The 72089-nt window shown below is 40.8% G+C and overlaps 3 protein-coding genes across 5 annotated transcripts in view; 2 read left to right on the plus strand and 1 right to left on the minus strand.

Moving 5' to 3' along the window:
* Positions 1–2655: 2655 nt before the first annotated feature.
* LOC143118248 (uncharacterized) lies at positions 2656–36109 on the plus strand. 2 transcript variants are annotated; one of them, XM_076279339.1, is made up of 5 exons: positions 2656–2708; positions 3206–3249; positions 34328–34663; positions 35034–35330; positions 35553–36109. In XM_076279339.1, the coding sequence occupies exons 1-5, from the start codon at positions 2689–2691 to the stop codon at positions 35669–35671; spliced, it is 816 nt and encodes a 271-aa protein (XP_076135454.1). In that variant the 5' UTR covers positions 2656–2688; the 3' UTR covers positions 35672–36109. The 2 variants fall into 2 exon arrangements, with proteins under 2 accessions (XP_076135454.1, XP_076135455.1); XM_076279340.1 differs by lacking the exons at positions 2656–2708; positions 3206–3249 and adding an exon at positions 33724–34177.
* A 2747-nt stretch (positions 36110–38856) lies between these two features.
* Positions 38857–42668, plus strand: LOC143118249 (uncharacterized). Its single transcript, XM_076279341.1, has 9 exons — positions 38857–39026; positions 39182–39499; positions 39617–39821; positions 40312–40466; positions 40760–40861; positions 41102–41133; positions 41657–41786; positions 41990–42027; positions 42203–42668. Exons 1-9 carry the CDS (start codon positions 38867–38869, stop codon positions 42338–42340), a joined length of 1278 nt encoding a protein of 425 aa, XP_076135456.1. The 5' UTR covers positions 38857–38866; the 3' UTR covers positions 42341–42668.
* Positions 42669–71589: 28921 nt separating this feature from the next.
* LOC143118250 (glutathione S-transferase kappa 1-like) overlaps positions 71590–72089 on the minus strand; it is an 11912-nt gene continuing 11412 nt past the window's right edge. For both annotated transcript variants that reach the window (XM_076279342.1, XM_076279343.1), the window contains one exon: positions 71590–71743. In XM_076279342.1, the coding sequence (XP_076135457.1) occupies positions 71655–71743 (89 nt within the window). In that variant the 3' untranslated portion in view covers positions 71590–71654. The remainder of the gene's footprint in view (positions 71744–72089) is intronic.

A 72089-nucleotide genomic window follows, 5' to 3' on the forward strand; every position in this document is an offset into this window, starting at 1 on the left:
AATACGATGTTATATTAATAATCCAAATGAACGTCAAACTTTGAAATATAGTCTGAAATGAGATCTTATTATCATTGAGACAACAGGGGTATACAAAAAAATCCGATTGTAGCTTACAGCAGCCGACTATTTAGGTTCAGTTTATAACGTTGTGGACGACCACCAAGCGTCTTCTGCCTCAACACTGGGGCAGCATAGAGGCCACTCCATAATGACACCCTTTGGAACACTGGCCACTCCATAATGACACCCTTTGGAACACTGGCCACTCCATAATGACACCCTTTGGAACACTGGGGCAGCATTGGGGGCACTCCATAATGACACCCTTTTCCAATGGAAGGGCACACAGGAAATGCCATGTATAGACCATTTTAAAGGGCACCTTATAGAGTCTTGCTTTGTGTTTACGACACTAGAAGGGTACTCATTAAGACACATCCTTCAAACTTAGTGGCACTCTAGAGGCATTGAAACATTTTTCTCATGTAAAGGCCAGCCCACCGGCATTTTGCCAAATTGTCCAGGAAACTGAAACCTTGCCGGTCACGCAGACCGGAACCAATTTATTTCTAGTGGAAATGCTGACACACACTTTCCCGTCTTGGCAATGCAGTATGAATTCACTTGACGTAGGCTATGCTGACAGATACTTCAGGAAGCGGAAAAGTACAGGGGAAATGTAGAAGGCCGACTGGGTAGGGCCAAAGGGTCAAAGTGTGAGGACACTTTTTATCCCTAATGACAAATCATTTGTCAGATTGAGACAATAGGTGTGGTTATTCTTGTAACAGGCTAGATTCCCCCACGGAAAATAACTTTTAATACTATAAGATTTTAGAATTTAAGAATATAAGGGCCTACTTATATCATGTTCTGTAATAGACTACCTCTATAATATTACCCTCTACTAGTTCTAAGTGTTCTTATAGTCCATGGTCTTATATCATTTTGCCACATATCAGAAGTATTGAAAGATTCCTATAGTTCTTTTTTGTAAGGGATGGTAGTCAAGAGAGTAAAAAATACTTGGGAAGGCTGTATGACTTTGGGATATTACTTCACTGGAATAACTTTTTCTTGTTCTGTCATTCTCTACTTTGAAAGCCCCACCTGTCCCCTATCACCACAACAAAATGGTAATGACTTAAAACCAATCTATTCATTCTATATGGTTCCACGTTACATTATATTCATTCTATGGTTCCACATTACATTATATTCATTCTATGGTTCCGCGTTACATTAAATTCATTCTATGGTTCCATGTTACATTTTCCTCCCGGTCCTGCATCTGATACGAAAAGTATTCACAAAGAAAGGCACAAAAAAGACAAATGTGCTCTTATTAATCGCCCCACCTGCCATGCCTCGCCCCACCTGTCATGCCTTATTCCCCACTTGAAGGGCCTGCTCCACACCAAGAACCAAGGGGCTACTAAACCCAAGGGGCTACTAAACCCCAAGGGGCTACTAAACCCAAGGGGTTACTAAACCCCAAGGGGATACTAAGGTTGCTGAGTGCGATTACTCTCCCTTAGCCCTGACCTAGCTGCTCTCTGTTCACATTACATTTTAGTTTGCTGACCTGGATCCGTTTGTCATAAACACTAGCTTCTATTTACCAATATCGCTTGGCAACGTCGCAGAAATGGCAGTTTATTTCCTGGTTTTGAAACAGATAGCATTCAAACTGCTCCAGAGTTCTAACAAACCGTTCACACCAAAGATTCTAGAACAGAGCATACATAAATACTGTTAACATGTTAGGATCAGCGCCATAGGATTCCCACGGTAGCCAGCGTCTGTGACGACACCTGAGCTTACCAAAATGGCGCCCATAGAGTCATAGAACGTACTTCAACATATCCAACGTATTCTCCTGCCAGTAATCTATCTTGCTCTGTTCTAGAATCTTTGGTTCACACTATCAAAAATCACCGAACCATTAGTCCAAACGAACGCGGGTCTGGATCAAAAGGTCTAGTGTGACTGCACCCTAAGAGACCAGGGGGATTGTTTAGTCAGGAGAATGAAGCCATACAGCTCTTCTACTAGGAGGTTTACCACTTACTCTGAGTTAACTTACCCAGGTTTGTCACTAAACCACGTACTTGGAACACCCCCCAGTTCAGTGGTATGGTAACATAGGCCATAAATTCTGAATAGAAGTGTGTTCAAATCTGTCAGGCAGAGGTGTTCCTATAGTTATTGTCCAAGTTATCAGTCCATTTGGACTAAATTTAAACAGTGACGAAAAGTGAAATCCATAACTGGGAAACTGTTGCCCAAATCTTCCCCAAGTTTGTTGTTCCCACATGAGATGGCATTCACGTTGACTCTCTCACTGGGAAACATATCCCTTGAACACCCCAATAGTAGGCCTACCTCTCTCTCACTGGGAAACATATCCCTTGAACACACCAATAGTAGGCCTACCTCTCTGTTCTTTAGAAATGTCAATGTTCAGGAGTGCCTATACATTCCTACACTGTTTTTGTCTGCATGGCCTAGGCTACAAGGTTTTGTTTTGACATGCTTTTGCTTTCTGTTGGAGATTTATTTTGGTACCTTGTTGTCATGGGAATATGGGCATGCCCATTGCTGTCAATACTTGCTCGGAACGTTCCATCTCTTCTTAGGAAGTCCTGGTCAGCAAAACCAGTTACTGACGCAGTTATGTAAGGGATGTACGCCACAGCCTTCAGGTAGGAAATGTTACAGTAATGCAGTTTGGTGAAATCACTGTTGTCCTTAGTCCTTATGTTGTGTAGCACCACTACAAGCTCTCTCTTATACAGCAGCTTCAAATCGTACAATTTTTGTTTGTTTAAATGCTGTATTAACATGTGAAAGGTATATACTTATGAATGATTATGATATTCTGTTTTATGATGCAATGAGAAGTGTTGCATCCCACTGCTTAGGTAGATGTGAGTAAGTGTGTGTGGGTGTGTGTAAGTGTGTGTGTGTGTGTGTTTGTGTGTGTAAAAGTCAGAAAACAGAGTCAAAAGTTCACTCACTCACTCGAGGAGTGCCCTCGTCCATTAATTCCGTATAACAGGACACCTCGGCGGCCGTTATCCCTTAGGCTACATACATGACGGATCATAATTAACTTCTTGGTGATAAAACTTACATCTAGTTCTATACATATATTTGATGGTAGAGCCATAGCAAATTGATATTGTATATTGTGTTTCAGTGTCGCAACTTCAACAGCCAGAGGTTCAACTCCACCTGATCCTGGTGAGTTATTATAACTCAGTATGAATAAGTCATTATAACTGAATACAGGTGCTTGTTATTTTGAGCATTCAAATGTCAGTTTAGTGATTTACTCATGCTGAGTGTGATCTATGGACCTGTCTGAGCAAGCCTAATTCATGACTAATGCCTAATGACTGTGCGTGCGGTACTACTGCCAAACATCCAAACCAGCTCTGGAATGAAGCTGTGGCAGGCCACTTACTCTTCACTGCAATGTCGTCGCTCTGTTTCTGTGTTTCTGTGTTGATTGGGCTCTATGGCACGCATGCTGTGTTGATTGGGCTCTATGGCACGCATGTTGTGTTGATTGGGCTCTATGGCACGCATGCTGCACATGGGGCGTGTTTGCAACTGCCACAACTGAATCTTACTTCCTGTGTAAACTGAAATAGGCTTGGCTGTTGATCAGCCACTGTGGAAAATAGCACAAGGAATTGAAGATATTTCCTATGTATGTATGAAATCACTTTGGTTGACTGATATTTAGCAGACGCTTTTATCTAAAACAACACGGACTCGCAACAGCAGGAATCGAACCCGGGTCGACCCATCGTCAGTCGGTGACGTCATTGTCCAGTCAGCACTACATACTGTTATTGTTCAAATCAAATGTAACTACCATTTCTGACATGGTGAATCTATTCCAAATCATCACAGTTACACTTTTAACTTTTTAATTTTAACTTTCTTTTTATTTCAACAGCACAATTTCATACCTGATCATGCAGTTTTATTTAAGGTATCTTGCCCAGGTTTCAGTTATTAAAGGCCCAGTTTGTGGAAAAGACTCTGATCTGCAACATCTGTTTCTGTGATTTTATTCTAAAATATAGCTGCAAGCAGCAATGTGGGGGCCAAGCAGTGAGCTATAGCAGGAATGGAGTTGCCATGGCATGAGCAAGCACTCACAGCAAGTTTGATTGCGATTGGATAATGGATGGCTGAGAAATAAGCTCATTTACTTTGTTATAGTGCCTCTAGAGGCGCAAATTACACCAATGTCCTTGTGCGTTCTCAGTATCAGCTACCATGTCCCTAGACTTCATACACCAAAGAGTTGCTGAGATGTGAGCTCAATTTGTCTATTACATCACCCCTAGAGGCCAAATGAGACCACTTTCCTTGCATGTCCTCACAATTAGCTACTTTGTCAGATACCAAGTCCCTGTACCAAGTTTAGACTTCATATATCAAAGCGTTGCTGAGATACGAGTTCACTTCCTGTATTGCAGCGCCCCCTATAGAGGCCAAATGATGCCAATTTCCTAGGGCGTCATCATAATCAGGTAACATGTCCTTATACCAAGTTTGAACTTTGTACATCAAAGTGTTACTGAGATACAAGCTCACTTCCTTTATTGCAGCGCCCCCTATAGAGGCCAAATGATGCCAATTTCCTAGTGCGTCCTCATAATCAGATACCAAGTCCCTGTACCAAGTTTGGACTTCATACATTAAAGCGTAGCCGAGATGTTAGCCCACTTCCTGTTAGGCGGCATCGTCACCATGTGTGATTGGCTGTCACAGGCAAATAAACTTGAAACTAAAAAATCTGACAAGTATCGTTTGTGCGGCTCGGTCTGAAGATCATCTCCGCCAAGTTCTGTGAAAATCGGATGAAATTTGTAACCGCTGAAACTTTTCGTAGAGTTTGGACAAAATCCAATATGGCGGAAAGTGACGGGATAGGGGTTGATGAACTCGGGATGGTCTATAGATTCAGACGCTACCTGAATTGTGAAAATCAGACAAAAGAGTCAAGGATCAATCGCATGAACGCATGTCCAGCATTGAACTGGTGGTGGCGCTAGAGTGTTCAATGTATATTCATAAAAATTGCTGTGAGTGATTAGGACAGTATCGTGACTAATGGTATCGAGTTTTGTTATGTTAACTCAAAGTACCACAGAGATATTAGTCCACTTCCTGTTTGGCGGCTTCATCACCATATTTGATTGGCTGTCACGGGCAAACAAAAATGAAATAGAAAAATCTGACAAGTATCGTTTGTGCGGCTCAGGCAGAAGATCATCTCCACCAAGTTCCATGAAAATCGGATGAAATTTCTGACCACTGAAACTTTTTGTAGAGTTTGGACTAAATCCAATATGGCGGAGGTCCAATATGGCGGAAAGTGACGTAATAGGGGTCATTGAACTTAGGTCGGTCTAAGGATTCCAACGGTGCCTGATATGTGAAAATCGGACGCACCGTTCAATGATCACATGCGTGAATGCAATCCAGGTTCGACCCATTGGTGGCGCTAGAGTGTTGGGCATAGAGTTCTGGAAATTGGTGAGAGTGATCATGGGACGGTGCTGAATCAGTGTGCCAAATTTCATAACTTTAGACCCAGCGGTTCAATTTTCGGCCAGATTTTGACCTGTTGGTGGCGCTAGATGGCTGATTTTAGAGGTCCGTAAATGAGTGTGAGGGGTCAGTGGAGTGTCCCGAAACTTTCTGCCAAAAAATCTGCACTTTTTAGCCAGGCGTTCTATGGGCTGCCATAGACTCCAATGACTGAAGTACAGGGTTCCTACACATTTTCCATTTCAAAATTCCATACTTTTTCCATACTCAAATTTCCAAACTTCTCTGTAGATTTTTCTGACCATATTCTCGACATTGCGGCCACATCTGCTTTGGGATAACTCGGTGAAAACAAAGGTTATGTACAACTGAAGTGAATTAAAATATTACACTTAATATTTGTCCATTTAGCTGGGCCATTTTTAGTTGTATCTTAGTTGTAGCATAGATGTATCTTGACGATGGGGACTGACAGTTAAGCTACACAACAGTAGGAATGGTTCATTATGACCTGAGTGAAGTAATTAGTACTGCAAATGCAATAGTCTGGAAACACAAACATTTCTCCATACCCTTGTTTCTTTTTTCCATACTTATCCAGACCTGGAAATTACTAAAATCAAATTCCATACTTTTCCAGGTTTTCCATACTGCATAGGAACCCTGGAAGTATAATAATAATAATAGGAAAAGCTAGTAACTCAATGGCTTCGCTGCTTGGCCCCCAATAATGTGATTAATGTTTTTTAGGGCAAAGTGTAAGGGTGAAATGCATTGATTATTTCAGGTCATTCATAGTGGCATACTTGAATTGCTCTCATGTCAGAGCAAAAATATGTGTTTTCACATACTGGGAATAACCTTAATTCAGGAAAGAAAACGGATTTATTTGCTTGCCTGTCGCAATCATCATGGTGCATAATTTGGTTATATGTTACTTTCACTCTGGTTCTCCCTATATGTACAATAAACATAGAATAGCATTAATATTTACTTTATGCATTTTTTCCAAAACTTAATTTGGTATTTAAATGTTAAATTGATGACAATTAGCATGGAAGATAGGGTTGCAATTGCATTGGCTGGTTTTGCTCAAATATTAGCAACCTTTTGCCAGAATGGAGGAGTGTCTCTTTTAGAAGCTTTGTTGCAACAAATCCTGTGTACGAGATGATTCGCTTGTAGTCTACAACAGCTGTTGTAACCTTTGATTACAATTACTCACATCACCGGACATGCAGTAGACTACATATCATCTATTGATTGATGGTTTCAGAGGAACCTCTGATAAACTGTGTCTGTGGGTGGGGTGGCGTTGTGCTGTGGCGCAACAGTACCCATACCATATACAGGCCCAAGTGCCCACGGCGGGAAAGCAGGTTCCAGGCTGACCCGGTCATTTCCCGATCCCACCCTGTCTCCCTCTTCCAGTCATTTCCTGTCAATCTCTCATTGTCCTACCGACATGTGCAGAGGGGGGGCGCTAAAGGTACCGAAGCACTTTTCAATTAGTTGCAAAATTGTAGGCCTACAATTAGCCGTGAGCATTTTATAATTATCTATGAAATAATAATTTAGGCCTATTTTCAAATAAAAAAATACCTCACTGCTGTCAGTCAGTTTAGGCTAAGCCTACATCACATCGATTACATGATAAGTTTTAGATGTGCCTGTGGGTGATAACATGCAAAATGCAGAGTTTTAGATGTGCCTGTGGGTGATAACATGCAAAATGCAGAGTTTTAGATGTGCCTGTGGGTGATGACATGCAAAATGCAGAGTTTTAGATGTGCCTGTGTGTCAGTTTAGGCTAAGCCTACATCACATCGATTACATGATAAGTTTTAGATGTGCCTGTGGGTGTAGTTGTAGATGTGCCTGTGGGTGTTTTAGATGTGCCTGTGGGTGTCTGCAGTGTCAGAGAGAGAAAGAGAGAGATAAGGGGTGTAGACTACAAATAATCACATCAAAGAGCCTTCACATTATCAAAGATAGCCTTCACATTATCACACACTTGAGAAGGCCTCAAACTAGGCCTCAAACTAGGCCTTCTTTTCCTGACATCTCTCATTTGAGAAGGCCTCAAACTAGGCCTTCTTTTCCTGACATCTCTCACTTGAGAAGGCCTCAAACTAGGCCTTCTTTTACTGACATCTCTCACTTGAGAAGGCCTCAAACTAGGCCTTCTTTTCCTGACATCTCTCACTTGATAAGGCCTCAAACTAGGCATTCTTTTCCTGACATCTCTCACTTGAGAAGGCCTCAAACTAGGCCTTCTTTTCCTGACATCTCTCACTTGAGAAGGCCTCAAACTAGGCCTCAAACTAGGCCTTCTTTTCCTGTCATCTCTCACTTGAGAAGGCCTCAAACTAGGCCTTCTTTTCCTGACATCTCTCACTTGGTGGCTCTTCTCCCTCCATTCCTCACATAATATAAATTGCTTGTTTCTTTGTCTCTATAGTTTTGATAAAAGTATGAAAAACTCCATTGGTGTTAGTTTACTTGTTAATAGGCTATTTTATATCAAAATAGTAATCCTTCCGTCATTGCATTAAGTTTGATAGTTGATATGGCATTAGGCTTCTTTGCAGTTGTTTCAGTCTATCACTGATTTCCTACAGATTGTATGAATAAGGCATCAATAGCCTACCAGTTGGGCAGAAAGCAATGTGCTGTGTGAGTTTAGTCGTTTGGTTATTCTCACTTCTTGCCGTACGATAATTTGATAACACTTCTTGCCATACCAGAATTCAAACTTGTGCGCTTGTTTTGATGCAGAACAGACATTCATCTTGAGGTTAGGTGCTGTAAACAAGTCTGCAATGCTGTAAACAAGTCTGCAGTGCTGTAAACAAGTCTGCAGTGCTGTAAACAAGTCCGCAATGCTGTAAACAAGTCTGCAGTGCTGTAAACAAGTCTGCAGTGCTGTAAACAAGTCTGCAATGTAGCCTTCAGATTTAATGGATCCCGTCACCAGATAAACACTTATTTAAGAATTGCTTATAATTTAATAAATGATGATGTACAAAAACAAATGATAAGCTACATCAGAGGAAGCAAAGACGAGTTGCATGACACTTGAAAGCCCTGTTTCGAACGGCTTTTAACGACAATTAAACTACAACCCCAAAACAGAAAAAGTTGGGACATTGTGTAAAACGTGAATAAAAACAGAATGTAATAATCTGCAAATCTCTTAAACTCATATTTAGTTGCAAAAAGGACACAGACAACATATCAAATGTGATGGGAATTATTTTTATGACATTTTCTTGCCCCAGACTAGATGGAGGCTTGGCTCCATTTACATTGAGTGGCCGTGCACACGACGCCGGTTTTTGTGAAACCGGTGAGGTTGTTAACGGTTACGCCTTGCATGTACACGACGCCGGCAGTTTAGGAGACTGAAACCGATAGCTTTTGAAACCGGCTTCCGAAGTGGGAACTTCTGAAACCGCCGGCTAGACCGTGCCTTGTAGACGTGTGAAGCCGGCAATCCTATGACGACATAGCCAGCCCCACCCCTAACCCAGCCACGGCACTCGACCTGACATGTTGCTTGTCAAAACAAACCGAACCATTTATTTATCATATTAAAATGTTTTTCTTTCCCCTGTCATGATTTATATGCACAATGTAGCCTATCAGCCTTTAATGGCTAAGTTAGAAGCACACGTTAGCTTAACCTAGTTAAACATTAGCTTACTGCATGTTAGTGTTTTCTCCAGTGGTGCTCAGACCTAATGCAATGCGTAGGCTAAGCATTTGAAATTTCACATAGCAGTCACATACCTTGAAAATGAACTTTATTAGTTTAACAGTTGAATTGAAAACCGAATTGTCTGTAGTCTCCTTATTTCATGCGACTGCTTAACCAGAGCACTTATTTGACATTCTCTGGCTTAACAAACTGTTTCAACCATGGAGGTATTATATATAACTGGAGAGAGTGACTAAGTCCCGCCCTCCATACAAATGAATGGTGGAGGCTAGGCTAGTAAATCCGGCCAATTCATAGTCAACGCCATCTTGAACACTGGGGTGCAGATCCAGCGCCAGTCGACTCTGACCATGCGCCAGTTACAAAGCTGGAAATGACGCATGGACCAACGTCGATTTTTATTGGATATTCTGTAAAAAGAGTGTCGTCCTCCAGTAAGAGGGTGGCGATAATGCACATAAAGTCCTTGCCTCATAACAAGAAGAAGAAAAAGTTGCTCGGGAACGCGCATGGAGTCAGAGTGGAGTCGCCCTGAAACGCAACTTAATTTCATTGGATAACACAGCAGCTCTAACTAAGAGCGGTCTGCCTGCTGTCCTGCTGCAAATATGCATTTGAACATGACGTGAAATATTCGTAGTCGAACTATAAATAAACTATTTGGTTTTTAGTGCCAAGTGTAGCGCATTTTTACAGTCTATGATTAGTTTGTTTTTTATTTTATTGTTTGCCATCTCATAGCGGGTGCTCTAAACGTATTCTAGCGTTGGCCCATGACCAAATCAAGCCAATAATAGCTAGTAGCCACAATAATGACTGGAGCCAGAGCCCTCAATAGCCACCCTGTTTTGAAAATAATATTGAAGATATTCAATATTATTGAAGATAGTATTGAAGACAACGCACAGAACGGTCAGCCTGAGCGGACAATTACGTTCCCAACTCATCTAAAATGTGGTGTCTTTACGGACTCAGCAAAAAACAGTTTACTTACGCATCCACGACGTCCAATCTTCGCGCTCACCTGTGGAGTTACCATCCAAATGAGGCAGCGGTGTCAGAGGCACAGTAGACGGCCAGAGCATCGCCAGGCATCCAACATCGTATGATTGCATTTCCGTAAATCCTAAATTATGTCCAAGGTCTGCTATTTACTTAGGCTGCAAAGCACAGGTATTTATTTGAGGTATGCTTATTCGAGGCAGACCTTTATTTCTTACATTGTACGTTATTGTGAGACATGCGTTTTGTTTGGAGCGGCATACCAGGCTATCAAACGCAGACGATTTTCGGTTTTGGTATGGGATTTAATTTACTTTTTGACTTTTATTATATAGTTAAATGTTGGCAAAGGTTTTCATTCATTTAACGTGCGCTGTGCTCTAATGGAATCCTTATTGCATAGAGAAGTAGCCTAAATTGAGTTTTTTTTTTAATTATGCATGATTTACTTTTTATTAAATTCGTAGGCTGGAATGCCTCGCGGCAATAATTGTGTTTAAATGTAGTAGCCTAGTGCTTCAGCCTCTGGCAAGCTCCAAAGGGGGCGGCTATAGGTTGAGAGCAACGTGTTGGAGACCCATGGTGTAACGAGACAAGGTCTTTATGCCGCTGTTGTGTAATTTATTGTCTTTAATCATGTTTAGGCTACGTTTGTTCGGGACAAACAACAATGAAACAAGATGTATACAATTTTCTTTATTTGTTTATTTGTCATATGATGGATAAACAACCATAATATGCACGTCTTCTCATAGGATCCTCAAGAAATACGCACTGAATAACGTTTGGCTGTAGCCGCCGGATAGGTACCCGCCCACCAACATGTACGCGCATGAGAGCTCGTGCCCAACACGGATTTTCGTGCATGGAGCTGGTTCCACATGCTCCATGCGGCGCCATACTTGAAAATGGCGTATGCTAACATGCCGAAGCTAATCTGCACGCTCTTGACCCCCTGGTTTCAACAATGTTTTCTTCTACGCGATTCACACGAAAATATCATGAAGCTTCTGCACAGCGGTGCCATCGACTGGTCTGGCATATGCACTACAGCACATTTATCCGGTTACACCTCTGTGTGTACACGCGAGGTTTTTTCTTGCCGGAGTCGTTAAAGGTGTGAAAGCGGTAAGAGAAAACCCACCCGGCGGTTTCGTGTAAACGGCCTCTGAAAGTGTATTCTCTCTTTCTTGCTTTGATCTATTCAATGCAGATGTAGGTGTGAAATGCTCCCCACTGGGCACCTTTTGCTTCTACCATCTGTTCCACAAACTCCTTTGTTCTATCTTTGGGTAGACAAAGACCCTGGGTTAAACTTTAGCTGAATTATATGTTTGTGTTATTAACTGTAAATGTATTCATGTTTGGTATCATTTTTATAGTCTCAGTACAAGGAGGACAATGAATTAAGTGTAAGAATGTTTAGAACATCCTGTATAACATTTCTACCTGAGGAGCCTGCCTAATATGTTAATGGCAAGTAGGTGTGTGTAGGTGTGTCTGGGTGTGGCTGACTGAACGGCGGGAAGAGAAAGCCAATCACAGGACGTTGTATCTATGACGTCCTCTTGAACCACACCCTTGCAAATTGAGCATAAAAGGCCAGTCTCCTCCGGTAGTAGTTAGAATTAAAGTTGAAGCTTCCGAGCTGAAAGCTGTATTCTCCCTTGACGCGCGTTATTGTAAAGTAAAGCCTGAATCTTGGATATCTGGAATTCTGCCGAAGTCTGCTGTGTTTTTTGTCAAGTAATTATATCCACCCACAATTACTTTCAAATGTTGAAAATGACAAATTTGACTATTTTGTGGGAAATATATGCTAATTTTAAATTTGATACCAGCAACATGTTTCAAAAAAAGTTGGGACGGGGTAATAAAATGCTGGAAAAGTTGTGTAATGATAAAGAAAAGAAAAGGAGGAATGTTTCACAACTAATTAGGGTAAGTGGCAACACGATTGGGTATGAAAAAGAGCATCCCAGAGAGGAATGGACTCTTAGAAGTAAAGATGTAGGGGTATTTATCACTCTGTGTAAACTTATGTGCACAAATGATGAAACAATGTCATTTTAATGCTTCTTAACATGAAATTGTGAAGTATTTGGGGAGTTAATTATCTACAGGACATAATATTATTAAAACATTCAGAGAATCCAGAGAAATCTTTGCAAACAAGGGAAAGAGCTGAAAAACACATTGGATGGCCGTGGTCTTTTGGACCTCAGATGGCACTGCATCAATACCAGACCTGTTAACAGACCTGTCATTGTATGGGCTCAGGAAAACCTCTGATAACCATTGTCTATGTGCACAGTTTAATATCAATTCAAAAACTGCAGCCAACATTGTAACAGCTAAAATTGTATTGAGACATGATAAAGAAAATACCACCCTCTTATCTGGGCCTGAGCTTGTTTAAAATGGACTGAGGTAACGTGGAAAAAGGTCCTGTGGTTAGACCAATCAAAGTTTGCCATTCTTTTTGGAAATCATGGACTCATCTGGGCTAAATAGGAGAGGGCCTATCCAAGTATCCAACCTATCCAACTTGTTTTAGTGCTCAGTTCGAAACCCAACATCTATGACGGTGTGGAGGTGCATTAGTGCCTACAGCATGGGCATCTTGCACATTTGGCAAAGCACAATCAATTCTGAATAATGTATACAGGTTTTGAGCAACATATACTGCCATCCAGGCAATGTCTTTTCCAGGGACAACCTGGAATGAATTCTGCACATATTTAAATAGTATTTCTCCAAGTCCAGGTGCTAAGATAGCCTGTCTGCATTAATTAATGGGACAAAATTTCATTCTCAAAACTGTAGCAAATTGTCTCCTCAGATCATAAATATTTACAGAATTGTGTTAAATGAAGAGGTGAAGCAGCACAGTGGTAAACATGCTCCCGCCCCAACTTTTTTTGAAACATGTTGCTGGCATTGGATAGATAGATAGATAGATAGATAGATACTTTATTGATCCTCAAGGGGAAATTCAAGGGTTTCAGTTTATAAATGGTCAGTAGTGGGAACCGGATAACTCGAAGTCTCCTCTATCCTTATCTTTGTTGCCTTCATGATTTCCTTTAAAATGTTTCTTCAAAAAGGAGATATCGATTATCAACAAATAGCTGCCAAACAGCTGGAACCTGCCACTTTCTCTTTGTCCCCCTCTGTCCTCTCGTGCGCGCTCAAGATGCGCTCCCAATTCAATGGATTATGGCAGGCTAGCATGACGTTCAAATGATATCCGCTGCATAGTGGAGATTGAGAGGACCCATATCATCATTGCATGCAACATGGTGTTGCTGCATGTTGACATTGTAAATGTTCGAAAGAATGAAAAGCAGTTTGAAGTAAAGCTATGCTATGGTAGGCTATATTTATTGGCTAAATGTTGGTGCCCTTATGTGCGTGGTGGTACCGGTGTTATACGGTAACTGGCTTTCATGTTAACTGGCTGGACTGTTCACTTTGCCTCTGGAGTTAACGTTACCGCCCCCTTCTTTTGCAGATGTGTTCAGCTGATGATTTAGCCTCCGATACCTGGGGGATAATCCATCAACCTCGCTAATGAAGGCGGCGCTTAACAGAAATAGCCTGGCTTGAACTAGCGTAGACTTCCACTTGGGGCTGAAGCCGTTCCATTAACTCAAGTTAGCGGCATCTTGGTCTCGTTTATTCAAGCGAGGTTAAAGTCAGCTTCATCTCTGCTCGTGCACGAGGTAGAACAGTAGACCAAAACAGTAGATTGACGAAAAGAGGATATATGTCGTAAAATTAAGACAATACTAGACGATTTCTGTTCGATTTGGCAAGCGCCATCTACAGGATTTTCATCGAAAGTCATCAAATTTAACATCGAGAGAAAAAAATAGATTGCCTACAGAAATGGGAGAATAATGAAAGCATACATTTAAAACAACAATGTGTTGTGTTCACTTACCAGTAGATTCCACATTATACCACTAGGTGGTGCTGTGATTAGTTCGACTGTAGTGATTAGACAGGAAGTACTGTAGTTGATGTGTCTTACTACCTGCGTGTGGATGGAGAATGTGACATGCTGCTTGAATTAAACATCCATTACCATCTGACTTGATATTTCATTCATGGACATCCAAACCTTACAAATTGGCGACGAGACAACCCAGTGAGCAATTTTAAGTGAGGATGGCTTTGAATACTCCATTTCCAGATTTATTTCTGCCATGCCCGGGAGAACCGGCAATTCCTTTCAAGGTATGGGTGAGGATGTTTGAGAATTATCTTCTAGTGATCAATGCAACCGGAAACACTTGGCCGGAGGCAAGAAAAAGAGCATTATTACTGCATTGCTTGGGCTCAGAAGGGCAGAGAATTTTCCATACTTTACCAGATTCTGGAAACGATTTAGCAACTGCCATTACTGCACTACAGAACCATTTTACTCCTGCTATTAATGTGGTTGCTGAGCGCCACGCTTTCAGAAAAAGAGTTCAAGGAGCCCAGGAAACAATAGTGCAATACATTGCTGCATTAAGACAACTCGCTGCAACATGCGAATTCCCAAATGGAGATGATATGATTCGAGATCAGCTTGTTGCGCATGTGGCTAACCCTCGTATTAGAGAGAGACTGTTATTGAAAGAGAAACTTACATTAACTGAAGCCATTACTATAGCCACTCAAGTTGAATCAGCAACTCAGCAAGCTAAAGCTATTGCGGGTGACCAGCACTTACCTGTACAAGTGGTCCAGACTAAAAGTGTAGAGCGCAGACGAAGACCTCAACGTCAGGGCACCACTACAAAGTTGCGCCAAGATTCTACTGCAAGACCAGCTTTAAAACCTACCTCAGCTTCCTCTGCACGTACCTGCTTCCGCTGTGGTTCAGACAAACATCTTGCCAATTCACGTGAATGCCAAGCAGCAAAAGCAACCTGCAGGAATTGCAATAAAAAGGGACATTTTGCACGTGTTTGCCCGTCTATGCAGACTCATTCAGTGAAAGAGGTTGAAGTGCCTGAATATACACTTTTGCTTGTGGAAGGAACAGACACTCCTGATAAGATACAATGTACAGTGGACATTCAAGCTGCACAGACTGTGAAGATGGTGAAATGAACTGTGGACACTGGTGCTTCAGTTTCAGTCTTACCCAGATGTATCTATGAGGAACATTTCAAGGAAGCTCCTCTCCAACAATCTTCTGTTCGTCTGGTGACATATTCGCGAACACCTATCAACGTGCTGGGCTGTATGCAAGCAACTGTTCATATGGATGGCATTAACCCTTAGAACCCGATTGACGCAAAGTGCGTCAAAAAACACACCCTTTCTTCTCTGTTACATTGCTCCGGAACGGTTCATCGCAGCGAGATGAAACCTTTATTGCACGACAGAGCAGAAGTGGGGCTTTCCAACGAGACTACACACTTGTCTGTACGATCAAGTATGAAAATTAAAAAAAATCATGAAATTAAATCAAATTGCATCATATTTACAGTCTATACTTCTCTGAGTTCACCTGCACACACATTACTCTAGTTTGAATTACTCGCGAACCCGTGATCGCATCGATATGGCAAGTATATCAGATGAAAGAGGGGGCACAGGGCTATCCATTGGTACCATGTTTATCGATCCTTCTGGCTTATAAAACCAGACGAAGTGACTGCAAAATAATAACGTCATGTACACAAACCAACGCTGCACACTCATTACTCTCGTTTGAATTACTCGCGGACCCGTGATCGCATAGATATGCCACGCATGTCAGATGAAAGAGGAGACTCAGAGCTATCATTAGATACCAAGTACATCCTTCTGGGTTATAAAACAGACGAAGTGACAGCAAAATAATAACTTCATATAGCTGGACTTACCCCACGTTTTTGTCTGTTCTCGTGGCAAAGCATGTTTATAATCCAATGCTATCATGTGTTTCTCTATGGCAAAGCATGTTCATATTCCGGTTTTGAGATCCTAGCAAATACCTGCATGGCATCCAATTCAAGGCTCACATTGCATCCCAATTTGTTCAACAAATAAACACCTTTTTGCCTTTACTTTGTTCATGGCAATGCAGTAAAGAGTTGAGAATTATTATGACTGCATACACACAGGCACGCAGGCTAACACGCAACCTCGGGTCAAGTCAGGTCAGATCAGTTCGTGTCACAAATATGGAGCGCAGAATGGTCATTTTTCATCACTAAATAAAAAATGTCATTTATTTCCGTAAATCACACAGCAAATATTTCTGTAAATTGCTCAGCCCCAGAGTATCCCTCCAACATGGCAATTATATTGCCCGATTCAGGACAGTCTGCCCTACACACACATGAAATGCATGTAGAGCTGTGAGCTTGCTGTGGTGAGATACATGTCGAAATATAAGAATTTTTATAATACACTTTTTATATTTTAATTCTTTAAAAATCTAAATAAAATCAATGCTAGTATTAATACATGAAACGATGGCAGCCTAGACTCTCCTGAAAAAAACAATATATAATATATGTGTGTGGCACTTACAATGACCAGAATAAATCCTTATGAATAAAGGTAGTGAAAATGCCCTAAAAACAGCTTAGGGTTCTAAGGGTTAAAGGTCCAGCCAACTTCTATGTTGTGGACTCAGGGACTGCACTGATGGGCATGGACCTAATATCTGCTCTCCACCTGCGCATCGAGGGCAATACCGTGTACCCACCATCTACATCAATCTCTCCTCCACCATTCACAGCGTCAGTGGGGCATCTGTCCAGCCTCACCAACAACAATAGGATGTGCTATAGGCTTTATGCATCAGGTGAAGATTTCACCAACTGCTGTTCCTGTGCGTCAAAAGCTGAGACGCCTTCCTTTCTCAGTGAGATCTGCTGTGTCAGAAGAGCTGAACCGTCTCCTCTCAGCTGGTGTGATAGAGCGCATTGACTCTTCTCCTTGGGTCTCGCCGATAGTGGTCACACAAAAGAAGACTGGAGGAATCCGAATGTGTGTAGACCTTCACGAGCCCAACAAAGCAATCATCATAGACAGTCACCCTCTTCCTCACATGGAGGAACTGCTCGCCACACTGACAGGAGCTACTTTATTTTCAACCATAGACCTGGAAAGTGCATATCATCAAGTACCACTTCATCCGGAGAGTGGGGATTTACCAGCTTTCATCACACATGAAGGGCTGTTCCGGTTTTGCAGAGTTCCCTACGGCCTTGCATCAGCTCCTGCTGCGTTCCAAAAGCTGATGGCCACAGTGCTGAGAGGCGTGTCAAATGTACAGAACTATCTGGATGACATTATTTGCTACGGGCGCACAGCACAAGAGCATGACACTGCTCTGGAAACGGTATTGCAAAGACTCAAAAAGGCAGGCTTACAGCTTAATGACAAGAAATGTCACTTTCGTCAATCTAGTCTGAAGTTCTTGGGACACCCGGTGACCGCTAATGGAATCAAACCTGACACAGAGCATTTGCAAGCAATCACACAGGCTCCTCCTCCCAAAAGATGCTGCCAGCCTTCGCTCTTTCCTAGGTATGCTGTCGTGGTATGGGAAATTCATACCAAACTATGCCACAGTTGTAGAGCCGCTCCGCCTCTGTCTGCGTCAAGACGCCATATTTGAATGGACTGATAAGGCTCAGAAATGCTTCCTTGCCGTGAAACAGCTGCTAATTGACAGCCCTGCTCTTGCTTTATTCAACCCAGACTTTCCAACGATAATTTCAACAGATGCATCAGATTATGGCCTGGGTGCCGTGTTCACACAGTTGCATCCAGACCGCACGGAACGCACAGTGGCGTTCGCATCAAGGACACTGACGCCGGCCGAGAGAAAATACTCAACAGTTGAGAAAGAAGCTCTCGCCTGCGTCTGGGCTGTGGAGAAACGGAGGACGTATCTGTGGGGCCGTAAGTTCCGCACGACCATCAGGCCCTTACAACGCTCCTCTCTCCGCACGACCATCAGGCCCTTACAACGCTCCTCTCTCCGCACGACCATCAGGCCCTTACAACGCTCCTCTCTCCGCACGACCATCAGGCCCTTACAACGCTCCTCTCTCCGCACGACCATCAGGCCCTTACAACGCTCCTCTCTCCGCACGACCATCAGGCCCTTACAACGCTCCTCTCTCCGCACGACCATCAGGCCCTTACAACGCTCCTCTCTACAAAAGGGGCTGATCGAGCAGGGATGCGTATTGAGTTCACACAGGCCCTTACAACGCTCCTCTCTACAAAAGGGGCTGATCGAGCAGGGATGCGTATTGCACGCTGGTCGGCTCGTCTCCTCTGCTTCACATATGACGTCGTCTACCGTGCCGGAACATTGAACCATACAGCCGATTGCCTCTCACGCTTACCTCTGCCTGCTGCCTCCCCTCTTATCGCAGACATGGAACCTGAGCTGGTGGCCTTGTTGTCAATGGCCCCTATCTCAGTGACTGCTGGTGAGTTTGAAGCTGCTTCCTCTTCCTGCTCCAAACTTGCTTCTCTGCGTCAACAAATTACCCAGAAGTGGCCTCCTTCTGTAAAGACTGTGAATCCAGTGCTTCAACCGTACTTCAAGGTTAGGCAGGAACTAAGTGTGAAGGACGACTTGGTGTTTCGAGGGTCACGCCTAGTTGTGCCTGTCTCCTTGCGCAGCACGCTCATTGCCCTGGCACATGAAGGCCATCAAGGCATTGTGCGGACAAAACAGAGACTGCGCGAGCTTTACTGGTTCCCAGGTATGGACACACTGGTTCACTCTGAGATCTCTGCCTGTTCACTGTGTCAAAGGTCAGACAAGTCAGCAAGAGTCTCCAAGGCACCATTGCAGCCTATACCCTTACCTGAGGGCCCCTGGAGTAAGCTGGGGATAGACATTGTTGGACCATTTGAAACTGCAACATGGGACTGCAAGTTTGCAATCACCCTCACTGATTATTACTCAAAGTGGCCAGAAGTAGCTTTTGCATCATCTGTTACTACTGAGACAGTACTGGGTTTCCTCAGAAGTCTCTCAGCTGCTACGGTAACCCAGAATCCGTGGTCACAGATAATGGGCCACAATTTACAGCTGCTGCTTTCTCTGCTTTCCTCAAAGACCGGGGTATCACACTTATCCATTCATCTGTGTACCATCCCTCCTCCAACGGTGCCATAGAGCGATTCAACAGAGTCTTTAAAGGCTGTAGCCAAGCTGCAATCCTCCAGAAAAAACCGTGGAAATCTACAACAACTGAGTTCCTTCAGGCATATCGTGCCACCCCTCATGCCATGACCAACGCATCGCCATTTGAACTCATGTATGGCCGAAAAATGAGAACTAAGCTCAATGTTCTTGCTCCTCCAGCTGTGACGGCTCATGACGATGACGTACGTTGCAGAGTTTCCCTTCGCCAATCTCAAATGAAACAGTACTGTGATGCCAGAAGGGGAGCTCGCATTCCTTTATTCAAAGAAGGGGATAGAGTGCGAGTACGAAAACCAGTGCATGTTCCAAAGGGACATCAGAAATTCTCTGCACCCATCAGGATCAAGAGGCAAGTGGGTCCTAGCACCTACATCTTGGATGATGGGAAAACCTGGCATGCTTCCCATCTGGCCTCGGTACCCGTCAGACTGCCAGAGTCTCTAGCTCAGCCAAAGACTGGTCCGGAAGATACAGCTGAACCGGGAAATGATCAAGAAGCAAGAGACCGTCCTGCCAGAGCACATAAACCACCAGATTGGCTCAAGGACTATGAGACTTAAAGAATTAACATTACATGTTTGGACTGTGATACTTAGTTCAAGAAAAATTGCCTTTAAGAACAAAGTAATTGTCTTCTTGTTAAATCTTAAATGCTAATTTAAGGAACAGGTGTTAGAACATGTAGTAGCCTAGTGTTCAAAGATTTTGCTAATGTTATTAGAACAATTCATGTTAAGTTACATTTTTGCCTTCTGCCTTAGGTATTGAGAACTTATAGCTAAAGGATGTTGCTCCTTAATACTGTCCTATGAGTGGAAGAAAATATCTTTTAACCCTTAGAACCCTAAGCTGTTTTTAGGGCATTTTCACTACCTTTATTCATAAGGATTTATTCTGGTCATTGTAAGTGCCACACACATATATTATATATTGTTTTTTTCAGGAGAGTTTAGGCTATTCAGACCTGCCATCATTTCATGTATTAATACTAGCATTGATTTTATTTTGATTTTTAAAGAATTAAAATATAAAAAGAGTATTATAAAAATTCTTATATTTCGACATGTATCTCACCACTGCAAGCTCACAGCTCTACATGCATTTCATGTGTGTGTAGGGCAGACTGTCCTGAATCGGGCAATATTATTGCCATGTTGGAGGGATACTCTGGGGCTGAGCAATTTACAGAAATATTTGCTGTGTGATTTACGGAAATAAATGCCATTTTTTATTTAGTGATGAAAAATTACCTTTCTGCGCTCCATATCTGTGACACGAACTGATCTGACCTGACTTGACCCGAGGTTGCGTGTTAGCCTGCGTGCCTGTGTGTATGCAGTCATAATAATTCTCAACTCTTTACTGCATTGCCATGAACAAAGTAAAGGCAAAAAAGGTGTTTATTTGTTGAACAAATTGGGATGCAATGTGAGCCTTGAATTGGATGCCATGCAGGAATTTGCTAGGATCTCAAAACCGGAATATGAACATGCTTTGCCATAGAGAAACACATGATAGCATTGGATTCTAAACATGCTTTGCCACAAGAACAGACAAAAACGTGGGGTAAGTCCAGCTATATGAAGTTATTATTTTGCTGTCACTTCGTCTGTTTTATAACCCAGAAGGATGTACTTGGTATCAAATGATAGCTCTGAGTCTCCTCTTTCATCTGACATGCGTGGCATATGCGATAACGGGTCCGCGAGTAGCTAATTCAAACGAGAGTAATGGTTGGTTTGTGTACATGACGTTATTATTTTGCAGTCATTATTTTGCAGTCACTTCGTCTGATTTTATAAGCCAGAAGGATCGATAAACATGGTACCAATGGATAGCCCTGTGCCCCCTCTTTCATCTGATATGCTTGCCATATCGATGTGATCACGGGTTCGCGAGTAATTCAAACTAGAGTAATGTGTGTGCAGGTGAATGCAGAGAAGTATAGACTGTAAATATGATGCAATTTGATTTAATTTCATGATTTTTTTAAATTTTCATACTTGATCGTACAGACAAGTGTGTAGTCTCGTTGGAAAGCCCCACTTCTGCTCTGTGCAATAAAGGTTTCATCTCGCTGCGATGAACCGTTCCGGAGCAATGTAACAGAGAAGAAAGGGTGTGTTTTTTGACGCACTTTGCGTCAATCGGGTTCTAAGGGTTAAGTAAAGGGGGGATGTTGTGTTCACTTACCAGTAGATTCCACATTATACCACTAGGTGGTGCTGTGATTAGTTCGACTGTAGTGATTAGACAGGAAGTACTGTAGTTGATGTGTCATCCTGCGTGTGGATGGAGAATGTGACATGCTGCTTGAATTAAACATCTATTACCATCTGACTTGATATTTCATTCTTGGACATCCAAACCTTACACAATGCTAATGGTTTTGAAATCAATTGCAAGTTTGATTGGCTTCACTCTTGAACACATGGGTCTACAGTCTATGCTTGAACAAAACGAGTGCATGAATAAATAGTATAAACTCAAAAACAACTTATGGATATGCATATAGATATTCAAAACTATCTATAGCCTAGCTTACGTTCTTAGATTAAAAGAGTTCATTCACTCCAAATTATTGTCTAGGTGTAGGTGGTCATAAAATAAATTAGTATCAACATAATAGGCTATTGTCTCCCATAAGTCCCAAAGTGTTTTGAAATAAAATTATCTGAAATGCATTGGCTTTCAATTCAATTTATGCCTAATATTTAATCTGTGTAGCACACAGTTGATTTGACATTCATGAACAATCGTCGTCACATGAAGCAGTTTTAATTATTAGCTGCCTAGGCTACAGAATAATTATCCTTTGACTTGCATCAGATATAATAGGCTATAGCCCACTGTCAAAGCTGTCACTGAACAGCCTACCAAATGTTCATGACCCTTTATCAGCAGTAGACATATGTTTTTCATAAGATTATAACTAAAAATGCCATTATCAAGGTGATAAACAATGTAGCCTTAATACTTCGTATGGGAAGCGAACCTGCGAACACGCAAGAATGTAAATCCTATCCTATGCCGTCTCGCTGCACGTTACACCACCACCGAACGTAAATGACGCAGAGTAGCATGATTCCTAGAACCACACGCATGTGAAGTTAAAACATTTTTAATCGTATAATCTTCATACATTCTTTGGAGCTAGTGAATGTGTAAATCCATGCTTGGTGCACTGTCGGAAAAAAAAATTCTATAGGCCTACTTCTATTTTTGAAGTAGTAGGCCTATGCTACAGGTGACGAGAGCACAGGTTGACAGAACCATCTTTTTGGACTCGTTTTCCGACTGATTGTTTTTTTTTGCAACACAGCTTAATTTAGCTTGAAAGTTAACCTGCTACGGAGCAGGTTAGTTCTGTGGCATAAATTCCCATGGTTACCAAGCTGGGATTCACGTTAACCTCATTAATGGAACGGAATTCTCACTAAAATTAGCGAGACTTATCGAAATAAGCCAGGTTTGGCCTTTAGCGAGGTTGATGGAATACCCCCTGGCCGCAGATTCGTCTGTTTAGTTCAAATAGACATGTTTGTGATGCTCCACTTTGTTGTTTAATAAAGCTTTACAACACGATGTGTCGGCGTTGGAAGTGTCAGGTTGTCTGTAGTAGGCTAGGCTACATGCGCTGGACCATGAATATGCCACCAAATAAATAATAAAAATAACTAGAAATGCAATTCCAAGGAATTACCAGTGCATGAAAATGCTAAAGTTGTGATGTAAAATATCATGTATAGTTAAAACAGATAATATAGAGATGGTTACTACGGTGATGCTAGGATAGACATGGTGGTTGCATAGCTTAATAAAAGTTGATAGTTTAAAAGTAGACTGTTTAAAAGCTGAATGTAGATAGTTTAAAAGTTGTTGATAGACAGTAGATAGTTTAAAAGTTGTTGATAGACAGCTAGTTTAATAGATAGTTTATTGATAGTTTAAAAGTAGACCGTTTAAAAGTTGAAGGTAAATAGTTTAAAAGTTGTTGACAGACTGGAAGTTGAATGAATGTTGATATTCAAATAGTTTAATGGCTGTGTATAGGTAGATATTTGACGATAACTGAAAGTTGGAATGGCTCTAATGTTTGCTAGCAGTTATGCTAAGATTTTTAACTATGCTAACCATGCTACTTAGCTAATGTTTTATAGCAGTGCTAGCAATGCTAACCTGTTAACCATGCTACTTAGCTAATGTTTTCTAGCAGTTTAATGAATGTTGATATTCAAATAGTTTAATGGCTGTGTATAGGTAGATATTTGACGATAACTGAAAGTTGGAATGGCTCTAATGTTTACTAGCAGTTATGATAAGATTTTTAATTCTGCTAACCATGCTACTTGTGTTTTATAGCAGTGCTAGCAATGCTAATATGTTAACCATGCTACTTAGCTAACTTAACTAACATTTTCTAGTAGTTTTGCTAAACATGTTAACTATGCTAGCAATGTTAGCATGGTAACTATGTTAACCATGTTACTTAGCTAACTTAGCTAATCATTTTTAGCAGTTATGCTAACTATGCTAACTAACATGTTAACATGTTAGCATGCTAACTATGTTAACCATGTTACATAGCTAACCTAGCTAATCATTTTTAGCAGTTTTGCTAAAAATGTTAACTAGCATGTTAACATGCTAGCATGCTAACTATGTTAACCATGTTACTTAGCTAACCTAGCTAATCATTTTTAGCAGTTTTGCTAAAAATGCTAACTAACATGTTAGCATGCTAACTATGCTAACCATGTTACTTAGCTAATAATTTTTAGCAGTTTTGTTAAAAATGTTAACTAGCATTTTAACATGCTATCATGCTAACTATGTTAACCATGTTACTTAGCTAACTTAGCTAATCATTTTTAGCAGTTATGCTAACTATGCTAACTAACATGCTAATTATGTTAACCATGTTACTTAGCTAACCTAGCTAATCATTTTTAGCAGTTTTGTTAAAAATGCTAACTAGCATGCTAATATGCTAGCATGCTAACTATGCTAACCATGTGACTTAGCTAACCTAGCTAATCATTTATAGCAGTTTTGTTAGCAATGCTAACTTTGTTAACCATGCTAACTAGCTATAGTGGGTAGGAGTCATAGTTGATGAAAAGTGTTGACATAGTTGATGACAAGTTAAAAGTTGTTGATAGACAGCTAGTGAATGTATATAGTTTAAAAGTTTAAAAGTTGAATGTAGATAGTTTAAAAGTTGTTGATAGACAGCTAGTTTAATAGATAGATAGTTTAATGATAGTTTAAAAGTAGACCGTTTAAAAGTTGAATGTAAAAAGTTCAGTAGTTTAATGGGTTACATTGTTTAACAGTGGATTATTGTAGTGAGGACTTTTATTTTGAAACAGTTTTGGGCAGAGGAAACAGTTGAATAGGATGTGTAGTCTTAATTGACCCAGATTGTATGCTTAAAGCCTGAGGCTGCAGGTGGCCTGAACACCTGCCATAGGATTCTAATTGCTTAACGGCCGTATTATGATGTCATAATAGGCAATGTTAAGTCTATGGGGAATTTTAAAAAGTTTTTCTTTAATAGTTTAAAAAGTATAAAAGTTTCAAAGTTGAAAAGACATAGCAGCTTTGTCCGTTTGAATACCTACGTTACAAAGTTTGAATGAAGTTTCTAAGTTAAACTGTTCAAGAGAAATAGCGTATGGAAAAAGTGGTAAGCGGAATAATAATAAGAAGAAGTTGCCTAGGAAGAACAGTACAGTGCATTTTCATGCACTGTAATAAGAAGTTGCCTAGGAAGAACAGTACAGTGCATTTTCATGCACTGTAATTATGTCTTTTTTTTTATACTATTTATTGTAGATTGATAGAGACCGGGACTGCAAACTTAATTGCCCACTGATGGGATTAATAACGTTTTCTGAATCTGAATCTGAATATGAATAAATAAAACTAAATAAACTACACGTGGGTCTCGAACTACTACTAAATTAAAGTGCTTGCATGATAACCTGACACCAACCTGCTTGCGCCACTAACCAGTTGACACTTCCCAGTGAAATTAGTGATATGTACTAGGCCTACTAGTAAATGAGGTCAACTAGTATATTGTGTTTAGCAGGTTAACACAGCGGATTATGGTGACTGTGTTATCTTGCAATGTTGCCCAAAGTAGCCTATCGGTTCATTTTACAAACGTTTCACTGATTGCTGCCAGGCTGTGGCCGCCTCTACGTGAAGTGTCTTATTATGAACGGCAGCAAATAAATAAAAAAGATTCGAATTCGAATGACAAAACTAGAACTATAATCTGCATATTAACCTGATGCATATCACAACGAACGTGAAACACGCATTGAAACGCACAATGTGCAGGAGAAGTCTAATGTGTCTTCATTTTACACAAAATCTTACATATCACAAAAGAGATGTAATATCAAATATCACAAGATACACGTAGGCCTAGGGTATTTATTCGTGTTTTGACATGTTAACATAGGTTTGAGGTGTAGGCTATTGGATTTATATATATATATTTTAATAGTTTATTTCTCACCAAGTGAAGATGTAGGCTCTGTGGCGCAACAGGATGATGCGTTGATAGTAGTGTTTCGAGACCCACGTGGAGTTTATTTAGTTTTATTTATTTGGTGGCATATTCTTGGTCCAGCGCATGTAGCCTAGCCTACTACAGACAACCTGACACTTCCAACGCCAACACATCGTGTTGTAAAGCTTTATTAAACAACAAAGTGCAGCATCACAAACATGTCTATTTGAACTTCAGTTAAACAGACGAATCTGCGGCCAGGTATCAGAGGCTAAATCATCAGCTGAACACACCTGCAAGAGAAGGGGGCGGTTACGTTAACTCCAGAGGCAAAGTAAACAGTCAGCCATATAACATGAAAGCCAGTTACCGTATAACACCGGCACTGCACATAGTAAATTATATGAAGTTTGAAAAGTATTGGGGAGCGAGTCCAGAACACATGTCTTTGGAAACTCAAGCCTATACAGACAGGCCTCAGTCAGTAGCACTGAAGCTGTGAAGGTGATTCACACATTTTCTCTCCCCAAGGGCCCAAGCCCTTTACGGGGCAAAAAATACATTTGATAGATAGATAGATAGATACTTTATTGATCCCTAGGGGAAATTCAAGAATAACTTCCGCAGAATAACTACCAATAACTTGGTAACTTCTGCAGACATCCAAATTGGAGTGGGATTATTCTATTGGAAGCACTGGGGTGTCAAGTGCGCGTGAACTTTAAAATCATTGGTCCAGCCAAACCAATCACCACTGACCAGAGATTATATAACGTTACTTCCTACTTCGCCTAAACTTTACAGGCTGACAATAAACAGCATCAGCGGTATGTGGGCCTGCTCTGCTGTAAGGGACTGTTCGGTATTTATGGAATGGACCACCGGAGGAAAATAGGGGAGGGTCATGTCTTTTTATTCTTTGTTGAGGGGAGGGTCACCCATTTTTTTATTCTAGGAGGGAGGGTCACCCAACTTTTGTATTCATGAAAACAGCAAAATTTGGGCCGTCGGCCTCGCGTCTGATGGGACTCGGAGTCGCACCTGGCCAAAGACGGCATTGTTCTTCATGTTATTCTTCATTAACGCCTATTGTAGCCTAAGCAAAAAGCTTAACGTGGCTTAATGTCCCAAAACAACGATCAGTGATCACCAAATTTCTCTCATATTGTTCCTCATAATCACTAAGAACCTTTAGGTTACCTGACGTGACAGCATGTTTCTTCAATCTCCTTCACTGACGCATAGGCTATGGGAAAGGCTTAACGTCCCAAAACAATCAATGATCATCAAATTTCTTTCTCATATTGCTCCTCATAACCATCTATAAAAATCTATCCCGAAGTTTTTTTCTTTTGGAGCACGTCCGAATCCCAGGACATAACGCACTGTAGGCTACCTCATAAATAGGCTCGAGATATAATTCAAAAGGGGACAGATAGGCCTAGGCTACTGCACTTAAAACTTAAAAAGATTGAACGAACTTTCCCGAACTTTTAAATTGCGATCAGTGGCTGGTATCGGGTGAACTAAGCTTTTCGAATTTGAATAGGCTATTAAAAACTATTTGCGCACCTCCATGTCACAGGAGAGATAGTGGGCTCACCCTTCTATGAATAGAAAAAGGTGTTCATGGTGAGTCTGCGGCAAAATGCAAGCAAATGTTTTTTTATTCTGAGTCAGGATATGGCGAGTCAATGTCATTATTCATTATTTGTCCAATGTTAGCCTACAGACCAGTTGCATAGCCTAGTGCACATCTTATCAATGGTTTGAATGTCGAGTGTGTTTCTGCTCATTGACAAATAGCGTTCAGCACAATGATTCATGCCCAATTAATTCACCCTGTTAAAGTGCTTTGTTAAACTAGTTTGGTTTCGTGATGTAGCCTATGATAAACGGCTTATGGCCAAATAGCCTATGTGACTCAGCTAATAGGTAATTCCCCCTCTTAAAGACAAGCTGGTGTGGCCTATTAGCCTAGTATTAAAATGCACCGACAGGTATAGGCTACGTGTAAAGTATCAAGCTATCGCGTGATTTCACGCACGTAAGTGAAAGGGCCTCGCACCTGTCAAGTTTGCACAGGGCCTCGCACCTCCTTGCGACGGCCCTCCTCCTAAGACAGCGGGAAAAAAGTTCAAATACGTGATAAACCTGGAAAAAGTTGACAGGTATGTTTCGGTCCTGGTGATTATTTGTGAAATTGTGCAAACGACAGCCTTTCAAGTTAGCTAGTTAGTTAGTTAGTTAGTTTATTTGTCCTTACATAGGACATTTGTTTTCACATACCATACAAGCCTCACAGACATGAAATACATAGATACACACAGTCACGATTCTTCACCCACCACCCTGCCACTACATACCCCACCCACAGCACACAAACAGCACATATCCATCACATTACACAGATACAAACAGGAAAACCATCACCAGTTGACATTACAGAGGAATGAGGGCGGCACAGTGATCCATCACCGCTGTGATCTGTTGTTAAGTGCTGCTATTGCAGAGGGCACAAAGCTTTTGTCGAAGCGTACTCGCTTCCACCCCATAGCCCTATATCTGCGTTTTGATGGAAGCAGAATGAAGAAGGGATTGAGGGGGTGGGTGGGGTCATGAGCGATGGTCCGTGCTCTGTTCTTGGTGAGTGTGCTGTTGAGGTCTGATCAATTAGGGGTGGGGAGGCCTATTGCTTTGGCTGCCGTATGAGTGATGCGTGTGAGTCTGTTTCTGTTGGCAGCAGTTAGCATGTTGAAAAAGCAGGGAAGGCAGTAGAGGAGGATGGGCTGGACTATGCTTTTGTACAGGAGGAGCAAGTGACAGGGGGCAACAGAAAGTGATCTGAGCTTACGGATGGCATAGAGTCTCTGTTGACTGCTTTTGTATGTCAGTGGTGTGTTGCTCAAAGCTGAGTTTATTGTCCAGGGTGAGTCCAAGGTACAGTATTTGAAACAGTCCACTATTTCTACGGTGTCGTTGTTGATGCAGGTGGGGTTGTGGATTGTGTCAGATGGTGTTCTGGTGTTGGTGATTACAATTTCCTTGGTTTTACTGATGTTGAGCTGAAGGTAGTTGTCAGTGCAACATTGTGTGAGGTGAGAAATGGAGTCTTGGTATGCAGATATGGAGTTATTGTCGTTGAGGAGTGCAAGTACAGCGGTGTCGTCAGAGTATTTGAAGTATGTGGTGATGGGTGTGGGACTGATGCAGTCATTGGTGTAGAGGGTGAAGAGGAAGGGGCTTAGGACACACCCCTGCGGGGCGCCGGTGTTAATTGTGGTGAGTGGTGATGTGACTGCACTTATCTTGACGGCCTGTGGTCTGTCACTGAGGAAGTTGTGGGTCCGGTGGATGAGGGTCGAGGGGACGTGCTGGTGGTGGAGCTTGTTGATCATCAGGTGGCGTTGGATGGTGTTGAAGGCAGAACTGAAGTCAATGAAGAGTAATCTGGCGAAGTTTGTAGGTGTTTCAAGATGTTGGAGGAGGGAGTGGAGGAGACATGCCACAGCATCCTCCGTCCCTCTCCTGGCCTTGTAGGCAAACTGGTGGCTGTCCAGCTGTGGGCTGACAACTGGGAGGAAGGTTCTGAGGATCAGTTTTTCCAGGCATTTCATGATTATTGAGGTGAGTGCAACTGGCCGGTAGTGGTTGAGTTCGGAGGGGCGGGGTTTCTTGGGTATTGGTATGATAGTAGAGTAGTTTTCAAGGCATTTCAAGGAAGGAGTGGTAGCTCCCAAATTGACCCAGTAAAAAAAGGCATCAATAAATTGTTGGGGAGGGTCATGCGTTTTTTCTCAATCACTTTGGAGGGTCATAGAAAAAAAATTCTTGCTGGCGAGGGAGGGTGACGTCTTTTTTGACTAACGCTCCCAAAACTCCTCCAGTGACCCCTTAAATAAATAATGAACAGTCCCTAAATCGTTTTTTTTTTCATTTCTCCCACTGCATTTTGAAGAATTATTTTCATTCCTTATGAGACCAACCTTACAGTACATGGCTTTTCGCAGATTAATTTTGGAACAATCCTGCCCTTTGATAAAAAAAAAAAACACAACATGTTTATTTGTGTAAGTTATGAAGTTATTTCTTACACTTGCATTGAGTTTATATACTGCATGAAAGTTCATCAGAAATGAAAGCTTATAGGCTACCTGCACAGACTTACCACAAGGGGGCATGCTGTCCCTATTCTTGTTCATTCTGTCAAAGTAACTGTTTTAGACTTGATTTAGATTTAGTGTTATTTAGTATAATTTGTATTTTAGTATATTCTTTATCTTCTACTGTCTTTATTGCTTAGTTATGTTTTTTATATTATATACTTTTAATTCATTTTTTCTGCTGTTAGTGAATGTTGTGTGTGATGTCTGTATGCTACTGAGACCTTGAATTTCCCCTTGTGGATCAATAAAGTATCTATCTATCTATCTATCTATCTATCTATCTATCTACTAACCACAAGAGTATCAAGTTCTCAGCCACACTGTCACCCTTTTCATTCTTGTAAAGGTAAGGCCTTTCAACTCTGAAAATAACTGAAAATAACTAACTGTACGACTGACCTGACCTAGGCCTACATGATAATATAATTGTAACTCTTTAGTGTTATCGGGTATTTATTTATGTATTTATTTATGCATTCTTTGTCATAGAGCACTGCATTTAATTTAATTTTGGATTAATAATAAAAACTAAAAGCTAAACCATGGCATTTTGTAGGAGTCTAAGCAAACATGCAACTGAACATTTACATTTACAAACATACATTGTGTGAGGCTAATTTCATCATATCTTAGTCTTTGCTCAACCCTTAATATTTATGGATAGTTTTGTTAAAGATTGCTTTTTAAAAGTGCAGTGATCTGTTCAATGCATAAAAAACAAATGTAGCCTAATACATTATGGAAAAGGAGGGGGTCCAATGAGAATCCTAACCAATAGTGTTTCAGAGAAAATTGAATTCCATTTGTGGTGGTTGGTTTGCAGAATTAACTTGTTTTTAACAAATTAGCACAGCGTGGTTATGATGCTAACCAGATTTAAGCACATTTTAGGCTAGTACAACCTGGAAAATCATTGTGTGGTGGTCAATGTTGATGTGATGGGCCACCACAAATAAGTCAATGTGGGAAACACTGAATAGTTGTCCAAAGCCCAGGGGCCGGTTCCCCGATAACGCTCACTCTTAGCGCGCTAAGAAGACTCAAAAGATATATCTTTCCAAAGTTGTTTATTTTCCTAAGTGTGTTCCCCGAAGTGTCCCTTAGGAAGCTTCTTAACACGCTGCCTCTTACGTTCGACGTTACAAAGGCGCTGTCCCAAGTGAAGGTGCTGAATTAGTTGGCATCGATTGCTCAGGAATCGATTTTCTACTTCACGCGAAGGTGCATGACGGCGTTAAGAAAGACAACACGTTCTATGCAAATAAAACATTCCTCAAATTATTCCAGTAACATTTATTTGAACATAGTTTAAGTTATCAGTAAAATATAAACTATTAACTAAATTATCAAATTGGCAGCCTAATATGTTCACACGATATGTTGTGACGGGTAGACTAACCGGGTATCCCTCGCTAATCATCCACCCTCCTTATCCCGTTGTGCCACTTGTGCCGCTTCTTGATGGGTTTAACGACTTCTAAAAATGATGTGATACACTTTTATATTAATGGTAAGGTACCTTACAATTAGAATTGATTGGCAAGCAGCTGCAGTTACTTCTGTTTAATGCGGTATTGATTGCCATTGGTTAATGTTTTCAATAAAAAGCAACCTATCTACAATGAACAGAGAGAGAGTTAGATAGCCTACTACAGTATGGTGGGGAAGCAACGTAAAAACAGGGTACCAAGCTTCTCGTCAGAGGAACTTGAAATTGTGCTGGACGAGGTGAGCTTGCACAAGGTGACACTGTTTTCCAGCTTTCGGAATAACTTGTGCAACAGCAACAAAAAAGAGCTACTGTATGGAGCGTCATGGACTACACGGCTCCGCGGCCGGCGCCGTTTTTGATTCAATACAAGGACACGTTGGATCGCTGCCATAGGCCTAGTTGGTCGCTTACTGGACACCACCATGCTTACCCATTTATAGATCTTAGCCATTTAGAGGCAAATTCTTTGCCAGCTTTTAATTATCAAAAGTGATTGCCAATTTGAACGCTTTAATGACATTACGAAATAGCCTAGGCTTACCACCATATTAGTTCTGATACCAAATAAAGTAAACTTCATAAATAGGCCTGCATCCATTGCGAACATATTTTATTAATAGTCTTAAAATGTTCATAACATAAAATCATCGTTGAGCCACAACATCATCAACATACTGTACCATAGTTTGACTTGTAGGCTACTGCGCTGCGCTGATTAAAGACTGCTGCACAGTGGCGGCGACTAGCGCCTTGAGAGCCAGTGGCGTAACTATAGTAGGTGCAGCAAGTGCAGTCGCACCAGGGCCCGTGACCTCCCGGGGCCCGTCGCTACCCCCGCCCTGCCTCCTTTTTTTTTGTTTTGTTTAGAACTTTAGAACGTTAGAGCAAGGAGAGTGAAGCGTCACTTTGACGATCTATCGGAAGATGAGCGCTTAACCGATGCAGAGAGATACTTCAAAGTGCAGGTATTTAATGCAACTCTGGACATCATAATCAAGTATGCGGGAAACTTGTCATGTGTTTGAGTCTTTACGTCCTATGACCCTTCAACTCGCAGGTGATGATGAACTGCTTGAAAAGGCAAGACGTTTGTCAGACCATTATAGCAGGGACATTCCCAAAACAACTCCTCTCATTCAGGTCTTGCTTTAAAGCAGAGATTTCACAGAAGTCATCTATTTTTCAACTTGCCAAAATGCTGGTGGTAGATTATGACAGTGCAACATCCACATTCGGGGAAGTGTGTACTCATGTTGTTTCTGACATTGCCTGTGACTGTGGCAACAGCTAAGCGATCTTTTTCCAAACTCAAACTTATTAAGACCTATACCTAAGGAGCAGCATGGGGCAGGAGAGGCTCCGTGGGTTAGCTATCCTGTCCATTGAAAATACGAGAGCCAGAGCATCAGAACATCGTTGACGATTTTGCACAACGAAAGGCTCGTAAGATGGCCTTCTTCTAATGGCCTAATTCACACATATTGGGGATTGTATGCATGAATGATTTTATTTGGTTTCTGGACGGTTAAATAAGTTAGGCTACATTAAGTTTTGTTTCTGCGCAGTGCAAGTTTATAAGCAAGCAATCTACGCTTGCAGTTTCAGCAGAGGGTTGAAGAGGCGCATTGAGTGTTCCCATAATTCCATGCGAGTTGATGTTAATGCAGTAATATTAGATTACCCTGGCCTGCAGGCTGTTAATAAAATAATTTGTTCATGTTTTTACATGTAATGGATATGTAGTTGTGTGTTTTTTATTTGAAATTGTAATCTGTAACTACTAAACTACTTCGGTGCCTCAGGCCCTTTGCATAAACAATTGAAGTCACCCTTAATGTGTATTGCATGTATCAGAGCTAATTCATCCTGGGCCATAGTTTGTCGATATGGGGTCTGCGTAGCGCTCTCACACCTGGGCCCACTATTGGCTTGTTACGCCACTGTTGAGAGCTCAAACAACTCTAAGAGAGAGCTACGAATAGTCCAGACCAACCTTACGAAAGTGTGACTTACAGAAGATATACTTCTGTACGAACGTGTCGGGAATCATGCCATAATGTTAAGAGAGAGGTTAAGGAGTAGTTTAAGAACTACTTAGCGATAAGAACGTTTCGGGGAACCGGCCCCTGAGCTCTTAGGCGTTTGGTCATAGCTAAAATGTTCTATGGACATAATTTCAAAATTAATTATGATAAGTCCCCGATATCAATGTGCTATGAAAACTGTATATCGCGGTGTGTGTGTGTGTGTGTGTGAATATTGTACAAACATTTTATAATAAGACAGTCTGACAGTAGGGTACTTTCTTCAAGACAAAGTGGATGTAATAATCTAACCACACCATCAGACGGGTGGGTACGAAGCTTTCAAGCGCTGAAAACGAGAGGATGTCTCAAGCCTTTACAGGGGGTGTCATAATCTTGGGTTCATAGCCTACACCAGACAGAGAGAACGACCAAGAGTAAGATACCGCTCGCCATGAATTCAATTCTCTGTTTTTCCACGTTCATTTTCACCATCAGTGAGTAGCCTACACCCGATCTGGAGTTTGATCATGAGAATTGCACAGTAGTAGGCCTATACTCTTTCAGCGGCACGTCAATGTTTTCGTGCCGTCTCCTACACATATTTTGATTGATAGATAGTAATCATTTGCTTTCTTTTTTTCCAGATATCAGACATGTTGTGGCTGATCAGATTGATTTTGTGTTTGCTGTTACCGGGTCCACTGTTTCCATCTACAGCCAGCTACAGACCTCAGCACACAATCCGGTTATTATCTGGTACCACGAGAGCCCTGTGGGAGACATTATTTTGCTCTGTCTTATCACCCAGTCTTCACTGAGTTTTGAGCGTGGCCGAGGAACACTTCCAGACGCTTCGGGTAAAACTTCACTGACTCTCTGGAACTCCACAATGTCAGACGCGGGACGTTACTTCGCCACCCTGTATATCAATAGGAAGAGGACGCACGTTAGCGGCTCCGCGCAGTATTTGGTTGTAACAGGTAGGTCAGTTTTTTTTACAAATGCGCATAATATAGTCTACGAATGTGTGTATTCAAGCATTAGTTTTGGTTGACCTTGACCAGCAGAGACCTAGACTATTCTAGCTATCTAGAGGTCTGATACCTAGGCTGCCAATGATTAAAATCACGCGAAATGCTTTTTTTCTGTTGAAAGTTGTACAAAAACATAAACTAGGCCTAATGCATTGTTATTATATAATGCAATGTGTGCACTGTTTGAATTAGCCTAAACTTAACGCGTGCAGCATTTGGTTATTTTCCTGAAGAAATAGGCCTAACGCAAATGCGTAGGCTAAATATTATTTTGACAATGTTATCAGCTTCTGATTCTTTCTTTTTCTGTTGCCAGACCCTTCTGGGCCGGCCATGCGTTTGTACCGCGGGGCCGATGACCTTGGCTCTCCCTTGTTTTTCTGTGAGGTGACCGGGGCAGGTGCAAACTGGAGCGATCCGTATTGGCAAATCAAGGCAAACGGAGCAGTGAGCACGCTGGACGGAACGGCAGCAAAACGGATTGGCGCTGATGGAGTCTTCACGCGATGGTCCATCATCAGACTCAACTCTACACTTGCTGTGACATGTCTGTGTCACCAAAAGAACGGGACACGCGTCCTCTTCAGCTCCAATGAAGTAGACGCGCGTAATGGTAGGGGTTTTAGTCATGCTTGGGCTATTGATAAATCTTTTTATGGTTGGATGTTGTTGATGCCGTTTAGATTTTGTGCTAATCTCTGGTGTGGGCTATCTAAATACCCTGTCTGAATTAAAACAAAACAAAAAGTTTGTGTGTGTAGCCTATGCCTTGTTGGGAAAGAGGGTAGGTGACACGCTGAAAAACATGCTTTGACCTACTGTTTTATTCCAACAGGGGCAACTGCGTGTGACTGGCTGGTTTTCCTCAGTCCTCTGTGTCTTCTCCTGTTTCTGATCACAATGGCGGCAGCCATCCTCTGGACACGGAGACTCCGCCGACTCAGAGCTGCATGATGCAAAGCAGAACATTTGAAACCTGCGATGATGTGTGGCACGCAACGTCTTTCATTCCTTACATTGTATAACTATCAGTTGAAATACCCCTCTCCTTCCTTTGCCAGCAAAAAGACACATAACCTACTGTTACTAAAGTGCAAAAGCTTGGGGCGGGGATATTTTGTAAAGATGTAGGCTAGAATGAAATTTCCCTCACTTAGACTTAGACTTAGACTTCTTTAATGTCCATAAAACTTACATAAAATGGAAAATTGTCTTTGACAGTGGCATAAAGACATACATACTCACGGGATCAAAAGATGCAGAATGTGTGATGTAAATCATAAGGTAAATTGAAGATATTGTTGGAAAAATAATGTATTATTGGTGTTTTTTTTTACATTGGAATTGCTTTCATTTCTGTTGTTGCTGATCTAAAATAAAATGTATCAGGTCTGTGAAGGTGTTATTTAACACAATTAAATGTGGCTGTGACAGTAGCCTAACGGAACAATTCTCTGGGTTTCCTGTAAACAAAATAACAGCAACACCTTTTGTACAAACCTTTGATGGCCATACTTGGTTTCAGAACACCACAGCCTCATCACCCACCACCACCCACTGTGTTCTTCATGGTGACTGTGGGAACTTGCACATATATTTTGGCGCGACATTGCAGACGCACCGTCCCACACAGATCAACTACGTCGCTTACTTTTGGCACATTTGAATTTTCCAGTCAAATCAGGTGAAATATTATAAATACACCAATTGTTTCTGACTGGTCTAAATCAAGTTTATGTTCGATAACATAGCCTAAAAATAAGGGCATTTGACATACTCTAGGTCATACAGTCGTAAAATAAAGTAGACAGCCTACGAACAATATCGTCCATTTACAAGAGATATAAGCCTAATTGCAAAGATAAGTGAATACGCCTGTTAGGCTAACTTTTGTTGTGTCACTATCAGACACTAAGATCTAAGGTTCTCAGTCTCCATCAGGGTGAAAATTGTGTTTATAATCTAGCACGGTCTTGAAGAAAATGGACATGGAAACCACATTGCTTGAACAGATCAATTCATGACAGGCTAGCTAATGTAAAGTCGGCCTGATGAATGTTTCCAAATTTCATCCAACAGTGGTATTGTTTTCCAAATGTGGTTTCATCCAACAGGTATTGTTTTCTACCAGGGGCGGAGCTACGTGGTGGCCAGGGGGGGCCACGGCCACCACTGGTCAAAGCTTGGCCACCCTGCTGGCCCCCCCAGCTCCGTTCAGTGAAAAGTAAAAAATAAAAAAATAATTTCTGCCGTTTTCTATGGCACTTTGCCAACACTTTGCAAAGCAGGGACTGAACCAATTACTGCACTCTATCTACGACCATTGGCCCAGTCAGGAAGTGTAGCCCACGGTTGTGATCAAATCGTGAGTAGCCTAGTGCAGCAGCAGCAGCAGCGGGACAATTCAAGTCATCTGTTAAAAACACTGACTACTACTTAACCTCATGCAGTAACAACATGAGTTGATGATGAGTTGGAACATTAATGCTAATAAGATGTTAGAATGTGTCACGAATCATAGCCAAGTGAGCTGCGTTGGGCTGTCCTTAGGTAGGCTCTGACATTGACGTGTGGGGCTGATCAGAAATAATCGGATGCCTGCGGTAACGCTGTTACAAAAATATTTCGATAAAATTCGCGTGAAATGCAAGCATATTAGGCACATATCATGGCTCCAATAAAAGTAGGCTTCTGGGGCCTAGGCTAGGCTACTTTATATAAAAAACATAATTTGCTGACTGCGTGTTGTTCTTGCCATAGCTGGTCAGGCAGAGGCTGCTTTGCCTGAGTTCTTTGTAACATTGCTCCAGAACTGTTCATCGCAGCGAGATGAAACTTTAATGGCGTGACAGAGCAGAAGTGGGGCTTTCCAACGAGACTAAACTCTTGCCTGTGCGATCAAGTATGAAAACAAACAAAAAATCATGAAATTAAATCAAATTGATTCATAGTTTACCTGCGCACCCATTAGGCTACTCTCGTTTGAATTAGCCTACTCGCGAACCCGTGATCGCATAGATATGGCAAGCATATCAGAAGAAAGAGGAGAGACAGGGCTATCTATTGGTACCAAGTATATCGATGCTTCTGGGCTATAAAAACAGACAACGTGACTGCAAAATAACATCATGTACAAAAACCAACTATCGTTTGAATTAGGCCCTATTCACGAACCCGTGATCGGATAGATAGCCTATGCCACGCATGTCAGATGAAAGAGGAGATACAGAGCTATCATTTGATACCAAGTACATCCTTCTGGGTTATAAAACAGACGAAATGACATCAAAATAATAACTTCATATAGCTCCACTTACCCCACGTTTTTGTGTGTTGTAGTGGCAAGGCATGTTCATAATCCAACGCTATCATGTGTTTCTCTATGGCAAAGTATGTTCATAATGCGGTTTTGAGATCCCAGCAAATTCCTGCATGGCATCCAATTCGAGACTCACATTGCATCCCAATTTATTCGACAAAAAAACACCTTTTTGCCTTCACTTTGTTCATGACAATGCAATAAAAAGTTGTTTTAGAATCATCATGAGTGTACACACAGAACACGCAAACTCGGGTTCAGTCAGGTCAGATCAGTGCGTGTCACAGATATGGAGCGCAGAAAGGGCATTTTTCATTACTAAATAAAAATGGCATTTATTTCAGTCTAGGATTCTAAGGGTAAATTTCTTAATTCAGAGCCATGTTACTTACAGCCAAGTACTTAGAGTGGATATCAGAAAGAAATATAGTTTGGCCATCAGTATAAGATTAAATATCTGAATACAATATTTGTAGTATTTATTATTGTTCTTTAACATCATTTGAATAAGACTGATTAAGTAAGGTGCATTATCATAATGTACTTTTTTATAGCATTGGCTTATGGAAAATGATTTGGAGTGGACAACAAACTGACCTGTGTATCAGTGTTGGCTTTACACAATTTATTACCATTATTAAAATAGGCTATCCTAATCTTCAAAACTTTTTGAGAAGTTTTTAAATAGTAGTTTTGATTCCCAAGTGCCACCCCAATAAAAAGTCTGGACCCAGCTGGCCCCCCCTATAAAATAATCCTGGCTACGCCCCTGTTTTCTACCATCGGTGTCAAAGGTGTCTGCAGACCACAAGGGCTATTACGCAGCTTTTATGTTACGTGGACAAATCGACCCTAAAAAGGAAATACAAAACGAAGTGCATTCTCTCTCTCTTTTGCTCCCAGGGCACTGCGCAGCAGACAGACACAGATTTAGTCAAAACAATATGGCCATATCAGGCATAGCCATTTTCATCCTTGTCTTTATCCTTGGTAAGTCATTTTGCGTTGTTATCATATTTAAGCCTATATCTTTCTGGATGCAACAGTGTTAGTCTATTGGTTGAGGTTGTATTTTTGATTGTCTAACGAACATAGGCCTATACAGGCTAAGAAACTTCAACCAATTGTTTAATTTATTTTTGCAGATTACTCTGCGTGTGAGAGGAGGTTAATACTTGCGAAGGTTGGTGAAGATGTTTCAATTACCTGTCCTTGCCCGACATTCATACCGTGTGAGGCTAATTTCATTCGCTGGATGAAAGTCGCTGTGAATGGCAGTGTGACAATTATAAACACCGGCTGTGGACAATCTTGTCGAATCTCTCAGAAAATTGTCAACAATTCCCAAATTGAGTTGACTATTCAACGGGTGACGAGAGATGATGAGGGGCGATATGACTGTGACAAGAACACGGCATCGGTTCTCACATTTAGAGGAAAGGGTACATATCTTCAAATTAAAGGTAAGAAAGTCAATAAACCTTTATTGGATGGATTAAAGGCAGGGATATATAACTAGGCAAAAAATCTTTCAGTCACATCGAAGCCTTATTGGTTTTTACCTGATAATGGTGTTTCAGATGAGAGCTGGAGCAACAGGAGTGAAGTGACTTTGTTGAGAGAATTCAAAAGGTCTACAATGAAACCAAATTTATATGAGCTTCAACATGGATCTCTGCTATGCCTTGTGACTGGTTTGCTCTCTCCGAATATCATCATCATTTGGCATTCATCCCACGGACGAGTGGCAGCTGGTCAGACCTGGGTATCTGACACAAGCAAAAGGTAACAAAATAGCTATATGAACGCTACATCATTCACAGAATCATACAGCCAAAATAACAAATATAATTATTCTATTATTATTATTATTATTATTATTATGCCTGTTGTTGTTATTAGTAGGCCTAGAAGAAGAATGAGAAAGTAGACTGAATAATTATTGATTATAGTTATTTTCCTCCATCTTTTGCCTACTAAAAATGTCTGTGTTAGCATCACAATTATCAAAATGTGAGGCTATGCACAACTGGATCAAATTCTAGCTGCACAACAGGATCAAATACTTCTATTTGAAGACTTCTATTTATTGATTAAATATGTTTATCACCAGACATCTGTAAATAAGAATTGTGGTTTTGATATCAGAAATGCAGTAGTTTATTATATAGATTTGTTAATAAAATAATATGTTTTTCCATAATTTATTGATGAAGCCATTGAGGCTTTTGAAGAAAAGAGATAATGTGTTTCCTGTCTGTTCATTCTAAAATAGTTTCACTGCTGGAAGCCGGCTACAAATAAATGTGACCACTGGCAAGAACCTCCACATTACCCAGAATGCCAAGGGGCCTGGAGAGGAATGGTGGTGTGAGGTGCATCATGACAACTTCACATTGAGTGCCATGTCTTCTCTGGACAATAATACAGGTAACATCTCTTTACTACCTGAGGTCTTTCTAGACGTAACTGAGATGAACTAATGATGTTCCTGAGTGATGTTCTGTGTTCTGTGTGATGTTGTGTGAGGTCTCCAGAGTGGTGTTCTGTGTGATGTTCCTTCTCCAGTTCCAGAGTGGTGTTCTGCTGTGTGTGTTCCAGAGCGGTGTTCTGCTGTGTGTGTTCACTGTTCCAGAGTGGTGTTCTGCTGTGTGTGTTCACTGTTCCAGAGCGGTGTTCTGCTGTGTGTGTTCCAGAGTGATGTTCTGCTGTGTGTGTTCCAGAGCGGTGTTCTGCTGTGCTGTATGCGGTCGTGTCTCTCGCCCTGCTGTGTGTGTTTTCTCTGGTCCTACTCACCTCTCGCTGGTTCCTGCACTCACACAGAGGTTTGCTGCACATAAGGGAAACACAAATATGTCAAGAGCTCTTTCATAATCTTATCATTACAATGTATTGAAATGTGCAGGAAATGTTTCTATTTTAACTGACAATGTAGGTGAAATACACATTAAGCTTTCAGACATTAGATATAAACATTATAAATGATAAAGTCAAAGGTATAGTCTGGCAGAATCATGGTGATGGCTAACTGAGTTTATTTATGTTCTTACTGCTCTACTGTGCAGGAGTTTCAGTCACCACCAGCTCACCTTCTCAGGTAAGATTTATGTGTGCACACAATTTTAATGTGTTGTTTATGTGTGCACACAATTTTAATGTGTTGTTTATGTGTGCACACAATTTTAATGTGTTGTTTATATGTGCACACATTTTAATGTGTTGTTTATGTGTGCACACAATGTTAATGTGTTTAATGTTTAAATGCCGCTCCGTCCGGCATTTCTTGCCTTTTCTATGTTTGTGTAGTGTGTGCTGATTATTATTACTTACTGTGTTTACTCTGTAAAGCAACCTTGGGTGCTTTGAAAGACGCTATGTAACAAATAAAATATATTATTATTATTATTATTTATATGTGTACACAATTTTAATGTAGTATTTATATGTGCACACAATTTTAATGTGGTGTTTATATGTGCACACAATTTTAATGTGGTGTTTATATGTGCACACAATTTTAATGTGGTGTTTATATGTGCACACAATTTTAATGTGGTGTTTATATGTGGTGGTGTTTTATGCACACAATTATCCTGAATCCTCCGTGTTCACTCTGACAGGATGCTGCTGGCTCAGGAGTGAGATTACAGCTCACCCAACTTCCCACATCCACAGGACAGCTCACCCAACTTCCCACATCCACAGGACAACCTTCAAACAGTGGTTCAGAAGTGTACAGCGTCCTAAAATGTTAGTATGCACAATTCCACACACCTATACTGCTAATGATAGTGTTATGTTGAATATGTTGTATGTCTTGAATTTCCCCTTGGGGATCAATAAAATATCTATATCTATCTATCATGTGTTATGTTCATTTGAATAGTGTGTTTGATGAGTCAGAAAGCAATGCTTTGGAAGAATACTGATTTTGTGTTTGTGTGTTTCATCAGATCATTGTCACAATACCGTGTCTTCATCTGCTCGTCAAGTAAGTGTGTGAGTGTTTCAGAACAGTGGTGTGTGGGACAGAGCTAAGCTAAGATGGACGTTTCTAATTTGCCTTTCTGAGTGTTTCAGAACAGTGGTGTGTGGGACAGAGCTAAGCTAAGATGGACGTTTCTAATTTGCCTTTTTGAGTGTTTCTGTTCACTCCCTCTCTCTAGAGTGATGTGTCAACCAGTGTGACATACTCTGCCCTGAGCTTTCAGCAGCTGCCACCAAGACCGGGGAGACGACGCAGAGAGAAACACAAAGACTGGCACGCTCACATTTACAGCGCAGTTCATTTTCATGACACGTGAATGGCACGCTCACATTTACAGCGCAGTTCATTTTCATGACACGTGAATAGCACGCTCACATTTACTGCGCAGTTCTTTCTCATGACACGTGAATGATTTTGTGAATTAAGGTGATAAAAAGAGAAATAAAAAGGCACCGCACCCTTCTACTGAAGTTCATCTAATTATAGACCACAGGATGCTCTGCAAGAGTGCAAGCTTTACAATTTACTCTCACTTACTCTCACTTCAAATAATTACTTTAAAGTCAATATTCTGTATGATATTGCGCATTGGTTACTTGGTCAAAATTGCACTCCATGGATGAAAATAAACATGTTAAACAACAGAGATGCTTCTTTTGACAATTTTTTTACATGTTGCACGAGCGACAGAGTAGGCTACTACACAGTACTATACATGTCAGTTAAGCGTGAGACCCTGCAGAGAAATCAGGTAAAAAAAAGCGTAGTCCGTGTTTGAAACATAACGGAATTATACAACAGAATGTGTTAGTAGCCTGTGTGTGTGGTCACAGCAAATGAGACTGTGGGTGAGAAAATGACCACAATGAAAACACATCTCACGGGTTTCTTGTGCACAAAACAATGAAAACATATCTCACGGGTTTCTTGTACACAAAACAATGTCAACACCCCCTGTGATAGCTTAATGGTCTGTTTGTTCTCTCTCTGTTATAGTCAACCCACTCCCACCCACCTTGGCGAACCAGCGCACTGTAGGCGATAAAGACGTGTCTAACCATGCATAGGCCATCTTCACCATAACCAGCTGTCCTCACTATACTAATGCACTCCATTCAACCTGCATGTTCTTCTCAAGTCAAACATCAACCTGCACATTCTTTTCCTCTTTCAAGTCAAACATATATCTTGGCAAGCTGCATGAACTTGCACATTTGTGCATTGCACCTTTGCAAATGCCACGGGCAAATAAAACACCACAAGATGTCACTCTGCGACCACCAGTGCTCATGTGTCTCCTCTCAGGAAAGAGTCGTCTGCATAGGCTGTGACTACTGCATGCCTATACGTGTTCATTTGTGTATTTATTTACTTGTTTATTTATGGGGCGGGGGGTGGGGGGGGGTGGTTACACAAAACAAAATTACACCAAAAATCTTAATTTCCATTTGGGCGGATCTGAACTCAAGATTGCTAGCCTGGCTGTGACCTGCTAATTCTCAAAAGAAATACTTCATTGACTTCTAGGGGGTATATGGAAAGGAGAAAGAATATGTATTTTCATCTGCCTATTTTTCTCCAACACGAAGATGGAAAGAAAACAGATTGACCAACTGATGCAAAAATCAATAAGCTGTTGATAAATGTATGACTTGTTTGGTAGAAAAATAAAATCCTTAGGCCTACTTCTCTTAAAGTTCTTTCAATAGCTGACCTCAATAGCTGTTTTAAAATACTATGTCCACTATTATTTAACTTATCAAAACCAATCTAAAGGAAAACCAATGTCTACACCTCTCAGAATTAAAAAGTGGTGGCATACGCCAGCACAACTGACTTCCTAACATATTAAAGGAACACTGTGTCAGTCCGGCAGTGCCATCACTTGGCATAGTGAATGGAATCTTTTATCGCCGGATAGCATGTCCTGTGAGCCAACAACAACAAAAAAAGTCCCTAATTACTTATTGTGGCCTGCGTACTCACAACGAGTACAAATGGCAATGCAGATTAAGACGAGGCGATTTCCTAGGCAGAATGTAAAATACCCCACTGAGGCTCCTTATTTGTTTGTTTGCCAGTGGTTATAAGTTTGCTTTTGTTGAGCTTCTACTGCTCAGAGTAAATGACTTCACATCCATTATGCCAGCACCATCTCCATCATCCAAGTGAACTACAATGTGCTTCAAATGCATAGCTTTGTTAGCATAGCTTAGCTTGGCAACCTTTTCATTATTATTTTATGTCAAGTTTAATTTACAATGAAGAAAAAGTTTTTGACATTGTCCTAAACCCTTCAAAGGCTCTCTAGAGTTCAATACCATGTAGACTTCAGGGCGCTAAGAGTCTTAAGAGAGTGCTTACGGTCTACTGAAGTGTCTTTGTCCATGATCAAGATAATATCAGACTTGTGTGATTCAGCCATGTTACACAATGTTGAAGTTCCTGTCTCTGTCACGTCTTCAGCCTTGACCTGATCATCTGCTTTTCTGCAACACAGTCATTTACACCAATAATCTGGTATATCTGTCTATACGACCCACGGGCTTTGCTGTTTTTGAGGTTGATTATGTTGTGGGTTGATCATCTTTTCTCCCAGGTGCACTGTCTACTAAAGTTTCTGTAGAACTCTCTCTCTGCATGATCACAATAATATCAGAATTGTGTGATTCTGAGGTGTGCAACGTTTGTCATGTCTTCAGCCCTGACCTGTTCGTCTGCTTGTACGCAGCACAGTAACTTGCGCAAATAATCTCTTGTTGCATTTATGTCTATAGATGGCAGGCGTCGGGCATGCTGTGGTGCTCTTGAGGCTGGTGTTGTTTGTTCAGGATGTTGGCTGGTTTTACTGAGGTCATCTGGTGGACAAACTACGTAACGCCAATACTGGAAATCAGAATGTGAGTGTGTGTGCATGTGTGTGTGTGTATGCGTGCATGTATGTGTGTGTGTGTGTGTTTGTGAAAGAGAGTGTGTGTAAGACAGTCCTGCACTTGACTTGACTTAAAGGGACACCAGGCAAGCCTGATGCTTTTTCTCTACGAAACTCCCCCTCGCTCGGTCTGAAGCTCCTTTTCTTTGCGTCTTCTGTCAAGGGTTTTCGCTGCTTCTTCGCCGGCTCTGCCATTATACACACGTTTGCAACAATCTCTAGCGTTTCGTTAGCCTGCCTCTGTGCTGTAAACTGATCCTGCTTCGGTCGGCGGGTAGGATACACCGAACCGTAATGAGTCATTTAACCATATACCGACTTACGAAGATGATTAATTAACACAAAAACGTTGCCTGGTGTCCCTTTAATTGTAGCTCCTTTCCTTATCCTCTACCAGCAACCCTTCGCTCAACACCATCTACAGGCCGATGAGTGTACAGTCACTAAATGTACACATAAATTAATTTATTTTATACCTTATTTTATACCTATACCTATACCTATACCTATACCTAATCCTAACCCTAACTTGTTATGACAAAAACCGTTATGTCATAATCGTTTATGACTTCTTTATGACATGTTCATGACAGTGTCATGTCACTGTTATGTCGATACTGTCAAGTAAAGTGTAACCAAAATGTATTCATCCTCGGTGCCACGTTACAGGTAGTTATTTAGGAAAAACTGCATTTTGGGGGTTTCGGGGGGCCCAGTGCGGGAGGGGGGGGGGGGAGTAGCCCCCGGGGACCAAACAGAATTTTTCTGTAAAAGTCTAGTGGGGCTACATGCCCACCAAATTTCATGTGCCCCGGTGTTTCAGTGTCCTGGTTATCACTGACCAAAAATTCAGCGGCGGTCATAATAACTAGCCCATATTTGAGACTTAAATTATCCAAGTCTTTTGTGAAAGTTTTCCATTGCCTGAAAAAAAAATCAAAGCCAATTTTCAGGGCAAGGAAGCCTAAATTTAGATATGAGAAACATAGGCTAATAGGCTAGCAGAAACATAGGCTAATAGGCTAGCCTAATTTACAAGTTGTGATAAGGCCACTGATGAACTGTGGCTCACAAGAAAAACATAGCCATAGGCTAAACCATACTACATAGTAGTTCATAGTGTACTACTTTTTCTTTTTTATTCTCCACTCTGGGAAGCCCCACCTGTCCCATATTGCCCCAGCAAGATGATAATGAGATTAAAACATTATAGGCCTATTCATTCTATGGTTCCATGTTACATTTCCTTCCGGTGCCCTGCATCTGATGTACTGTATGCTGATCTCTGTTTATGTGCAGTTGTTTTGTTCTAAGTGTATGATCTTTATCATCAATGAGGGAAAGCGTTTAAAAAAGGCACAAAAATACACATTTCCTCCTATTCATCGTGCCCCACCTGCCATGTCAATGCCCTTGGAGAAGCATGGGATAGGCTATACTAGAGGCCATGGGATAGGCTATACTAAGAGGCCAGTTCAGTGGTATGGTAGGCCATATAGCCTGAATAGTGGTGCATTCAGATTTTTTATGCAGAGGTGTTCCTATAGCTATTATCCAAGTTTACATCAAAAAGTCCATTTGGACTAAATTTAAACAGTGACGAAAAGTGAAATCCATAACTGGGAAACTGTTGCCCAAATCTTCCCCAAGTTTGTTGTTCCCACATGAGATGGCATTCACGTTGACTCTCTTACTGGGAAACATATCCCTTGAACACACCAATAGTAGGCCTACCTCTCTCTCACTGGGAAACATATCCCTTGAACAGACCAATAGTAGGCCTACCTCTCTGTTCTTTAGAAATGTCATTGTTTGGGAGTGTCTATACTGTACATTCCTATACTGTTTTTGTCTGCATAGCCTAGGCTACAAGGTTTTGTTTTGACATCGCTTTTGCTTTCTGTTGGAGATTTATTTTGGTTATGAACCTGGTTCTCATGGAAATAAGGGCAACGCCCACCGGCTGCGTCTGACCAAAGTCAGCCTTTACCAGGAAGGTTCCCCCTTTTCTTCCAGGAAGTCCTGGTCTAGATGGCAGCAAAACCAGTTCAACGCAGTTATGTAAGGGATGGTGTGTGTGTGTGTGTGTGCGTGTGCGTGTGCGTGTGCGTGTGCGTGTGCGTGCGTGCGTGTGTGTGTGTGCAAGTCAGTGGCAGAGAAAGAAAGTGAGTAGGTATTACTGTAAAGAGATGAGATGAGCTAGGGTAATAATAAGGGTAATAATAAGAGAGTTTCAGTGCATGTGTGTGATTAAAACATGATAAAGTTCACTCTCATGCTGATCTACTTGTTCTTCACTGCTCTATGACATCATACATGAAGGATCACATTCACATCCAGTTGATAAAAGTTATTTATTCCATATGAGTCCACAGTGAAGTTAGTTTCACTTTGCATATGAGTTCAAATAATAGGCGAGTGCAGATACGAGGCTGAACTTGGCACCACATTCATTTCCGCGGGGGAAGACCACTTTCAGATCGCGGGGGAGTTAAGTTTCCGTTCCACCATAAATAATGCAATTTTCTACCTCGTCCACAAGGGGACAGTGTTGACCGCAAATCCGCGATAACACAGGCATGTGCCTGTTGCAGATGAACAGGCATTGTTCACAGACGTTCAAAAGCCTGTATATCTTTTTTCTGTTAACTCTACTGCCGAATGTTTTGAGAAATGTTGCCTTTTGTGTTCTATTAAATAATTTGATAATTTAGAGGGGGGGGGGGGGGGGGGGGTTATGTAGAGGGTGGCAGATTATGTAGTTTTTTCTTTATTTTCTGTGCTGGATCTTTTGATACATGTTGTGTTATGTTTTTTTCTATTAAACAATTTTGTTCATTTTACACTGGGGGGGGGGGGGGGGGGTGGTATGTAGTTGGTAGCAGATTTTGAAGTTTTTCTACAGTAAATGTATTCCCTACGGCCTACATGTCATTTTGCATCGGACTTTTCAACACATTCTGAAACTACACTCTCTCCTCTTTCCAATGACACCCCACTTGTGAAATTCTATGGTTGAAAATGCCCTTTTTTGCCCCTCTGAAAATATAATATGTATTGGTGAAATTGCAGAATCTCAGCACTTGAACAGGGACAGATAGCCCATGAAGGATTTTGCAAGGGATATTTCACCACATTCTATATCTACACTTCCTCCCCTTTCCAATGACACCCCACTTGTGAAATTCTATGGTAGAAAATGCTCTTTTTTGCCCCTCTGAAAATACAGTATATATTTGTGAAATTGCAGAATTTCAACACTAGAACAGGGACAGATAGCCCATGAAGGATTTTGCAAGGGATGTTTCACCACATTCTATATCTACACTTCCTCCCCTTTCCAATGACACCCCACTTGTGAAATTCTATGGTGGAAAATTGGATATTTAGCCCCTCTAAAAACAGTATATATTTTGTGAAATTGCAGAATTTCAACACTAGAACAGCGACTGATGTCCCATGAAGGATTTTGCAAGGGATATTTCACCACATTCTATAACTACACTTCCTCCCCTTTCCAATGACACCCCACTTGTCAAATTCTATGATTGAAAATGCCCTTTTTTGCCCCTCTGAAAATACAGTATATATTGGTGAAATTGCAGAATTTCAACACTAGAACAGGGACAGATAGCCCATGAAGGATTTTGCAAGGGATGTTTCACCACATTCTGAAACTACACCTCCTCCCCTTTCCAATGACACCCCACTTGTGAAATTCTATGGTGGAAAATTGGATATTTAGCCCCTCTAAAAACAGTATATATTTTGTGAAATTGCAGAATTTCAGCACTTGAACAGGGACAGATAGCCTATGAAGGATTTTGCAAGGGATATTTCACCACATTCTATAACTACACTTCCTCCCCTTTCCAATGACACCCCACTTGTCAAATTCTATGGTTGAAAATGCCCTTTTTTGCCCCTCTGAAAATACAGTATATATTGGTGAAATTGCAGAATTTCAACACTAGAACAGGGACAGATAGCCCATGAAGGATTTTGCAAGGGATGTTTCACCACATTCTGAAACTACACCTCCTCCCCTTTCCAATGACACCCCACTTGTGAAATTCTATGGTGGAAAATTGGATATTTAGCCCCTCTAAAAACAGTATATATTTTGTGAAATTGCAGAATCTCAGCACTTGAACAGGGACAGATAGCCCATGAAGGATTTTGCAAGGGATATTTCACCACATTCTGAAACTACACTCTCTCCTCTTTCCAATGACACCCCACTTGTGAAATTCTATGGTGAAATATGGGATATTTAGCCCCTCTGAAAATACAGTATATATTTGTGAAATTGCAGAATTTCAACACTAGAACAGGGACAGATAGCCCATGAAGGATTTTGCAAGGGATGTTTCACCACATTCTATATCTACACTTCCTCCCCTTTCCAATGACACCCCACTTGTGAAATTCTATGGTGGAAAATTGGATATTTAGCCCCTCTAAAAACAGTATATATTTTGTGAAATTGCAGAATTTCAACACTAGAACAGCGACTGATGTCCCATGAAGGATTTTGCAAGGGATATTTCACCACATTCTATAACTACACTTCCTCCCCTTTCCAATGACACCCCACTTGTCAAATTCTATGGTTGAAAATGCCCTTTTTTGCCCCTCTGAAAATACAGTATATATTGGTGAAATTGCAGAATTTCAAGACTAGAACAGGGACAGATAGCCCATGAAGGATTTTGCAAGGGATGTTTCACCACATTCTGAGACTACACCTCCTCCCCTTTCCAATGACACCCCACTTGTGAAATTCTATGGTGGAAAATTGGATATTTAGCCCCTCTAAAAACAGTATATATTTTGTGAAATTGCAGAATTTCAGCACTTGAACAGGGACAGATAGCCCATGAAGGATTTTGCAAGGGATGTTTCACCACATTCTGAAACTACACCTCCTCCCCTTTCCAATGACACCCCACTTGTGAAATTCTATGGTGGAAAATTGGATATTTAGCCCCTCTAAAAACAGTATATATTTTGTGAAATTGCAGAATCTCAGCACTTGAACAGGGACAGATAGCCCATGAAGGATTTTGCAAGGGACATTTCACCACATTCTGAAACTACACTCTCTCCTCTTTCCAATGACACCCCACTTGTGAAATTCTATGGTGAAATATGGGATATTTAGCCCCTCTGAAAATACAGTATATATTTGTGAAATTGCAGAATTTCAACACTAGAACAGGGACAGATAGCCCATGAAGGATTTTGCAAGGGATGTTTCACCACATTCTATATCTACACTTCCTCCCCTTTCCAATGACACCCCACTTGTGAAATTCTATGGTGGAAAATTGGATATTTAGCCCCTCTAAAAACAGTATATATTTTGTGAAATTGCAGAATTTCAACACTAGAACAGCGACTGATGTCCCATGAAGGATTTTGCAAGGGATCTTTCACCATATTCTGAAACTACACCTCCTCCCCTTTCCAATGACACCCCACTTGTGAAATTCTATGGTGAAAAATGGGATATTTAGCCCCTCTAAAAACAGTATATATTTTGTGAAATTGCAGAATTTCAACACTAGAACAGCGACTGATGTCCCATGAAGGATTTTGCAAGGGATATTTCACCACATTCTATAACTACACTTCCTCCCCTTTCCAATGACACCCCACTTGTCAAATTCTATGGTTGAAAATGCCCTTTTTTGCCCCTCTGAAAATACAGTATATATTGGTGAAATTGCAGAATTTCAACACTAGAACAGGGACAGATAGCCCATGAAGGATTTTGCAAGGGATGTTTCACCACATTCTGAAACTACACCTCCTCCCCTTTCCAATGACACCCCACTTGTGAAATTCTATGGTGGAAAATTGGATATTTAGCCCCTCTAAAAACAGTATATATTTTGTGAAATTGCAGAATTTCAGCACTTGAACAGGGACAGATAGCCTATGAAGGATTTTGCAAGGGATATTTCACCACATTCTATAACTACACTTCCTCCCCTTTCCAATGACACCCCACTTGTGAAATTCTATGGTTGAAAATGCCCTTTTTTGCCCCTCTGAAAATACAGTATATATTGGTGAAATTGCAGAATTTCAACACTAGAACAGGGACAGATAGCCCATGAAGGATTTTGCAAGGGATCTTTCACCACATTCTGAAACTACACCTCCTCCCCTTTCCAATGACACCCCACTTGTGAAATTCTATGGTGGAAAATTGGATATTTAGCCCCTCTAAAAACAGTATATATTTTGTGAAATTGCAGAATCTCAGCACTTGAACAGGGACAGATAGCCCATGAAGGATTTTGCAAGGGATATTTCACCACATTCTGAAACTACACTCTCTCCTCTTTCCAATGACACCCCACTTGTGAAATTCTATGGTGAAATATGGGATATTTAGCCCCTCTGAAAATACAGTATATATTTGTGAAATTGCAGAATTTCAACACTAGAACAGGGACAGATAGCCCATGAAGGATTTTGCAAGGGATGTTTCACCACATTCTATATCTACACTTCCTCCCCTTTCCAATGACACCCCACTTGTGAAATTCTATGGTGGAAAATTGGATATTTAGCCCCTCTAAAAACAGTATATATTTTGTGAAATTGCAGAATTTCAACACTAGAACAGCGACTGATGTCCCATGAAGGATTTTGCAAGGGATATTTCACCACATTCTATAACTACACTTCCTCCCCTTTCCAATGACACCCCACTTGTCAAATTCTATGGTTGAAAATGCCCTTTTTTGCCCCTCTGAAAATACAGTATATATTGGTGAAATTGCAGAATTTCAAGACTAGAACAGGGACAGATAGCCCATGAAGGATTTTGCAAGGGATGTTTCACCACATTCTGAAACTACACCTCCTCCCCTTTCCAATGACACCCCACTTGTGAAATTCTATGGTGGAAAATTGGATATTTAGCCCCTCTAAAAACAGTATATATTTTGTGAAATTGCAGAATTTCAGCACTTGAACAGGGACAGATAGCCCATGAAGGATTTTGCAAGGGATGTTTCACCACATTCTGAAACTACACCTCCTCCCCTTTCCAATGACACCCCACTTGTGAAATTCTATGGTGGAAAATTGGATATTTAGCCCCTCTAAAAACAGTATATATTTTGTGAAATTGCAGAATCTCAGCACTTGAACAGGGACAGATAGCCCATGAAGGATTTTGCAAGGGACATTTCACAACATTCTGAAACTACACTCTCTCCTCTTTCCAATGACACCCCACTTGTGAAATTCTATGGTGAAATATGGGATATTTAGCCCCTCTGAAAATACAGTATATATTTGTGAAATTGCAGAATTTCAACACTAGAACAGGGACAGATAGCCCATGAAGGATTTTGCAAGGGATGTTTCACCACATTCTATATCTACACTTCCTCCCCTTTCCAATGACACCCCACTTGTGAAATTCTATGGTGGAAAATTGGATATTTAGCCCCTCTAAAAACAGTATATATTTTGTGAAATTGCAGAATTTCAACACTAGAACAGCGACTGATGTCCCATGAAGGATTTTGCAAGGGATCTTTCACCATATTCTGAAACTACACCTCCTCCCCTTTCCAATGACACCCCACTTGTGAAATTCTATGGTGAAAAATGGGATATTTAGCCCCTCTGAAAATACAGTATATATTTTGTGAAATTGCAGAATTTCAGCACTTGAACAGGGACAGATAGCCTATGAAGGATTTTGCAAGGGATATTTCACCACATTCTGAAACTACACCTCCTCCCCTTTCCAATAACACCCCACTTGTGAAATTCTATGGTGGAAAATTGGATATTTAGCCCCTCTAAAAACAGGATATATTTTGTGAAATTGCAGAATTTCAGCACTTGAACAGGGACAGATAGCCTATGAAGGATTTTGCAAGGGATATTTCACCACATTCTATAACTACACTTCCTCCCCTTTCCAATGACACCCCACTTGTCAAATTCTATGGTTGAAAATGCCCTTTTTTGCCCCTCTGAAAATACAGTATATATTGGTGAAATTGCAGAATTTCAACACTAGAACAGGGACAGATAGCCCATGAAGGATTTTGCAAGGGATGTTTCACCACATTCTGAAACTACACCTCCTCCCCTTTCCAATGACACCCCACTTGTGAAATTCTATGGTGGAAAATTGGATATTTAGCCCCTCTAAAAACAGTATATATTTTGTGAAATTGCAGAATTTCAGCACTTGAACAGGGACAGATAGCCCATGAAGGATTTTGCAAGGGATATTTCACCACATTCTATATCTACACTTCCTCCCCTTTCCAATGACACCCCACTTGTGAAATTCTATGGTGGAAAATTGGATATTTTGCCCCTCTGAAAATATAATATGTATTTGTGAAATTGCAGAATCTCAGCACTTGAACAGGGACAGATAGCCCATGAAGGATTTTGCAAGGGATATTTCACCACATTCTGAAACTACACTCTCTCCTCTTTCCAATGACACCCCACTTGTGAAATTCTATGGTGAAAAATGGGATATTTAGCCCCTCTGAAAATACAGTATATATTTTGTGAAATTGCAGAATTTCAGCACTTGAACAGGGACAGATAGCCTATGAAGGATTTTGCAAGGGATATTTCACCACATTCTGAAACTACACCTCCTCCCCTTTCCAATAACACCCCACTTGTGAAATTCTATGGTGGAAAATTGGATATTTAGCCCCTCTAAAAACAGTATATATTTTGTGAAATTGCAGAATTTCAGCACTTGAACAGGGACAGATAGCCCATGAAGGATTTTGCAAGGGATATTTCACCACATTCTATATCTACACTTCCTCCCCTTTCCAATGACACCCCACTTGTGAAATTCTATGGTGGAAAATTGGATATTTAGCCCCTCTAAAAACAGGATATATTTTGTGAAATTGCAGAATTTCAGCACTTGAACAGGGACAGATAGCCTATGAAGGATTTTGCAAGGGATATTTCACCACATTCTATAACTACACTTCCTCCCCTTTCCAATGACACCCCACTTGTCAAATTCTATGGTTGAAAATGCCCTTTTTTGCCCCTCTGAAAATACAGTATATATTGGTGAAATTGCAGAATTTCAACACTAGAACAGGGACAGATAGCCCATGAAGGATTTTGCAAGGGATGTTTCACCACATTCTGAAACTACACCTCCTCCCCTTTCCAATGACACCCCACTTGTGAAATTCTATGGTGGAAAATTGGATATTTAGCCCCTCTAAAAACAGTATATATTTTGTGAAATTGCAGAATTTCAGCACTTGAACAGGGACAGATAGCCCATGAAGGATTTTGCAAGGGATATTTCACCACATTCTATATCTACACTTCCTCCCCTTTCCAATGACACCCCACTTGTGAAATTCTATGGTGGAAAATTGGATATTTTGCCCCTCTGAAAATATAATATGTATTTGTGAAATTGCAGAATCTCAGCACTTGAACAGGGACAGATAGCCCATGAAGGATTTTGCAAGGGATATTTCACCACATTCTGAAACTACACTCTCTCCTCTTTCCAATGACACCCCACTTGTGAAATTCTATGGTGAAAAATGGGATATTTAGCCCCTCTGAAAATACAGTATATATTTTGTGAAATTGCAGAATTTCAGCACTTGAACAGGGACAGATAGCCTATGAAGGATTTTGCAAGGGATATTTCACCACATTCTGAAACTACACCTCCTCCCCTTTCCAATAACACCCCACTTGTGAAATTCTATGGTGGAAAATTGGATATTTAGCCCCTCTAAAAACAGTATATATTTTGTGAAATTGCAGAATTTCAGCACTTGAACAGGGACAGATAGCCCATGAAGGATTTTGCAAGGGATATTTCACCACATTCTATATCTACACTTCCTCCCCTTTCCAATGACACCCCACTTGTGAAATTCTATGGTGAAAAATGGGATATTTAGCCCCTCTGAAAATACAGTATATATTTTGTGAAATTGCAGAATTTCAGCACTTGAACAGGGACAGATAGCCTATGAAGGATTTTGCAAGGGATATTTCACCACATTCTGAAACTACACCTCCTCCCCTTTCCAATAACACCCCACTTGTGAAATTCTATGGTGGAAAATTGGATATTTAGCCCCTCTAAAAACAGTATATATTTTGTGAAATTGCAGAATTTCAGCACTTGAACAGGGACAGATAGCCTATGAAGGATTTTGCCAGGGATATTTCACCACATTCTATAACTACACTTCCTCCCCTTTCCAATGACACCCCACTTGTCAAATTCTATGGTTGAAAATGCCCTTTTTTGCCCCTCTGAAAATACAGTATATATTGGTGAAATTGCAGAATTTCAACACTAGAACAGGGACAGATAGCCCATGAAGGATTTTGCAAGGGATGTTTCACCACATTCCGAAACTACACCTCCTCCCCTTTCCAATGACACCCCACTTGTGAAATTCTATGGTGGAAAATTGGATATTTAGCCCCTCTAAAAACAGTATATATTTTGTGAAATTGCAGAATTTCAGCACTTGAACAGGGACAGATAGCCCATGAAGGATTTTGCAAGGGATATTTCACCACATTCTAAAACTACACCTCCTCCCCTTTCCAATGACACCCCACTTGTGAAATTCTATGGTGGAAAATTGGATATTTAGCCCCTCTAAAAACAGTATATATTTTGTGAAATTGCAGAATTTCAGCACTTGAACAGGGACAGATAGCCCATGAAGGATTTTGCAAGGGATATTTCACCACATTCTATATCTACACTTCCTCCCCTTTCCAATGACACCCCACTTGTGAAATTCTATGGTGAAAAATGGGATATTTAGCCCCTCTGAAAATACAGTATATATTTTGTGAAATTGCAGAATTTCAGCACTTGAACAGGGACAGATAGCCTATGAAGGATTTTGCAAGGGATATTTCACCACATTCTATAACTACACTTCCTCCCCTTTCCAATGACACCCCACTTGTGAAATTCTATGGTGAAAAATGGGATATTTAGCCCCTCTGAAAATACAGTATATATTTTGTGAAATTGCAGAATTTCAGCACTTGAACAGGGACAGATAGCCTATGAAGGATTTTGCAAGGGATATTTCACCACATTCTGAAACTACACCTCCTCCCCTTTCCAATAACACCCCACTTGTGAAATTCTATGGTGGAAAATTGGATATTTAGCCCCTCTAAAAACAGTATATATTTTGTGAAATTGCAGAATTTCAGCACTTGAACAGGGACAGATAGCCTATGAAGGATTTTGCAAGGGATATTTCACCACATTCTATAACTACACTTCCTCCCCTTTCCAATGACACCCCACTTGTCAAATTCTATGGTTGAAAATGCCCTTTTTTGCCCCTCTGAAAATACAGTATATATTGGTGAAATTGCAGAATTTCAACACTAGAACAGGGACAGATAGCCCATGAAGGATTTTGCAAGGGATGTTTCACCACATTCCGAAACTACACCTCCTCCCCTTTCCAATGACACCCCACTTGTGAAATTCTATGGTGGAAAATTGGATATTTAGCCCCTCTAAAAACAGTATATATTTTGTGAAATTGCAGAATTTCAGCACTTGAACAGGGACAGATAGCCCATGAAGGATTTTGCAAGGGATATTTCACCACATTCTAAAACTACACCTCCTCCCCTTTCCAATGACACCCCACTTGTGAAATTCTATGGTGGAAAATTGGATATTTAGCCCCTCTAAAAACAGTATATATTTTGTGAAATTGCAGAATTTCAGCACTTGAACAGGGACAGATAGCCTATGAAGGATTTTGCAAGGGATATTTCACCACATTCTGAAACTACACCTCCTCCCCTTTCCAATAACACCCCACTTGTCAAATTCTATGGTTGAAAATGCCCTTTTTTGCCCCTCTGAAAATACAGTATATATTTTGTGAAATTGCAGATTTTCAGCACTTGAACAGCGACATATATCCCATGAAGGATTTTGCAAGGGGTCTTTCACCACATTCTACAAGTACACTCTCTCCTCTTTCCAATGACACCCCACTTGTGAAATTCTATGGTGAAAAACTGCCTTTTTGGCCCTCTGAAAATATAGTATGTATTTTGTGAAATTGCAGATTTTCAGGACTTGAACAGCTACACACATTCCAATGACAACCCCCATGTGAAACCCCCATCGCATAAAATGGCTTTTTTTTCGATTAGAACTCCCATGGCCTATTTCTCTCATTTTTAGTGTATAAAAAAAAATTTTGCATTTTTTATACACTAAAATTGGTCCCTATTGGTCAAGACTGATTTGTTGCAAACAATTCCACCCTAGATGAATAGTTGAGTGTGTCCTCTTCCAATGACATCCCCCATGAGCAATTCCATCCAAGAAAATAGGCTTTTTTAATTAAAAAATCCACAAGCTATTATTCTGATGGGGGGGCCAAGCAGTGAAGCTGCAAAGCATCATTACTGTTTCTACCTTTTCTTATTTGGGCCAGTAGCAAAGCCCAATTGTATATTTACGCTTTCCTATTATTCGGGACCATGCAATGTAGGCACCCATTGTGTTTGTACATTTTCCTATTACTGGGGGCCAAGCATCGAAGCTGCAAGGCACCCACTGTGTTTATATGTTTTCCCATCCTAAGAACACACAATAATGTGGAGTCTTTTTACCACTGTGGGGGCGCTATAATCACAGGATGTAGGCTCATATATCAGCAATGCTTTTGCGTACCGAAACCAAACTTGGTATATGGACTTAGGACCCCATCCTGACGACACACAATATATTTGGTGACCTTGGACCCCTAGGAGGTACTAAAGTTACAGGAAATGAGCTCATATCTTGGCAATGCTTTCTCGTACCGAAACCAGACTTGGTTCATGGACACACAATAATGCTGGTGATGTTTGGCCACTAGGGATAGATTAGATTAGACTCAACTTTATTGTCATTGTGCAGAGTACAAAGTCAACTAAATTCAGACACTGCTCTTGTTTGCTTGCCTGCCGGTTCACACCTCACCCCTCACTCTCAGTGCAACGTGCACCTCCACCATCAAAGGCTGATGCACCCCTCCCCCACAATGTGATCATGAACAATGCGACTACGCTAACGCTGTTCACCAGCCACCAGTCTACAGCCACCAAATACCCCTTATCCCCCCTCCTCTGGACAAGGGGAACAGTGCTGTGAGGATCATGTTCCTTGACTTCTCCAGTGCTTTTAACACCATCCAACCCCTCAGACTGGGTGAAAAACTCCTGCAGATGATTGTGGATGCTCAACTGGTATCCTGGATTGCAGATTACCTGATAGAGCGGCCACAATTCGTCAGACTGAAGAACTGCCTCTTCGACACCGTGATCAACAGCACTGGAGCTCCACAGTGAGCAGTGAGACACATGGCAAACAAACAAAGGAGCACATGGCACAAGACACAGAAAGTAAACAAAGCAAACAGGAAGACACAAGAGGAGCAGACATAACGGGAAAACAAGACAAGACAGGATCCTAACAACAAGAGCCTCCCCCCTCTTGCCTGCAGCAAATAGGTAAGGGATGTGGCCCTGTTTCTAGAATTCAGGTGAAACCCTTGCTGGGATGACACAAACATGTGTCTCTCCTTTGATGTTCTTGTGCATCATTGAAAGAATAAAATCTGAAATGTTTCCTGACATCATACTCCAAATATCATATTATTATTATATTGCTTTCTTATGTAGAGTATTAACGGAATATATTATAAGAACATTTCAATAAATATGGAAAGTCAGTATGAACCATATAGACAGATATTGTGACAGCCTTGCCTGGCTCCTCCTCCTGTCTGTGTTGCGTCTCTCTCTCCTACAGGTGAGCTGGGTGCAGGTGTTTGGAGGCACGCTAATTATTTCCTAGTCAGGGCTTTTAAAAGCGCTTCAATGGAGACCGGGTTGTCAACCACTTCCGAGTCCAAACAAATCTGTGCCTTCTTACATATGAACAAAATCCAGGAATTATACCAGTCTGGCTTTGGAGCTCACCATAGTACTGAATCAGCCTTAGTTAAAGTTTTTAATAACCTCCTCATTGCTGCTGATAATGGATATGTATCAATACTGATCCTCCTGGACCTCAGCGCTGCCTTTGACACCATAGACCATGACATACTACTTCATAGGCTTGAACATTCCATAGGCATCAAAGACTCAGCACTTGCTTGGTTTATACCATACCTTTTTAACCGTTTATAATTTGTACAGGTCCATAATGAACCATATACCCAGACTATGGTGAAATATTGAGTGCCTCAAGGCTCATTGGATCCCAGTTATTTTCCCATTATATGCTTCTCCTAGGTTCTGAAATTTGGAAACATGGCATGGCATTAATTTCCATTGTTATGCAGATGATACACAATTATACCTTTCCATAAAGCCGATTAATTAACCCTGTTAAACCAACTTGTATGTATGTTACATGTATAAGAGATATAAAAACACACACATATATATACAACAAAACATCCTGCTTTTGAACTGGTTTTTGGTCCTAAAAAGATGAGGCATATCCTATCCTCATCACAGGCTACATATGATCTTCCACTGACCTCATCCACAAGTGCTAAAAATCTATCAGTTATAATTGACCAGGACCTATCAATAAATAATCACCAAAATGTCATTTTACCACTTAAGGAACATTTCAAAGATAAGGAAGTCCTTATCCTTACCAGACACTGAAAAATTAATCCAGTTTTGTCACTTCAAGGATAGACTATTGCAATGCTCTATACACTGGCTGCAATAATACCGGTCTAAGGAACTTACAGCTTATACAAAATGCAGCTGCTCGCACACTCACTAGGACCAAAAAATATGAACACATTTCCCCCATCCTAGCATCTTTACACTGGCTACCTGTTAAAAGTCTCATTGACTTAAAAATATTACTTGTAATTCCAACAGTAGAGGCAGAGCTTTCTCCTACAGCGCACCCCTCCTCTGGAATTAACTCTCTCCATCAATTTGATTAGCAGACACCCTCCCTATTGTCAAGTCTAGACTTAACACATACATCTTTAGTGCCTCCCATAGTTAGGTATGGTGTAGTGTGGAACTTCACCCACCTCAGGGTTTTTATTGGAATGGACCACCTCTGCTGTGTCCTCATGTGATTGGCGCCCTAGTCATGCGTGTCATGGTGGCAACTGACCATACCTGCGCTGGTGCTGACTACCCTTCACCATGCCTTAGGTATGCTGCCATAGCATAGCGCTGTCATGGACTTTTCATGTGTCACGCCGTACAACTCTTCTTCTTTCTCTCTCTCAACTCCCCCTCTTACCTCTTGTCTTTGTCTTGCCATTCAACTCCCTCTTCTCTCCTCCTCTCTCTCAACTCTCCCTCTCTTGCCTTTTGTCTCTATAGTATAACACTATATAATACCATTGATATACTTATTAATGCTAACCATCATGACTTATAGTAATACCTACTATTTATCTCTCTTTCTTCCCTCTTACCTCACTTGTGAGAGAAACTATTCCTTGTGTTTGGCCCTCATCGCACCTGAAGTCCCATCCCTATGACTGCCCTATGTGATGACCCTGTGCCCCTTCAGGCCTTCTCCTGTCAGTGCATGGGATGGGCTGGGCCTGGTTGGGCTAATACCCTCATTGATTACACCTATGGTTAGGGTGGGGCTATATAAGGGGTTCCCTATCTTTCTGATTAGCCATTTTTCTTACTTCTTGCAGGCACTCACTTTGATTCTCTCACACTTGCACTTTGCTCTCTCCCCTCATTTGTAACTCTACCTCTCTTTCTCTTTCTTTGTCTTTAGGCCCACTTCACTAGCTTCTTTGCATCCATACATCCATACACTCATACACGCAAGCCACCACTCCCATTCATTTCCCCCTAGACATTTTGCTATTGGTAACCTTGTGCTTTACTTTAATAAATTAATATATTTGGTTTGAACCTTGTTGTCCGTGTCCCTCTTTATGTTTCGGTCTGGGAACGAGCTGGCCCTAACACCTACCATTGCAGTCCCCTTGTCTGGATTCCTGGCCCGTATAGCCTAGCTACCCAGTACTTGACATACTGTATGACAATTCCTAATCCCTATGGACAACACATGCCCTACATTGGACTATTTGAATTTTCTGACACTAAATAGGATTCTATGGAGTAAAACTTGTGCCACCTTAAACCGAATTTGAATATGTTGTATTTGCATTTGAATTGCTGAATTTGAACAATTGTATTGGAAAAACGAATTTGAATAGTATATGTTGAAACTGAATTCATTAGATTGTAACTGAATCTCAGTCAACTTGAAATTGAATATAATATTTTGAAATTGAACTCATTTGCTCTGATACATAAATTATCCTGATTGAAAATGTCGCTCTTGGAACTTTCACATTCAGTTCTCACAATTCAGTTTCAAAACGTGAAATTCAATTTCAGTCTACCGAGACAAAAACAGCTGGTAGCTCAGGAAAAGCAATCGAGTGCAGAGCTATTGTGATCGCGTGACTAGTTCCGAGCGCGAAGCAAAGCATAGTGGGCACTTGGTTTGCACGGTTATTAGATCTGCACGCACGATTCATAAAACACATTCCGATTGTAGGCCTACTGTCTCATCTACCGTTTATGTAATTTTAAACAAATAAAACATTTGTTGCAGTATTATTTCAAACTTCTAGCTTGTCAATCCTTGAAATACAGAACTAGCCTAGGCTAGCCAGCCATCAAACATCGATGTAGCCTAGGCCTACTTACCTACCGTTTTTGTAATTTTAAACAAATAATTTTTTTTTTGCAGTATTACATCTAAAACTTCTAGCCTGTCAATCCTTGAAGTACAGAACTACCCAGCTAGCCATCAAACATCGATGTATGGTCTTACCTACCGTTTTTGTCATTTTAAATAGGCTAAAACATTTTTTACAGTATTACATTTCAAACTTCCAGCCTGTCAGTCCATACAGAACTACTCAGCTAGCCATCAAACATCAATGTACTGTCTACCAATTGCAGTACTAAATTGCAAACTTCTAGCCTGTCATTCTTTAAAATGTCATGGGCATAACTTTCTCTCGTTTTCGTTTTTCCTACTCAACTACTGCTCTATTTCTTATCCTGGACTGCCACCTACTGGATAGAAAAGGCAACAACCTAGTAATTATGTGAATAAAAATCTACATGTTTGAATGACCAAAAAAGGACAAATCATTACCGTTTTCTTACGTTTAAAGCCACTCTTTTAATACTATGATGTGTAGGCTACCTTTATTTGCTTCCAATTACATATGGTTATGGTTACGCTTTTGTCCAAAGCAACATAAATACAAAACAATATAATACTTAAAATTTAACAGGGAACAAATGAAGATGTTGGTCAGACTTAGGGTTGGGTATCGTTTGAATTTGAACGATTCCGATTCCAATTCCGATTTCTTATTTCGATTCCGGTTCCTAACGATTCTCGATTCCGATTTTTTTAAGAGGCAGGGTCAAAAAAAGTTTAGGATATTTTAAATGAGCAAGCTAACCAACGGTCTTTCTCAGGGTATCTGCACATTTTCCAAGTGCAAATTTAAAGACTTTTAAGACCTTTTCAAGACATCTAAATGAAACTTAAGACTATACCACGGCAAAAAGATATATATGACTTTATGCAATAGTTTTTTTTCCCTACTAATTTTAACCCCCACTCCATTTTGGATGTCTACAGAAGTTACCAAATATATTTTGGCGAAAGAAAAATAATTGTGTGTGAATTACCTTCAAAGCTATAAATGCCCAATTTTAGGGTCTGGGCTGATTGCTTTTGAAGCTGGCTGTGGTTTTGCTTACTGCTGAGGCTGACTGTTCTTCACCTGTGTCTGTAGTAGCCTAGGCTACTTGCCAAAGACATGTGCACTGGACTGGATTCCCTTCAATATTTTTTCAAAGTTAGACTAAGCTATTTACATATTTGAATAAGCCTACTTTATATAATTTACTATGTGCATCTATTGTCCAATATGCAGCACAGCAAATTAAAGTTAATCCACTACTTTACATTTTGCATACCAGTTGTATCTAAACCAACCAAAGCTTGACTGAAACATTGTAAAACCATTGACTTGTTTTAAATTAATTAAGAGACAGGTCCTCCTCGCGTGATCCTGCTGAAAACTGCTGGTTTCATCTTAAGCACGCACGTATTATGAACGCACGTTTTTTTTTTATGTAGCCAGTCGCCGACATTCAAAAAATATGCGGTTATAGTTCACAACTTTTGCTAAGTAGGCCTAGCCTACTGGGAAACGCTGGCAAGCAAGCTGCTGGCAGATATTACAGGTAGGCTATTATAACATTTTCTTCCAGGCTAGGCCAGCAACACACGCTGGAAAGATGCAAACATAATCAACTTAACATAGGCCTACAGTATTTCCTCCTGATTGCGACGCACTGCACATAATTTGAGCAGCAGTCTTCGCGTCCATAGTTTGTGAAACGATGCTGCATCCGAGCAACGATTTTAGATGCCAAGCGCAACTCCAAAAAGGAGAACAAATGAGCGTCCGGCTTGAGGCTGCGCCGGACGCCGGACAGGGCTTTTAAAATCAATATGTCCGGCCTAAATCCGAACGTATGGCCAACCTATCGCTCTTTCTCCCGCTCATTCTACCGTAGGCTTCCTCATTCCACGTAGGCTACCTGTATATCTCTCTGGCCTCAGCTACGGCATATTATTTTGTACATAGGCCTACTGTATTATTACCGTTTTCACACCTTTAACCACACCCGTGAAAAACATCTTCACTCTGCAACCACTACACTTCCTCCCGTAGCCTAATAGCCTAGTCACTTATACAATTGCGTTTTAAATACACGAAACTGGATTGAGACATCACTCGCTCTCTTGCACTCGCTGGCGGTCCCATAGGCTACGCACATTTAATACCTCTCTTTTGAAAATTCAGTTGTATTTAAGACTATTTAAGGATTCGCGGGAACCCTGCTTTTGAATGAAATAGTCTGACCTTCTCCATGAATTTTAATTCTATGAACTATGCGCTTGGTGTGGTGTTCAGCCGTTTCTTCTTCCGGTCGGCGGACTGGGAATCGAAACTAGGAATCGAAATTTAAACTTTTGAACGATTCCGGGAAAATCGCAAAGATAGTCCCGGTTCCAACCAATACTCGATATTCGATACCCAAGCCTAGTCAGACTATAATAAAGAGAATAGCAATAATAAACAACCATGTCAATTCAATCAATAGTCTAATGACATAAACAATGAGAAAAAAGGGAAAATAGTAATAATAAACAATAATGTACATTCAGTCAATAATATAATAAAAATAACAATAGCATGGTAAGACTACATTATGGAGAATATCAATAATAAACAACAATGTCAAATTAATCAACAGCCTAATGAAAATGAAACAATACTATACAAACCATAAGTGTTAATGAACTAAGTGCATGTTGAACAGATACGTCTTTAGACCCCTGTTAAAAGACCCAAAACTATCACAGGAACAGAGAGCACTGGGCAACATGGAACCACTGAGGAAAAGTCTTGAATTTGACTTATGTCTGGTCGACACCACAGACACTCTTCAGAAGACCTAAAATAACAAGGAGCAGATCCGGTCAGTGTCCTATAGGCCAAAGTGAGAGATTTAAATTTAATTCTGCCTAATAGGGAGCCAATGGAGAGTAACTAGGAGAGGAGTTACATATGTCTTTGGCTGATTAAAGACCAGGCGTGCGGCAGCATTCTGAATCAGCTGTAACAATCTTACTACACAAGCAGGTAAACCAGCTAATAGTAAATTACAATAGTCCAGCTTGGAGATGACCATGGCCTGAACAAGAAGTTGTGTGGAATCCTGTGTCAGATAAGGTCTGTTCTTCCTTATGTTGCAAAGGATAAACCTACATGATTTTGCAATTGCATCATATTTAATATCAGCTGATTACACACATAAACTAAAATTTAGATTGCCCATACATTTGGAAATCCATTTGGAAATCCATCACCACCAATGGCAAACAAATCAATTCCAGAGAAAACAACAGTGGACATGTTTATTAGTGTGTAAAGTGTTTTACAATATGTGTTGCATCTTACAAAGATATTTATTAAGAGAAATCAAGCTTCGGTGTCCATGTCTGATCAGTGCCAGTCCAAAGGTCCATTGTCCTTAGTCTATCTCACTGTCCACTGTTCATTGAGGCCTCTCAACCTATGAAAATAAAACCAACAAACAATCAGTGTTTAGCTTAAAGGTCTACTGTGAGTCTTTCTCGTTAATTGTTTATTCATCTCTGCGCAAAGAGGTCTCATAAGCATCAGGCAATCAGGATACAGAGACAAGTCTGTGCACCTAAGAGACAATCAGTTGTTTCTCACACACACATTCATACCTTGCATCGTATACATCATAATAAATATCATTACACCTTCTCTACACACGACTTGGTCAATAAAATGAGTTAATTAAGAACCAAGGACATTTCTATCGTCATACAACACATTATTTGCAATCTACACACACATTACTGAAACAGAAGTATCAAGACAACACACAGTTAAAGTATAATAATTAGGTTATTGTAATATACTGTGTCTATTTCTCAATAACTTTTACAAAATCTGCATGGAGTCGATGAAGAAGCATAAATCAGCCTGTAGAAATACTGTTAAACTAGGGTCTCTTGAGTCTTGATCATATTATCGATATAGAACATATTCAGTTTGAAACTCTTAGAAGCTAGCTAGCTACCATTTGCTAACAAAGTTATCGCAATCCAGTTGTCTGGCAACATCACGGCACGAAAAAATTGCCCCACGTAGCATTAGCTAACAGACAACACAACGATGAAAAAAGCTTAACTAGGGGGACATATGCAGTTTTCCATGAATGATACTGTTTAACCTGATATTGTAACGTGTTCTTACAGGCCTAAAAGGCACAATGATATGACAATGACCAATCATATTGTTCTATCAAAGAGTAACGTTAGTCTAACTGGTTCTGAACTATGGAAAAAACTTTAACTTAGTCGATGAAACTATGCTGGCTAGCCAGCCAGCGCTAGCATATAATGTACATTATATACAAAGTAACGTTAACAGACATGGCATATGATATCAACTTACTTGGACGTTTTCTGATGTGCAGTCGCTTCCATCTCTTCTTTCTCTGTTCGACACTGTAAGGAGGTTCAGGAGACAGCTTGCTAAGAGGGTGCTATGCTCTTTGCTTCGCGCTCGGAACTAGTCACGCGATCACAATAGCTCTGCACTCGATTGCTTTTCCTGAGCTACCAGCTGTTTTTGTCTCGGTAGACTGAAATTGAATTTCACGTTTTGAAACTGAATTTTGAGAACTGAATGTGAAAGTTCCAAGAGCGAAATTTTCAGTCAGGATAATTTATGTATCAGAGCAAATGAGTTCAATTTCAAAATATTATATTCAATTTCAAGTTGACTGAGATTCAGTTCCAATCTAATGAATTCAGTTTCAATATATACTATTCAAATTCGTTTTTCCAATACAATTGCTCAAATTCATATTCAAATTCATATTCAAATTCGGTTTAAGGTGACACAAGTTTTACTCCATAGGATTCATGCATACATCATACTGGTTATGTAACCATCCTACCTCTTTGTAACATACCTCAGGTTGTTGTGTTCTATTCTGTACACCTAACTAACCTATTCATTTATTATGTATACAGTACAGACCTTACTGCCCTGTAACTGACCCTAGGCAGATGGGTCAGGCCTTTGAGTCTTGTATCCACTCGAGGTTTCTTCCTATATGTATCTCCAATTCTAGGGAGTTTTTCCTCGTCCCTGTTACTTATAGGCACTCTCTGAATGTTTAACACTCTGTTAAGTGCCATGAGACATGAGTAATGTTTTGGCGCTCTATAAGTGACATTAAATATAAGTTGAAATTGAAATTGAAATTATTCACTGCACCACATTATACTGATTGCTTACACTTTTATTTTCCAAATCCACCTCCACTCCATTTTATTAAGTTCTATTCATTTATTAAAAATCTAATATATGTATTGCTAATCCGTGTGTGGTCTTTCCGTACTCTGTTACTTTGTTGAAAAAAACCCCCAGCTATAAACCAGCTTATGCTGGAAGCTGATTTTAGCTGGTCTTTGCTGGCTTAGTTGGTTGGTTGTCACCGGGATGCTGTTGGTAAAATATTACATACCAAAGTGAAACATGAAATCCATGAGAATCATACAGGGTTTAAGTACAGCAAAGCATAGATATTCATACAGTAACAGTGGCAAAGTCAGGAATCATCCAGGCTACCTTAATCTATGACACAAATGGCTGTTGACGCAAAACAGACAACAACAAGTGATATCAACACTGGCACCTTACATTATCCATGTTCAGAAGAACAGCACAGATGTTATACAGGGTCGAGATGCAGACATAGAATCATACTCGAAGCTGGTGTCACACTCCACCTCAGTCCCATTGATGAGAATGGGGCTGTGTATGCTAACGCATATTTGGTGTGAGAGCTAGGGACCAAATCCTGAGGATGTACATACAATATTATGTTGACTTGTTACCACTATGGGGGTGCTAGAGTTATGGAAATGAGCTCATATCTCAGCCAATTTTTAACGTATCAAAACTAAACTAGGTATGAGAGGTTATGTGGTGTAAGGGGGAGGGGGTTTATCAGTGTGAGTGTGGGTGTGTGTGTGTGTGTGTGTGGGGGGGGGGGGGGGGGGGTTGGGGTAAGTGTTATGAGAGGGGTAGCAGGTAATAGGGTGTGTGCAAATGCAAATGCCAAAAGGAAGGAAGAGTATGACAGTTCACTGTCCTGATGGTGGAAAGATGTGTATGCATCTAATGTAACAAAACTGAGTTGCCATGACAGCTCCTGCTCAACTGCTTGGCCCCCAAATATAGCTGCAGAGCTGCAAATTTAGAGAGAAATGAACAAAATTTAAGAGCTGTGAAGCTTTCGGAAAGTTTTCACCTTGGTCTGTTGGTGGCGCTACAGTGCACATGATAAAGTCTTGTAAATTGATGGGTGGGGCCTTACTTTTTGCCTTAATCCACTGATAAAGTTTGAGCTTCATAGATCAAAGCATCGCAGAGCTATTTGCATTAATGCTGTTAAAAGATTGATGGATTTTGACCAGTTGGTGGTCCTAGATATTTGAGGTTTTGGGGGCAGTAACTTGGTGAAATTGGTCAGTGGCCTGAGTAGAATAAGTGTGCAAAGTATGAGCATTTTACTATGTACATTTGTATGTGCTGCCATGGACTCCTATGGCACTAGACAGAAGCATAATAACAAATCCTACTAGCCCTATAGGGTCCCTACGCAGCTTCAAACTAATGGCCCCAAAAATGACAGAAATGTGGCAAATGACTTTTAAGTGATAGGGACCAAATGTAGTGCTGAAAATGTATAATCAGAAAAATAGGCCAAAATAAATTTCCCATGACAAATGCATTATGGGAAGTCTAAACCAAATCTAGCGCTGAAAATCTTAAATTTCCCAAATACATTTTATTTTCAAGGGCCATTTTTCACGACAGAATTTCACATAGGGGGTGTCATTGGAAAAAGGAGAGGGTGTAGTTTCAGAATGTGGTGAAACATCCGATGCAAAATGTAGTATGGGATGTTTATCGCTGTTCTAGTGCTGAAATTCTGCATTTTTCCAAATACAATTTATATACTATATTTTCAAAGGGCAAAAAAAGCAATTTTCCACCATAGAATTTCACAAGTGGGGTGTCATTGGAAAGGGGAGATAGTGTAGTTTCAGAATGTGGTGAAACATCCCTTGCAAAATCCTTCATGGGCTATCTGTCCCTGTTCAAGTGTTGAAATTCTGCAATTTCACAAAATATATACTGTATTTTCAGAGGGGCTAAATATGCAATTTTTCACCATAGAATTTCACAAGTGGGGTGTCATTGGAAAGGGGAGATAGTGTAGTTTCAGAATGTGGTAAAACATCCCTTGCAAAATCCTTCATGGGCTATCTGTCCCTGTTCTAGTGTTGAAATTCTGCAATTTCACCAATATATACTGTATTTTCAGAGGGGCAAAAAAGGGCATTTTTCACCATAGAATTTCACAAGTGGGGTGTCATTGGAAAGGGGAGGAGGTGTAGTTTCAGAATATGGTGAAAGATCCCTTGCAAAATCCTTCATGGGACATCAGTCGCTGTTCTAGTGTTGAAATTCTGCAATTTCACAAAATATATACTGTTTTTAGAGGGGCTAAATATCCCATATTTCACCATAGAATTTCACAAGTGGGGTGTCATTGGAAAGAGGAGAGAGTGTAGTTTCAGAATGTGGTGAAATATCCCTTGCAAAATCCTTCATGGGCTATCTGTCCCTGTTCAAGTGCTGAGATTCTGCAATTTCACAAATACATATTATATTTTCAGAGGGGCAAAAAAGGGCATTTTCAACCATAGAATTTCACAAGTGGGGTGTCATTGGAAAGAGGAGAGAGTGTAGTTTCAGAATGTGTTGAAAAGTCCGATGCAAAATGACATGTAGGCCGTAGGGAATACATTTACTGTAGAAAAACTTCAAAATCTGCTACCAACTACATACCACCCCCCCCCCCCAGTGTAAAATGAACAAAATTGTTTAATAGAAAAAAACATAACACAACATGTATCAAAAGATCCAGCACAGAAAATAACCCCCCCCCCCCTCTAAATTACCAAATTATTTAATAGAACACAAAAGGCATCCTTTCTCAAAACATTCGGCAGTAGAGTTAACAGAAAAAAGATATACAGGCTTTTGAACGTCTGTGAACAATGCCTGTTCATCTGCAACAGGCACATGCCTGTGTTATCGCGGATTTGCGGTCAACACTGGCCCCTTGTGGACGAGGTAGAAAATTGCATTATTTATGGTGGAACGGAAACTTAACTCCCCCGCGATCCGCGATCTGAAAGTGGTCTTCCCCCGCGGAAATGAATGTGGTGCCAAGTTCAGCCTCGTAGTGCAGATGCATGTAAGCTACAGTATGCTAGTCACAAACAGGTTTTAGTAAAGCAAGGTTTACTGGAATCCCTCTGTTCCATACATGGACTTCTCGCATGCAAACAGATTCCTTCAAATGCGCGGCTGTCAAAATACCAAAGTTGCACTGCTTGCTGTTTAAGGGAATGGAAGATGTCACTATCATTGGTTTAAAGCAGCGGTTTTCAATAGGCGCGGCATGGGCCTATTAATGTAACGGAGTCGACCTGAGCTAGCATGCTAGTTGCGCGTGTAAATCCTCACAGCCCTAACATTAAGAACGCTTCTAACCGCTGAGTTGGACGTCTGGGCTTTTAGCTCAGTGGTTAGAGCATTCGACTCCCATGCCGGTGTGTGTTGAGGAGGTGGGTTCGAGGGCCGTGAGCGGCGGACGAGTTACGATCTCTGTTACATTCATACTAAAAGGAAAATTCCGGTTTTTAGCACTTTAAGGCCCTTTTCTGGTTTGTTTTGGATGAACTAGAGTGGTGGACACCGAAATTTTGACGATTGGTCCTGTCTCGACTTTTCTGACTCGTTTTCAGTTGCACAGTTTTGAAAACGAACGTTAAGGGTTGTTTTAGGATGTTTGAGTAGCCTACTACAGTATGCCCATTGCCAGACCCCTTGAGAAGTGAAAAGGCGATTCAAAACGAGTCAGAAAAGTCGAGACAGGACCAATCGTCAAAATTTCGGTGTCCACCACTCTGGTTCATCCAAAACAAACCAGAAAAGGGCCTTGAAGTTTCCTTTAACTAATATATTGGGACACCTTTGACCTAAAGCACACCTACAGCACATGCAATGTACATTAACATTAAGTAGGTGTGTGTGTGTGTCTGTCTGTCTGTGTATATGTGGACAGAAACCATAGGAAACAACAGTGAGCACACAGTGAGGTGAAGTACACACTAACCCGGAGCAATGAGCACACAGTGAGGTGAAGCACACACTAACCCGGAGCAGTGAGCTGCCTTGTTACAGCGGTGCTCTGGAAGCCTCCGGTTCCAAGCCTGAAGCCCTAACCAGTAGGCCACGACTGCTCCTGAGAAATCTCACCACACACACACACACACACACACACTATGTGTTTACTAGTGATTGTACATGACAGTGTACAGTAGCAGAACCAGTAACCATAACCATGACCATAGACATATTGTGATAAGAATGCATGCAGCATTCCCAAAAGGATAACAGTGAGTTATCAATGCATGCAGTATTCCCAAAAGGATAACAGTTAGTTATCATGCAGTATTCCCAAAAGGATAACAGTGAGTTATCATTGGTGTTTTGGACATCAGAGGGTTTGTTTATAACTGGTCATCTGTGCTCTGGACAAAGAGATCAGAGGCCAAGTTATTGGTTTCTGAGATTCACAGAACTAAGAACACCATATTTAGAAAAAAATAACATATTTTATTATATATAAAGTTGACTTGACATTAATAAAAAAAACTGAAATATCTGTAATATGTATCATTTCCACAACCAAGGGCTACTGACTCCTGGGTCCGAGTGTGGTAGCCTGGGGGCAAATTAGCACGGTAGGAGCATGTACTTAAGTAAACAGTAGTCCCATATCCAACTCATTAAAGAAGATATCAATGTCTCTGTCCAAAGAGAACATCTCAATGGGCCATGGCTGCTCTCATAAAGGCTGGTTGTTGACTGAGAGTTACTGACGGGTGCACAGGCTGTGGTCCCATCCACTTCTCACCTGCAACACATGACAAAGACACGATTGGAGAAATAGACATGGAGGATTTGAATACAGCTGCAACACATGACAAAGACACGATTGGAGAAATAGACATGGAAGATTTGAATACAGCTAAAGGTGATGAGTCATGGAACAACCTTTTGAGCAATGTTGCTGGGCAACCACATAACCAGTTCCATTTATTCTGATTGGATAACCATGACGATTTGCCTACTGATGATTAAAGTTCTCCAGAAAAGAAAGTGTTGCCCAGTATCAATGGGAACATGCCAGAACCACAATAATGAGGAACATTGCCCAGCAACATTGCTCAAAAAGTTGCCCCATGTATCATCAGTTTACC

Source organism: Alosa pseudoharengus, unplaced genomic scaffold (genome assembly GCF_046254945.1).
Source record: "Alosa pseudoharengus isolate Yale_2024_CS ecotype anadromous, Long Island Sound unplaced genomic scaffold, YU_APseudo_1.1 YU_APseudo_1.1_scf_12, whole genome shotgun sequence".
NCBI classification, from domain to species: Eukaryota; Metazoa; Chordata; class Actinopteri; order Clupeiformes; family Clupeidae; genus Alosa; species Alosa pseudoharengus.

Coding starts and splice junctions, on each gene's coding strand:
- LOC143118248 (XM_076279339.1), top strand. CDS start 2,689: ATGTACGCCACAGCCTTCAG. Junction 3,250..34,327: donor TTCAACTCCACCTGATCCTG/GTGAGTTATTAT, acceptor CTTTTTTTCCAG/ATATCAGACATGTTGTGGCT. Junction 35,331..35,552: donor TGAAGTAGACGCGCGTAATG/GTAGGGGTTTTA, acceptor TTATTCCAACAG/GGGCAACTGCGTGTGACTGG.
- LOC143118249 (XM_076279341.1), top strand. CDS start 38,867: ATGTTACGTGGACAAATCGACCCTAAAAAGGAAATACAAAACGAAGTG. Junction 40,862..41,101: donor GTTCCTGCACTCACACAGAG/GTTTGCTGCACA, acceptor TCTACTGTGCAG/GAGTTTCAGTCACCACCAGC. Junction 41,787..41,989: donor AGTGTACAGCGTCCTAAAAT/GTTAGTATGCAC, acceptor GTGTTTCATCAG/ATCATTGTCACAATACCGTG.